This window comes from Strongylocentrotus purpuratus, unplaced genomic scaffold, assembly GCF_000002235.5.
Source record: "Strongylocentrotus purpuratus isolate Spur 01 unplaced genomic scaffold, Spur_5.0 spur5_scaffold_21, whole genome shotgun sequence".
Lineage (NCBI taxonomy): Eukaryota > Metazoa > Echinodermata > Echinoidea > Camarodonta > Strongylocentrotidae > Strongylocentrotus > Strongylocentrotus purpuratus.
This window is the reverse complement of record NW_022145607.1, coordinates 11,770,601-11,842,689: the sequence shown is the minus strand read 5'-3', so window position 1 is coordinate 11,842,689 and position 72,089 is coordinate 11,770,601. Positions and strand designations below refer to the sequence as shown.

Genomic DNA, 72,089 nt, shown 5'->3' with positions numbered 1-72,089 from the left:
GACACTTTTTGACATAAATGGCAAGGGGTTAGCCTATCATTTTGGCCAAAATTCATGAATTTGCAAATGGCCCATTTTCATATCTTTTTATTTCTAGAAGTTGTGAATGACCCTTTGTCGGATCAAAAAATGTAATTGCAGATCATTTCATGAAATGTGAAAAATGACACTTTTTGACAAAACTGGCAAGGGGTTAGCCCATCATTTTTGGCCAAAATTCATGAATTTGCAAATGGCCGATTTTCATATGTTTTTATCTCTAGAAGGTGTGTTTAACCTTAGACCAATTAAAAATATTAATTGCAGATCATTTCATGAAATGTTAAAAACAACACTTTTTTGACCAAAATGGCAAGGGGTTAGCCCATCATTTTTGGCCAAAATTCATGAATTTTCAAATGTCCCATTTTCATATCTTTTCATCTATAGAAGGTGTGTATGACTATTCTCTTTTAAGATATGTAATTTAAGATCATTTCATGAATTGTGAAAAATGACACTTTTTGACAAAAATGGCAAGGGGTTATTCCATCATTTTTGGCCAAAATTCATGAATTTTCAAATGTCCCATTTTCATATCTTTTTATCTCTTAAAGTTGTGAATGACCCTTTGTCGGATCAAAAAATGTAATTGCAGATCATTTCATGAAATGTGAAAAATGACACTTTTTGACAAAATGGCAAGGGGTTAGCCCATCATTTTTGGCCAAAATTCATGAATTTGCAAATGGCCGATTTTCATATGTTTTTATCTCTAGAAGGTGTGTTTAACCTTTGACCAATTAAAAAATGTCAATTGCAGATCATTTCATGAAATGTTAAAAACAACACTTTTTGACAAAACTGGCAAGGGGTTAGCCCATCATTTTTGGCCAAAATTCATGAATTTTGAAATGTCCCATTTTCATATCTTTTTTATCTCTAAAGGTGTGTATGACCTCTGTCGAATCAAAAAATGTAATTGCAGATCATTTCATGAAATGTGAAAAATGACACTTTTTTGACAAAACTGGCAAGGGGTTAGCCCATCATTTTTAGCCCAAATTCATAAATTTGCAAAAAGCTCATTTTCATATTTTTTTTTATCTCTAAGGTGTGTATGACCTATGTTTAATCAAAAAATGTATTTGCAGATCATTTCATGAAATGTGAAAAATGACACTTTTTTGACCAAAATGGCAAGGGGTTAGCCCATCATTTTTGGCCAAAATTCATGAATTTTCAAATGTCCCATTTTCACATCTTTTCATCTCAAGAAGGTGTGTATAACCTCTGTCTAATCAAAATTATGTCATTCCGGATCATTTTATGAAATGTGAAAAATGACATTTTTTTGATAAAAATGGCAAGGGGTAAGCCTATCATTTTTGGCCAAAATTCATGAATTTTGAAATGTCCCATTTTCATATCTTTTTATCTCTAAAGGTGTGTATGACCTCTGTCGAATAAAAAAATGTAATTGCAGATCATTTCATGAAATGTGAAAAATGACACTTTTTTGACCAAAATGGCAAGGGGTTAGCCCATCATTTTTTGCCAAAATTCATGAATTTTCAAATGGCCCATTTTCATATCTTTTCATCTATAGAAGGTGTGTATGACTATTCTCTTTTCAAAATATGTAATTTAAGATCACTTCATGAATTGTGAAAAATGACTTTTTGACAAAATTGGCAAGGGGTTAGCCCATCATTTTTGGCCAAAATTCATGAATTTTGAAATGTCCCATTTTCATATCTTTTTATCTCTAAAGGTGTGTATGACCTCTGTCGAATCAAAAAATGTAATTGCAGATCATTTCATGAAATGTGAAAAATGACACTTTTTTGACCAAAATGGCAAGGGGTTAGCCCATCATTTTTTGCCAAAATTCATGAATTTTCAAATGGCCCATTTTCATATCTTTTCATCTATAGAAGGTGTGTATGACCTCTGTCGAATCAAAAAATGTAATTGCAGATTAGTCATGAAATATGGAAATATGACACTTTTTGACAAAATGACAAGGGGTTAGCCCATCATTTTTGGCCAAAATTCATGAATTTGCAAATGGCTAATTTTCATATCTTTTTATTTTTTAAAGGTGTGTATGACCTCTGTCGAATTAAAAAATGTAATTGCAGATCATTTCATGCAATGTGAAAAATTACTTTTTTGATCAAAATGGCAAGGGGTTAGCCCATCATTTTTGCCAAAATTCATGAATTTTCAAATGGCCCATTTTCATATCTTTTCATCTATAGAAGGTGTGTATGACTAATCTCTTTTCAAAATATGTAATTTAAGATCATTTCATGAATTGTAAAAAATGACACTTTTTGACATAAATGGCAAGGGTTAGCCCATCATTTTTGGCAAAAATTCATGAATTTTCAAATGTCCCATTTTCATATCTTTTTATCTCTAAAGGTGTGTATGACCTCTGTCGAATCAAAAAATGTAATTGCAGATCATTCATGAAATGTGAAAAATGACACTTTTTTGACCAAAATGGCAAGGGGTTAGCCCATCATTTTTGGCCAAAATTCATGAATTTTCAAATGTCCCATTTTCACATCTTTTCATCTCTAGAAGGTGTGTATAACCTCTGTCTAATCAAAATTATGTCATTCCGGATCATTTTATGAAATGTGAAAAATGACATTTTTTTGATAAAAATGGCAAGGGGTAAGCCTATCATTTTTGGCCAAAATTCATGAATTTTGAAATGGCCCATTTTCATATCTTTTCATCTATAGAAGGTGTGTATGACTATTCTCTTTTCAAAATATGTAATTTAAGATCATTTCATGAATTGTGAAAAATGACACTTTTTGACAAAACTGGCAAGAGGTTAGCCCATCATTTTTGGCCAAAATTCATGAATTTTGAAATGTCCCATTTTCATATCTTTTTATCTCTAAAGGTGTGTATGACCTCTGTCGAATCAAAAAATGTAATTGCAGATCATTTCATGAAATGTGAAAAATGACACTTTTTTGACCAAAATGGCAAGGGGTTAGCCCATCATTTTTGGCCAAAATTCATGAATTTTCAAATGTCCCATTTTCATATCTTTTCATCTCTAGAAGGTGTGTATAACCTCTGTCTAATCAAAATGATGTCATTCCGGATCATTTTATGAAATGTGAAAAATGACATTTTTTTGATAAAAATGGCAAGGGGTTAGCCTATCATTTTTGGCCAAAATTCATGAATTTGCAAATGGCCCATTTTCATATCTTTTTATCTCTAGAAGTTGTGAATGACCCTTTCGTCGGATCAAAAAATGTAATTGCAGATCATTTCATGAAATGTGATAAATGACACTTTTTGACAAAAATGGCAAGGGGTTAGCCCATCATTTTTGGCCAAAATTCATGAATTTTCAAAAAGCTTATTTTCATATTTGTTTTTATCTCTAAGGTGTGTATGACCTCTGTCTAATCAAAAAATGTAATTGCAGATCATTCCATGAAATGTGAAAAATGACACTTTTTTGACCAAAATGGCAAGGGGTTAGCCCATCATTTTTGGCCAAAATTCATGAATTTTCAAATGTCCCATTTTCATATCTTTTCATCTATAGAAGGTGTGTATGACTATTCTCTTTTTAAATATGTAATTTAAGATCATTTCATGAATTGTGAAAAATGACACATTTTGACATAAATGGCAAGGGGTTATTCCATACTTTTGGCAAAATTCATGAATTTTCAAATGTCCCATTTTCATATCTTTTTATCTCTTAAAGTTGTGAATGACCCTTTGTCGGATCAAAAAATGTAACTGCAGATCATTTCATGAAATGTGAAAAATGACACTTTTTGACAAAAATGGCAAGGGGTTAGCCCATCATTTTTGGCCAAAATTCATGAATTTGCAAATGGCCGATTTTCATATGTTTTTATCTCTAGAAGGTGTGTTTAACCTTTGACCAATTAAAAAATGTCAATTGCAGATCATTTCATGAAATGTTAAAAACAACACTTTTTGACAAAACTGGCAAGGGGTTAACCCATCATTTTTGGCCAAAATTCATGAATTTTGAAATGTCCCATTTTCATATCTTTTTATCTCTAAAGGTGTGTATGACCTCTGTCGAATCAAAAAATGTAATTGCAGATCATTTCATGAAATGTGAAAAATGACACTTTTTTTGACAAAACTGGCAAGGGGTTAGCCCATCATTTTTAGCCCAAATTCATAAATTTGCAAAAAGCTCATTTTCATATTTTTTTTATCTTTAAGGTGTGTATGACCTATGTTTAATCAAAAAATGTATTTGCAGATCATTTCATGAAATGTGAAAAATGACACTTTTTTGACCAAAATGGCAAGGGGTTAGCCCATCATTTTTGGCCAAAATTCATGAATTTTCAAATGTCCCATTTTCATATCTTTTCATCTCAAGAAGGTGTGTATAACCTCTGTCTAATCAAAATTATGTCATTCCGGATCATTTCATGAAATGTGAAAAATGACATTTTTTTGATAAAAATGGCAAGGGGTAAGCCTATCATTTTTGGCCAAAATTCATGAATTTTGAAATGTCCCATTTTCATATCTTTTTATCTCTAAAGGTGTGTATGACCTCTGTCGAATAAAAAAATGTAATTGCAGATCATTTCATGAAATGTGAAAAATGACACTTTTTTTGACCAAAATGGCAAGGGGTTAGCCCATCATTTTTGCCAAAATTCATGAATTTTCAAATGGCCCATTTTCATATCTTTTCATCTATAGAAGGTGTGTATGACTATTCTCTTTTCAAAATATGTAATTTAAGATCATTTCATGAATTGTGAAAAATGACTATTTTGACAAAATTGGCAAGGGGTTAGCCCATCATTTTTGGCCAAAATTCATGAATTTTGAAATGTCCCATTTTCATATCTTTTTATCTCTAAAGGTGTGTATGACCTCTGTCGAATCAAAAAATGTAATTGCAGATCATTTCATGAAATGTGAAAAATGATACTTTTTTGACCAAAATGGCAAGGGGTTAGCCCATCATTTTTTGCCAAAATTCATGAATTTTCAAATGGCCCATTTTCATATCTTTTCATCTATAGAAGGTGTGTATGACCTCTGTCGAATCAAAAAATGTAAGTTGCAGATTATTCATGAAATATGGAAAAATGACACTTTTTGACAAAAATGGCAAGGGGTTAGCCCATCATTTTTGGCCAAAATTCATGAATTTGCAAATGGCTAATTTTCATATCTTTTTATTTTTTAAAGGTGTGTATGACCTCTGTCGAATCAAAAAATGTAATTGCAGATCATTTCATGCAATGTGAAAAATTACTTTTTTGATCAAAATGGCAAGGGGTTAGCCCATCATTTTTGCCAAAATTCATGAATTTTCAAATGGCCCATTTTCATATCTTTTCATCTATAGAAGGTGTGTATGACTAATCTCTTTTCAAAATATGTAATTTAAGATCATTTCATGAATTGTAAAAAATGACACTTTTTGACATAAATGGCAAGGGTTATCCCATCATTTTTGGCAAAATTCATGAATTTCGAAATGTCCCATTTTCATATCTTTTTATCTCTAAAGGTGTGTATGACCTCTGTCGAATCAAAAAATGTAATTGCAGATCATTTCATGAAATGTGAAAAATGACACTTTTTTGACCAAAATGGCAAGGGGTTAGCCCATCATTTTTGGCCAAAATTCATGAATTTTCAAATGTCCCATTTTCATATCTTTTCATCTCTAGAAGGTGTGTATAACCTCTGTCTAATCAAAATTATGTCATTCCGGATCATTTCATGAAATGTGAAAAATGACATTTTTTGATAAAAATGGCAAGGGGTAAGCCTATCATTTTTGGCCAAAATTCATGAATTTTGAAATGTCCCATTTTCATATCTTTTTATCTCTAAAGGTGTGTATGACCTCTGTCGAATAAAAAAATGTAATTGCAGATCATTTCATGAAATGTGAAAAATGACACTTTTTTGACCAAAATGGCAAGGGGTTAGCCCATCATTTTTTGCCAAAATTCATGAATTTTCAAATGGCCCATTTTCATATCTTTTCATCTATAGAAGGTGTGTATGACTATTCTCTTTTCAAAATATGTAATTTAAGATCATTTCATGAATTGTGAAAAATGACAATTTTTGACAAAACTGGCAAGGGGTTAGCCCATCATTTTTGGCCAAAATTCATGAATTTGCAAATGGCCGATTTTCATATGTTTTCATCTCTAGAAGGTGTGTATGACCTTTGACAAATCAAAAAATGTAATTGCAGATCATTTCATGAAATGTTAAAAACGACACTTTTTGACAAAACTGGCAAGGGGTTAGCCCATCATTTTTGGCCAAAATTCATGAATTTGCAAATGGCTAATTTTCATATCTTTTTATCTCTTAAAGGTGTGTATGACCTCTGTCGAATCAAAAAATGTATTTGCAGATCATTTCATGAAATGTGAAAAATGACACTTTTTTGACAAAAATGGCAAGGGGTTAGCCCATCATTTTTTTGCCAAAATTCATGAATTTGCAAATGGCCCATTTTCATATCTTTTCATCTCTAGAAGGAGTGTATAAACTCTGTCTATTCAAAATATGTAATTTTAGATCATTTCATGAATTGTGAAAAATGACAATTTTTGACCAAAATGGCAAGGGGTTAGCCCATCATTTTTGGCCAAAATTCATGAATTTGCAAATGTCCCATTTTCATATCTTTTTATCTCTAAAGGTGTGTATGACCTCTGTCGAATCAAAAAATGTAATTGCAGATCATTTCATGAAATGTGAAAAATGACACTTTTTTGACCAAAATGGCAAGGGGTTAGCCCATCATTTTTGGCCAAAATTCATGAATTTTCAAATGTCCCATTTTCACATCTTTTCATCTCAAGAAGGTGTGTATAACCTCTGTCTAATCAAAATTATGTCATTCCGGATCATTTCATGAAATGTGAAAAATGACATTTTTTTGATAAAAATGGCAAGGGGTAAGCCTATCATTTTTGGCCAAAATTCATGAATTTTGAAATGTCCCATTTTCATATCTTTTTATCTCTAAAGGTGTGTATGACCTCTGTCGAATAAAAAAATGTAATTGCAGATCATTTCATGAAATGTGAAAAATGACACTTTTTTGACAAAAATGGCAAGGGGTTAGCCCATCATTTTTTGCCAAAATTCATGAATTTTCAAATGGCCCATTTTCATATCTTTTCATCTATAGAAGGTGTGTATGACTATTCTCTTTTCAAAATATGTAATTTAAGATCATTTCATGAATTGTAAAAAATGACTATTTTTGACAAAATGGCAAGGGGTTAGCCCATCATTTTTGGCCAAAATTCATGAATTTTGAAATGTCCCATTTTCATATCTTTTTATCTCTAAAGGTGTGTATGACCTCTGTCGAATCAAAAAATGTAATTGCAGATCATTTCATGAAATGTGAAAAATGACACTTTTTTGACCAAAATGGCAAGGGGTTAGCCCATCATTTTTTGCCAAAATTCATGAATTTTCAAATGGCCCATTTTCATATCTTTTCATCTATAGAAGGTGTGTATGACCTCTGTCGAATCAAAAAATGTAAGTTGCAGATCATTTCATGAAATATGGAAATATGACACTTTTTGACAAAAATGGCAAGGGGTTAGCCCATCATTTTTGGCCAAAATTCATGAATTTGCAAATGGCTAATTTTCATATCTTTTTATTTTTTAAAGGTGTGTATGACCTCTGTCGAATCAAAAAATGTAATTGCAGATCATTTCATGAAATGTGAAAAATTACTTTTTTGATCAAAATGGCAAGGGGTTAGCCCATCATTTTTGCCAAAATTCATGAATTTTCAAATGGCCCATTTTCATATCTTTTCATCTATAGAAGGTGTGTATGACTAATCTCTTTTCAAAATATGTAATTTAAGATCATTTCATGAATTGTAAAAAATGACACTTTTTGACATAAATGGCAAGGGTTAGCCCATCATTTTTGGCAAAAATTCATGAATTTCGAAATGTCCCATTTTCATATCTTTTTATCTCTAAAGGTGTGTATGACCTCTGTCGAATCAAAAAATGTAATTGCAGATCATTTCATGAAATGTGAAAAATGACACTTTTTTGACCAAAATGGCAAGGGGTTAGCCCATCATTTTTGGCCAAAATTCATGAATTTTCAAATGTCCCATTTTCATATCTTTTCATCTCTAGAAGGTGTGTATAACCTCTGTCTAATCAAAATTATGTCATTCCGGATCATTTTATGAAATGTGAAAAATGACATTTTTTGATAAAAATGGCAAGGGGTTAGCCTATCATTTTTTGCCAAAATTCATGAATTTTCAAATGGCCCATTTTCATATCTTTTCATCTATAGAAGGTGTGTATGACTATTCTCTTTTCAAAATATGTAATTTAAGATCATTTCATGAATTGTGAAAAATGACAATTTTTGACAAAACTGGCAAGGGGTTAGCCCATCATTTTTGGCCAAAATTCATGAATTTGCAAATGGCCGATTTTCATATGTTTTCATCTCTAGAAGGTGTGTATGACCTTTGACAAATCAAAAAATGTAATTGCAGATCATTTCATGAAATGTTAAAAACGACACTTTTTGACAAAACTGGCAAGGGGTTAGCCCATCATTTTTGGCCAAAATTCATGAATTTGCAAATGGCTAATTTTCATATCTTTTTATCTCTTAAAGGTGTGTATGACCTCTGTCGAATCAAAAAATGTATTTGCAGATCATTTCATGAAATGTGAAAAATGACACTTTTTTGACAAAAATGGCAAGGGGTTAGCCCATCATTTTTTGCCAAAATTCATGAATTTGCAAATGGCCCATTTTCATATCTTTTCATCTCTAGAAGGAGTGTATAAACTCTGTCTATTCAAAATATGTAATTTTAGATCATTTCATGAATTGTGAAAAATGACAATTTTTGACCAAAATGGCAAGGGGTTAGCCCATCATTTTTGGCCAAAATTCATGAATTTGCAAATGTCCCATTTTCATATCTTTTTATCTCTAAAGGTGTGTATGACCTCTGTCGAATCAAAAAATGTAATTGCAGATCATTTCATGAAATGTGAAAAATGACACTTTTTTGACCAAAATGGCAAGGGGTTAGCCCATCATTTTTTGCCCAAATTCATGAATTTTCAAATGGCCCATTTTTATATCTTTTCATCTATAGAAGGTGTGTATGACCTCTGTCGAATCAAAAAATGTAAGTTGCAGATTAGTCAAGAAATATGGAAATATGACACTTTTTGACAAAAATGACAAGGGGTTAGCCCATCATTTTTGGCCAAAATTCATGAATTTGCAAATGGCTAATTTTCATATCTTTTTATTTCTTAAAGGTGTGTATGACCTCTGTCGAATCAAAAAATGTAATTGCAGATCATTTCATGCAATGTGAAAAATTACTTTTTTGATCAAAATGGCAAGGGGTTAGCCCATCATTTTTTGCCAAAATTCATGAATTTTCAAATGGCCCATTTTCATATCTTTTCATCTATAGAAGGTGTGTATGACTAATCTCTTTTCAAAATATGTAATTTAAGATCATTTCATGAATTGTGAAAAATGACACTTTTTGACAAAACTGGCAAGGGGTTAGCCCATCATTTTTGGCAAAAATTCATGAATTTTCAAATGTCCCATTTTCATATCTTTTTATCTCTTAAAGTTGTGAATGACCCTTTGTCGGATCAAAAAATGTAATTGCAGATCATTCCATGAAATGTGAAAAATGACACTTTTTTGACCAAAATGGCAAGGGGTAAGCCCATCATTTTTGGCCAAAATTCATGAATTTGCAAATGGCCCATTTTCATATCTTTTTATCTCTAGAAGTGTGAATGACCTTTGTCGGATCAAAAAATGTAATTGCAGATCATTTCATGAAATGTGAAAAATGACACTTTTTGACAAAACTGGCAAGGGGTTAGCCCATCATTTTTGGCCAAAATTCATGAATTTGCAAATGGCCGATTTTCATATGTTTTTATCTCTAGAAGATGTGTTTAACCTTTGACCAATTAAAAAATGTAATTGCAGATCATTTCATGAAATGTTAAAAAAACACTTTTTGACAAAACTGGCAAGGGGTTAGCCCATCATTTTTGGCCAAAATTCATGAATTTTGAAATGTCCCATTTTCATATCTTTTTATCTCTAAAGGTGTGTATGACCTCTGTCGAATCAAAAAATGTAATTGCAGATCATTTCATGAAATGTGAAAAATGACACTTTTTTGACCAAAATGGCAAGGGGTTAGCCCATCATTTTTTGCCAAAATTCATGAATTTTCAAATGGCCCATTTTCATATCTTTTCATCTATAGAAGGTGTGTATGACTATTCTCTTTTCAAAATATGTAATTTAAGATCATTTCATGAATTGTGAAAAATGACACTTTTTGACAAAACTGGCAAGGGGTTAGCCCATCATTTTTGGCCAAAATTCATGAATTTGCAAATGGCTAATTTTCATATCTTTTTATTCTTAAAGGTGTGTATGACCTCTGTCGAATCAAAATATGTAATTGCAGATCATTTCATGAAATGTGAAAATTACTTTTTTGATCAAAATGGCAAGGGGTTAGCCCATCATTTTTTGCCAAAATTCATGAATTTTCAAATGGCCCATTTTCATATCTTTTCATCTATAGAAGGTGTGTATGACTAATCTCTTTTCAAGATATGTAATTTAAGATCATTTCATGAATTGTAAAAAATGACACTTTTTGACATAAATGGCAAGGGGTTATCCCATCATTTTTGGCAAAAATTCATGAATTTTCAAATGTCCCATTTTCATATCTTTTTATCTCTTAAAGTTGTGAATGACCCTTGTCGGATCAAAAATGTAATTGCAGATCATTCCATGAAATGTGAAAAATGACACTTTTTTTGACCAAAATGGCAAGGGGTAAGCCTATCATTTTTGGCCAAAATTCATGAATTTGCAAATGGCCCATTTTCATATCTTTTCATCTATAGAAGGTGTGTATGACTATTCTCTTTTCAAAATATGTAATTTAAGATCACTTCATGAATTGTGAAAAATGACACTTTTTGACGAAACTGGCAAGGGGTTAGCCCATCATTTTTGGCCAAAATTCATGAATTTGCAAATGGCCGATTTTCATATGTTTTCATCTCTAGAAGGTGTGTATGACCTTTGACAAATCAAAAAATGTAATTGCAGATCATTTCATGAAATGTTAAAAACGACACTTTTTGACAAAACTGGCAAGGGGTTAGCCCATCATTTTTGGCCAAAATTCATGAATTTGCAAATGGCTAATTTTCATATCTTTTTATCTCTTAAAGGTGTGTATGACCTCTGTCGAATCAAAAAATGTATTTGCAGATCATTTCATGAAATGTGAAAAATGACACTTTTTTGACAAAAATGGCAAGGGGTTAGCCCATCATTTTTTGCCAAAATTCATAATTTGCAAATGGCCCATTTTCATATCTTTTCATCTCTAGAAGGAGTGTATAAACTCTGTCTATTCAAAATATGTAATTTTAGATCATTTCATGAATTGTGAAAAATGACAATTTTTGACCAAAATGGCAAGGGGTTAGCCCATCATTTTTGGCAAAAATTCATGAATTTCCAAATGTCCCATTTTCATATCTTTTTATCTCTAAAGGTGTGTATGACCTCTGTCGAATCAAAAAATGTAATTGCAGATCATTTCATGAAATGTGAAAAATGACACTTTTTTGACAAAAATGGCAAGGGGTTAGCCCATCATTTTTTGCCAAAATTCATGAATTTTCAAATGGCCCCTTTTTTATATCTTTTCATCTATAGAAGGTGTGTATGACCTCTGTCGAATCAAAAAATGTAAGTTGCAGATCATTCATGAAATATGGAAATATGACACTTTTTGACAAAAATGACAAGGGGTTAGCCCATCATTTTTGGCCAAAATTCATGAATTTGCAAATGGCTAATTTTCATATCTTTTTATTTCTTAAAGGTGTGTATGACCTCTGTCGAATCAAAAAATGTAATTGCAGATCATTTCATGCAATGTGAAAAATTACTTTTTTGATCAAAATGGCAAGGGGTTAGCCCATCATTTTTTGCCAAAATTCATGAATTTTCAAATGGCCCATTTTCATATCTTTTCATCTATAGAAGGTGTGTATGACTAATCTCTTTTCAAAATATGTAATTTAAGATCATTTCATGAATTGTAAAAAATGACACTTTTTGACATAAATGGCAAGGGGTTATCCCATCATTTTTGGCAAAAATTCATGAATTTTCAAATGTCCCATTTTCATATCTTTTTATCTCTTAAAGTTGTGTATGACCTTTGTCGGATCAAAAAATGTAATTGCAGATCATTCCATGAAATGTGAAAAATGACACTTTTTTGACCAAAATGGCAAGGGGTAAGCCTATCATTTTTGGCCAAAATTCATGAATTTGCAAATGGCCCATTTTCATATCTTTTTATCTCTAGAAGTTGTGAAAGACCTTTGTCGGATCAAAAAATGTAATTGCAGATCATTTCATGAAATGTGAAAAATGACACTTTTTGACAAAACTGGCAAGGGGTTAGCCCATCATTTTTGGCCAAAATTCATGAATTTGCAAATGGCCGATTTTCATATGTTTTTATCTCTAGAAGATGTGTTTAACCTTTGACCAATTAAAAAATGTTAATTGCAGATCATTTCATGAAATGTTAAAAACAACACTTTTTGACAAAACTGGCAAGGGGTTAACCCATCATTTTTGGCCAAAATTCATGAATTTTGAAATGTCCCATTTTCATATCTTTTTATCTCTAAAGGTGTGTATGACCTCTGTCGAATCAAAAAATGTAATTGCAGATCATTTCATGAAATGTGAAAAATGACACTTTTTTGACCAAAATGGCAAGGGGTTAGCCCATCATTTTTTGCCAAAATTCATGAATTTTCAAATGGCCCATTTTCATATCTTTTCATCTATAGAAGGTGTGTATGACTATTCTCTTTTCAAAATATGTAATTTAAGATCATTTCATGAATTGTGAAAAATGACACTTTTTGACAAAACTGGCAAGGGGTTAGCCCATAATTTTTGGCCAAAATTCATGAATTTTGAAATGTCCCATTTTCATATCTTTTTATCTCTAAAGGTGTGTATGACCTCTGTCGAATCAAAAAATGTAATTGCAGATCATTTCATGAAATGTGAAAAATGACACTTTTTTGACCAAAATGGCAAGGGGTTAGCCCATCATTTTTTGCCAAAATTCATGAATTTTCAAATGGCCCATTTTCATATCTTTTCATCTATAGAAGGTGTGTATGACCTCTGTCGAATCAAAAAATGTAATTGCAGATCATTCATGAAATATGGAAAATGACACTTTTTGACAAAAATGGCAAGGGGTTAGCCCATCATTTTTGGCCAAAATTCATGAATTTGCAAATGGCTAATTTTCATATCTTTTTATTTCTTAAAGGTGTGTATGACCTCTGTCGAATCAAAATATGTAATTGCAGATCATTTCATGCAATGTGAAAATTACTTTTTTGATCAAAATGGCAAGGGGTTAGCCCATCATTTTTTGCCAAAATTCATGAATTTTCAAATGGCCCATTTTCATATCTTTTCATCTATAGAAGGTGTGTATGACTAATCTCTTTTCAAAATATGTAATTTAAGATCATTTCATGAATTGTAAAAAATGACACTTTTTGACAAAATGGCAAGGGGTTAGCCCATCATTTTTGGCAAAATTCATGAATTTTCAAATGTCCCATTTTCATATCTTTTTATCTCTTAAAGTTGTGAATGACCCTTTGTCGGATCAAAAAATGTAATTGCAGATCATTCCATGAAATGTGAAAAATGACACTTTTTTTGACCAAAATGGCAAGGGGTAAGCCTATCATTTTTGGCCAAAATTCATGAATTTGCAAATGGCCCATTTTCATATCTTTTCATCTATAGAAGGTGTGTATGACTATTCTCTTTTCAAAATATGTAATTTAAGATCACTTCATGAATTGTGAAAAATGACACTTTTTGACGAAAACTGGCAAGGGGTTAGCCCATAATTTTTGGCCAAAATTCATGAATTTGCAAATGGCCGATTTTCATATGTTTTCATCTCTAGAAGGTGTGTATGACCTTTGACAAATCAAAAAATGTAATTGCAGATCATTTCATGAAATGTTAAAAACGACACTTTTTGACAAAACTGGCAAGGGGTTAGCCCATCATTTTTGGCCAAAATTCATGAATTTGCAAATGGCTAATTTTCATATCTTTTTATCTCTTAAAGGTGTGTATGACCTCTGTCTAATCAAAAAATGTAATTGCAGATCATTCCATGAAATGTGAAAAATGACACTTTTTTGACCAAAATGGCAAGGGGTTAGCCCATCATTTTTTTGCCAAAATTCATGAATTTGCAAATGGCCCATTTTCATATCTTTTCATCTCTAGAAGGAGTGTATAAACTCTGTCTATTCAAAATATGTAATTTTAGATCATTTCATGAATTGTGAAAAATGACAATTTTTGACCAAAATGGCAAGGGGTTAGCCCATCATTTTTGGCCAAAATTCATGAATTTGCAAATGTCCCATTTTCATATCTTTTTATCTCTAAAGGTGTGTATGACCTCTGTCGAATCAAAAAATGTAATTGCAGATCATTTCATGAAATGTGAAAAATGACACTTTTTTGACCAAAATGGCAAGGGGTTAGCCCATCATTTTTTGCCAAAATTCATGAATTTTCAAATGGCCCCTTTTTTATATCTTTTCATCTATAGAAGGTGTGTATGACCTCTGTCGAATCAAAAAATGTAAGTTGCAGATTAGTCAAGAAATATGGAAATATGACACTTTTTGACAAAAATGACAAGGGGTTAGCCCATCATTTTTGGCCAAAATTCATGAATTTGCAAATGGCTAATTTTCATATCTTTTTATTTCTTAAAGGTGTGTATGACCTCTGTCGAATCAAAAAATGTAATTGCAGATCATTTCATGCAATGTGAAAAATAACTTTTTTGATCAAAATGGCAAGGGGTTAGCCCATCATTTTTTGCCAAAATTCATGAATTTTCAAATGGCCCATTTTCATATCTTTTCATCTATAGAAGGTGTGTATGACTAAGCTCTTTTCAAAATATGTAATTTAAGATCATTTCATGAATTGTAAAAAATGACACTTTTTGACATAAATGGCAAGGGGTTATCCCATCATTTTTGGCAAAAATTCATGAATTTTCAAATGTCCCATTTTCATATCTTTTTATCTCTTAAAGTTCTGAATGACCCTTTGTCGGATCAAAAAATGTAATTGCAGATCATTTCATGAAATGTGAAAAATGACACTTTTTGACAAAACTGGCAAGGGGTTAGCCCATCATTTTTGGCCAAAATTCATGAATTTGCAAATGGCCGATTTTCATATGTTTTTATCTCTAGAAGATGTGTTTAACCTTTGACCAATTAAAAAATGTAATTGCAGATCATTTCATGAAATGTTAAAAACAACACTTTTTGACAAAACTGGCAAGGGGTTAACCCATCATTTTTGGCCAAAATTCATGAATTTTGAAATGTCCCATTTTCATATCTTTTTATCTCTAAAGGTGTGTATGACCTCTGTCGAATCAAAAAATGTAATTGCAGATCATTTCATGAAATGTGAAAAATGACACTTTTTTGACCAAAATGGCAAGGGGTTAGCCCATCATTTTTTGCCAAAATTCATGAATTTGCAAATGGCCCATTTTCATATCTTTTCATCTATAAAAGGTGTGTATGACTATTCTCTTTTCAAAATATGTAATTTAAGATCATTTCATGAATTGTGAAAAATGACACTTTTTGACAAAACTGGCAAGGGGTTAGCCCATAATTTTTGGCCAAAATTCATGAATTTTGAAATGTCCCATTTTCATATCTTTTTATCTCTAAAGGTGTGTATGACCTCTGTCGAATCAAAAAATGTAATTGCAGATCATTTCATGAAATGTGAAAAATGACACTTTTTTGACCAAAATGGCAAGGGGTTAGCCCATCATTTTTTGCCAAAATTCATGAATTTTCAAATGGCCCATTTTCATATCTTTTCATCTATAGAAGGTGTGTATGACCTCTGTCGAATCAAAAAATGTAAGTTGCAGATTAGTCAAGAAATATGGAAATATGACACTTTTTGACAAAAATGACAAGGGGTTACCCATCATTTTTGGCCAAAATTCATGAATTAGCAAATGGCTAATTTTCATATCTTTTTATTTCTTAAAGGTGTGTATGACCTCTGTCGAATCAAAATATGTAATTGCAGATCATTTCATGCAATGTGAAAATTACTTTTTTGATCAAAATGGCAAGGGGTTAGCCCATCATTTTTTGCCAAAATTCATGAATTTTCAAATGGCCCATTTTCATATCTTTTCATCTATAGAAGGTGTGTATGACTAATCTCTTTTCAAGATATGTAATTTAAGATCATTTCATGAATTGTAAAAAATGACACTTTTTGACATAAATGGCAAGGGGTTATCCCATCATTTTTGGCAAAAATTCATGAATTTTCAAATGTCCCATTTTCATATCTTTTTATCTCTTAAAGTTCTGAATGACCCTTTGTCGGATCAATAAATGTAATTGCAGATCATTCCATGAAATGTGAAAAATGACACTTTTTTTGACCAAAATGGCAAGGGGTAAGCCTATCATTTTTGGCCAAAATTCATGAATTTGCAAATGGCCCATTTTCATATCTTTTTATCTCTAGAAGTTGTGAAAGACCTTTGTCGGATCAAAAAATGTAATTGCAGATCATTTCATGAAATGTGAAAAATGACACTTTTTGACAAAACTGGCAAGGGGTTAGCCCATCATTTTTGGCCAAAATTCATAAATTTGCAAAAGGCTCATTTTCATATCTTTTCATATCCAAAGGTGTGTATGACCTCTGTCTAATAAAAAAATGTAATTGCAGATCATTCCATGAAATGTGAAAAATGACACTTTTTTGACCAAAATGGCAAGGGGTTAGCCCATCATTTTTGGCCAAAATTCATGAATTTTCAAATGTCCCATTTTCACATCTTTTCATCTCTAGAAGGTGTGTATAACCTCTGTCTAATCAAAATGATGTCATTCCGGATCATTTTATGAAATGTGAAAAATACATTTTTTTGATAAAAATGGCAAGGGGTAAGCCTATCATTTTTGGCCAAAATTCATGAATTTGCAAATGGCCCATTTTCATATCTTTTTATCTCTAGAAGTTGTGAATGACCCTTTGTCGGATCAAAAAATGTAATTGCAGATCATTTCATGAAATGTGAAAAATGACCATTTTTGACAAAAATGGCAAGGGGTTAGCCCATCATTTTTAGCCAAAATTCATAAATTTTCAAAAAGCTTATTTTCATATTTTTTTTTATCTCTAAGGTGTGTATGACCTCTGTCTAATCAAAAAATGTAATTGCAGATCATTCCATGAAATGTGAAAAATGACACTTTTTTGACCAAAATGGCAAGGGGTTAGCCCATCATTTTTTTGCCAAAATTCATGAATTTGCAAATGGCCCATTTTCATATCTTTTCATCTCTAGAAGGAGTGTATAAACTCTGTCTATTCAAAATATGTAATTTTAGATCATTTCATGAATTGTGAAAAATGACAATTTCTGACCAAAATGGCAAGGGGTTAGCCCATCATTTTTGGCCAAAATTCATGAATTTGCAAATGTCCCATTTTCATATCTTTTTATCTCTAAAGGTGTGTATGACCTCTGTCGAATCAAAAAATGTAATTGCAGATCATTTCATGAAATGTGAAAAATGACACTTTTTTGACCAAAATGGCAAGGGGTTAGCCCATCATTTTTTGCCAAAATTCATGAATTTTCAAATGGCCCCTTTTTTTATATCTTTTCATCTATAGAAGGTGTGTATGACCTCTGTCGAATCAAAAAATGTAAGTTGCAGATTAGTCAAGAAATATGGAAATATGACACTTTTTGACAAAAATGACAAGGGGTTAGCCCATCATTTTTGGCCAAAATTCATGAATTTGCAAATGGCTAATTTTCATATCTTTTTATTTCTTAAAGGTGTGTATGACCTCTGTCGAATCAAAAAATGTAATTGCAGATCATTTCATGCAATGTGAAAAATAACTTTTTTGATCAAAATGGCAAGGGGTTATCCCATCATTTTTGGCAAAAATTCATGAATTTTCAAATGTCCCATTTTGATATCTTTTTATCTCTTAAAGTTGTGAATGACCCTTTGTCGGATCAAAAAATGTAATTGCAGATCATTTCATGAAATGTGAAAAATGACACTTTTTGACAAAACTGGCAAGGGGTTAGCCCATCATTTTTGGCCAAAATTCATGAATTTGCAAATGGCCGATTTTCATATGTTTTTATCTCTAGAAGATGTGTTTAACCTTTGACCAATTAAAAAATGTTAATTGCAGATCATTTCATGAAATGTTAAAAACAACACTTTTTGACAAAACTGGCAAGGGGTTAACCCATCATTTTTGGCCAAAATTCATGAATTTTGAAATGTCCCATTTTCATATCTTTTTATCTCTAAAGGTGTGTATGACCTCTGTCGAATCAAAAAATGTAATTGCAGATCATTTCATGAAATGTGAAAAATGACACTTTTTTGACCAAAATGGCAAGGGGTTAGCCCATCATTTTTTGCCAAAATTCATGAATTTGCAAATGGCCCATTTTCATATCTTTTCATCTATAAAAGGTGTGTATGACTATTCTCTTTTCAAAATATGTAATTTAAGATCATTTCATGAATTGTGAAAAATGACACTTTTTGACAAAACTGGCAAGGGGTTAGCCCATCATTTTTGGCCAAAATTCATGAATTTTGAAATGTCCCATTTTCATATCTTTTTATCTCTAAAGGTGTGTATGACCTCTGTCGAATCAAAAAATGTAATTGCAGATCATTTCATGAAATGTGAAAAATGACACTTTTTTGACCAAAATGGCAAGGGGTTAGCCCATCATTTTTTGCCAAAATTCATGAATTTTCAAATGGCCCATTTTCATATCTTTTCATCTATAGAAGGTGTGTATGACCTCTGTCGAATCAAAAAATGTAAGTTGCAGATTAGTCAAGAAATATGGAAATATGACACTTTTTGACAAAAATGACAAGGGGTTAGCCCATCATTTTTGGCCAAAATTCATGAATTAGCAAATGGCTAATTTTCATATCTTTTTATTTCTTAAAGGTGTGTATGACCTCTGTTGAATCAAAATATGTAATTGCAGATCATTTCATGCAATGTGAAAATTACTTTTTTGATCAAAATGGCAAGGGGTTAGCCCATCATTTTTGGCCAAAATTCATGAATTTTCAAATGGCCCATTTTCATATCTTTTCATCTATAGAAGGTGTGTATGACTAATCTCTTTTCAAGATATGTAATTTAAGATCATTTCATGAATTGTAAAAAATGACACTTTTTGACATAAATGGCAAGGGGTTATCCCATCATTTTTGGCAAAAATTCATGAATTTTCAAATGTCCCATTTTCATATCTTTTTATCTCTTAAAGTTCTGAATGACCCTTTGTCGGATCAATAAATGTAATTGCAGATCATTCCATGAAATGTGAAAAATGACACTTTTTTTGACCAAAATGGCAAGGGGTAAGCCTATCATTTTTGGCCAAAATTCATGAATTTGCAAATGGCCCATTTTCATATCTTTTTATCTCTAGAAGTTGTGAAAGACCCTTTGTCGGATCAAAAAATGTAATTGCAGATCATTTCATGAAATGTGAAAAATGACACTTTTTGACAAAACTGGCAAGGGGTTAGCCCATCATTTTTGGCCAAAATTCATAAATTTGCAAAAGGCTCATTTTCATATCTTTTCATATCCAAAGGTGTGTATGACCTCTGTCTAATAAAACAAATGTAATTGCAGATCATTCCATGAAATGTCAAAAATGACACTTTTTTGACCAAAATGGCAAGGGGTTAGCCCATCATTTTTGGCCAAAATTCATGAATTTTCAAATGTCCCATTTTCACATCTTTTCATCTCTAGAAGGTGTGTATAACCTCTGTCTAATCAAAATGATGTCATTCCGGATCATTTTATGAAATGTGAAAAATTACATTTTTTTGATAAAAATGGCAAGGGGTAAGCCTATCATTTTTGGCCAAAATTCATGAATTTGCAAATGGCCCATTTTCATATCTTTTTATCTCTAGAAGTTGTGAATGACCCTTTGTCGGATCAAAAAATGTAATTGCAGATCATTTCATGAAATGTGAAAAATGACCATTTTTGACAAAAATGGCAAGGGGTTAGCCCATCATTTTTAGCCAAAATTCATAAATTTTCAAAAAGCTTATTTTCATATTTTTTTTTATCTCTAAGGTGTGTATGACCTCTGTCTAATCAAAAAATGTAATTGCAGATCATTCCATGAAATGTGAAAAATGACACTTTTTTGACCAAAATGGCAAGGGGTTAGCCCATCATTTTTTTGCCAAAATTCATGAATTTGCAAATGGCCCATTTTCATATCTTTTCATCTCTAGAAGGAGTGTATAAACTCTGTCTATTCAAAATATGTAATTTTAGATCATTTCATGAATTGTGAAAAATGACAATTTCTGACCAAAATGGCAAGGGGTTAGCCCATCATTTTTGGCCAAAATTCATGAATTTGCAAATGTCCCATTTTCATATCTTTTTATCTCTAAAGGTGTGTATGACCTCTGTCGAATCAAAAAATGTAATTGCAGATCATTTCATGAAATGTGAAAAATGACACTTTTTTGACCAAAATGGCAAGGGGTTAGCCCATCATTTTTTGCCAAAATTCATGAATTTTCAAATGGCCCCTTTTTTTATATCTTTTCATCTATAGAAGGTGTGTATGACCTCTGTCGAATCAAAAAATGTAAGTTGCAGATTAGTCAAGAAATATGGAAATATGACACTTTTTGACAAAAATGACAAGGGGTTAGCCCATCATTTTTGGCCAAAATTCATGAATTTGCAAATGGCTAATTTTCATATCTTTTTATTTCTTAAAGGTGTGTATGACCTCTGTCGAATCAAAAAATGTAATTGCAGATCATTTCATGCAATGTGAAAAATAACTTTTTTGATCAAAATGGCAAGGGGTTAGCCCATCATTTTTTGCCAAAATTCATGAATTTTCAAATGGCCCATTTTCATATCTTTTCATCTATAGAAGGTGTGTATGACTAATCTCTTTTCAAGATATGTAATTTAAGATCATTTCATGAATTGTAAAAAATGACACTTTTTGACATAAATGGCAAGGGGTTATCCCATCATTTTTGGCAAAAATTCATGAATTTTCAAATGTCCCATTTTCATATCTTTTTATCTCTTAAAGTTCTGAATGACCCTTTGTCGGATCAAAAAATGTAATTGCAGATCATTCCATGAAATGTGAAAAATGACACTTTTTTGACCAAAATGGCAAGGGGTAAGCCTATCATTTTTGGCCAAAATTCATGAATTTGCAAATGGCCCATTTTCATATCTTTTTATCTCTAGAAGTTGTGAAAGACCCTTTGTCGGATCAAAAAATGTAATTGCAGATCATTTCATGAAATGTGAAAAATGACACTTTTTGACAAAAATGGCAAGGGGTTAGCCCATCATTTTTAGCCAAAATTCATAAATTTTCAAAAAGCTTATTTTCATATTTTTTTTTATCTCTAAGGTGTGTATGACCTCTGTCTAATCAAAAAATGTAATTGCAGATCATTCCATGAAATGTGAAAAATGACACTTTTTTGACCAAAATGGCAAGGGGTTAGCCCATCATTTTTGGCCAAAATTCATGAATTTTCAAATGTCCCATTTTCACATCTTTTCATCTCTAGAAGGTGTGTATAACCTCTGTCTAATCAAAATGATGTCATTCCGGATCATTTTATGAAATGTGAAAAATTACATTTTTTTGATAAAAATGGCAAGGGGTAAGCCTATCATTTTCGGCCAAATTCATGAATTTTCAAATGGCCCATTTTCATAACTTTCATTTCTTAAAGGTGTGTATGACCTCTGTCGAATCAAAAAATGTAAGTTGCAGATCATTTCATGAAATGTGAAAAATGACACTTTTTTTGACCAAAATGGCAAGGGGTTAGCCCATCATTTTTGGCCAAAATTCATGAATTTGCAAATGGCTAATTTTCATAACTTTCATTTCTTAAAGGTGTGTATGACCTCTGTCGAATCAAAAAATGTAAGTTGCAGATCATTTCATGAAATGTGAAAAATGACACTTTTTTGACCAAAATGGCAAGGGGTTAGCCCATCATTTTTGGCCAAAATTCATGAATTTTCAAATGGCCCATTTTCATATCTTTTCATCTATAGAAGGTGTGTATGACTATTCTCTTTTTAAGATATGTAATTTAAGATCATTTCATGAATTGTAAAAAATGACACTTTTTGACATAAATGGCAAGGGGTTATTCCATCATTTTTGGCAAAAATTCATGAATTTTCAAATGTCCCATTTTCATATCTTTTTATCTCTTAAAGTTGTGAATGACCCTTTGTCGGATCAAAAAATGTAATTGCAGATCATTTCATGAAATTTGAAAAATGACACTTTTTGACAAAAATGGCAAGGGGTTAGCTCATCATTCTTAGCCAAAATTCATAAATTTGCAAAAAGCTCATTTTCATATCTTTTTATCTCTAGAAGTTGTGAAAGACCCTTTGTCGGATCAAAAAATGTAATTGCAGATCATTTCATGAAATGTGAAAAATGACACTTTTTGACAAAACTGGCAAGGGGTTAGCCCATCATTTTTGGCCAAAATTCATGAATTTTCAAATGTCCCATTTTCACATCTTTTTATCTCTAAAGGTGTGTATGACCTCTGTCGAATCAAAAAATGTAATTGCAGATCATTTCATGAAATGTGAAAAATGACACTTTTTTGACCAAAATGGCAAGGGGTTAGCCCATCATTTTTTGCCAAAATTCATGAATTTTCAAATGGCCCCTTTTTTTATATCTTTTCATCTATAGAAGGTGTGTATGACCTCTGTCGAATCAAAAAATGTAAGTTGCAGATTAGTCAAGAAATATGGAAATATGACACTTTTTGACAAAAATGACAAGGGGTTAGCCCATCATTTTTGGCCAAAATTCATGAATTTGCAAATGGCTAATTTTCATATCTTTTTATTTCTTAAAGGTGTGTATGACCTCTGTCGAATCAAAAAATGTAATTGCAGATCATTTCATGCAATGTGAAAAATAACTTTTTTGATCAAAATGGCAAGGGGTTAGCCCATCATTTTTTGCCAAAATTCATGAATTTTCAAATGGCCCATTTTCATATCTTTTCATCTATAGAAGGTGTGTATGACTAATCTCTTTTCAAGATATGTAATTTAAGATCATTTCATGAATTGTAAAAAATGACACTTTTTGACATAAATGGCAAGGGGTTATCCCATCATTTTTGACAAAAATTCATGAATTTTCAAATGTCCCATTTTCATATCTTTTTATCTCTTAAAGTTCTGAATGACCCTTTGTCGGATCAAAAAATGTAATTGCAGATCATTCCATGAAATGTGAAAAATGACACTTTTTTGACCAAAATGGCAAGGGGTAAGCCTATAATTTTTGGCCAAAATTCATGAATTTGCAAATGGCCCATTTTCATATCTTTTTATCTCTAGAAGTTGTGAAAGACCCTTTGTCGGATCAAAAAATGTAATTGCAGATCATTTCATGAAATGTGAAAAATGACACTTTTTGACAAAAATGGCAAGGGGGTTAGCCCATCATTTTTAGCCAAAATTCATAAATTTTCAAAAAGCTTATTTTCATAATTTTTTTTATCTCTAAGGTGTGTATGACCTCTGTCTAATCAAAAAATGTAATTGCAGATCATTCCATGAAATGTGAAAAATGACACTTTTTTGACCAAAATGGCAAGGGGTTAGCCCATCATTTTTGGCCAAAATTCATGAATTTTCAAATGTCCCATTTTCACATCTTTTCATCTCTAGAAGGTGTGTATAACCTCTGTCTAATCAAAATGATGTCATTCCGGATCATTTTATGAAATGTGAAAAATTACATTTTTTTGATAAAAATGGCAAGGGGTAAGCCTATCATTTTTGGCCAAATTCATGAATTTTCAAATGGCCCATTTTCATAACTTTCATTTCTTAAAGGTGTGTATGACCTCTGTCGAATCAAAAAATGTAAGTTGCAGATCATTTCATGAAATGTGAAAAATGACACTTTTTTTGACCAAAATGGCAAGGGGTTAGCCCATCATTTTTGGCCAAAATTCATGAATTTGCAGATGGCTAATTTTCATAACTTTCATTTCTTAAAGGTGTGTATGACCTCTGTCGAATCAAAAAATGTAAGTTGCAGATCATTTCATGAAATGTGAAAAATGACACTTTTTTGACCAAAATGGCAAGGGGTTAGCCCATCATTTTTGGCCAAAATTCATGAATTTTCAAATGGCCCATTTTCATATCTTTTCATCTATAGAAGGTGTGTATGACTATTCTCTTTTTAAGATATGTAATTTAAGATCATTTCATGAATTGTAAAAAATGACACTTTTTGACATAAATGGCAAGGGGTTATTCCATCATTTTTGGCAAAAATTCATGAATTTTCAAATGTCCCATTTTCATATCTTTTTATCTCTTAAAGTTGTGAATGACCCTTTGTCGGATCAAAAAATGTAATTGCAGATCATTTCATGAAATTTGAAAAATGACACTTTTTGACAAAAATGGCAAGGGGTTAGCTCATCATTCTTAGCCAAAATTCATAAATTTGCAAAAAGCTCATTTTCATATCTTTTTATCTCTAGAAGTTGTGAAAGACCCTTTGTCGGATCAAAAAATGTAATTGCAGATCATTTCATGAAATGTGAAAAATGACACTTTTTGACAAAACTGGCAAGGGGTTAGCCCATCATTTTTGGCCAAAATTCATGAATTTTCAAATGTCCCATTTTCACATCTTTTCATCTCTATAAGGTGTGTATAACCTCTGTCTAATCAAAATGATGTCATTCCGGATCATTTTATGAAATGTGAAAAATGACATTTTTTTGATAAAAATGGCAAGGGGTAAGCCTATCATTTTTGGCCAAAATTCATGAATTTGCAAATGGCCCATTTTCATATCTTTTTATCTCTAGAAGTTGTGAATGACCCTTTGTCGGATCAAAAAATGTAATTGCAGATCATTTCATGAAATGTGAAAAATGACCATTTTTGACAAAAATGGCAAGGGGTTAGCCCATCATTTTTAGCCAAAATTCATAAATTTTCAAAAAGCTTATTTTCATATTTTTTTTTATCTCTAAGGTGTGTATGACCTCTGTCTAATCAAAAAATGTAATTGCAGATCATTCCATGAAATGTGAAAAATGACACTTTTTTGACCAAAATGGCAAGGGGTTAGCCCATCATTTTTGGCCAAAATTCATGAATTTTCAAATGTCCCATTTTCACATCTTTTCATCTCTAGAAGGTGTGTATAACCTCTGTCTAATCAAAATGATGTCATTCCGGATCATTTTATGAAATGTGAAAAATTACATTTTTTTGATAAAAATGGCAAGGGGTAAGCCTATCATTTTTGGCCAAATTCATGAATTTTCAAATGGCCCATTTTCATAACTTTCATTTCTTAAAGGTGTGTATGACCTCTGTCGAATCAAAAAATGTAAGTTGCAGATCATTTCATGAAATGTGAAAAATGACACTTTTTTTGACCAAAATGGCAAGGGGTTAGCCCATCATTTTTGGCCAAAATTCATGAATTTGCAAATGGCTAATTTTCATAACTTTCATTTCTTAAAGGTGTGTATGACCTCTGTCGAATCAAAAAATGTAAGTTGCAGATCATTTCATGAAATGTGAAAAATGACACTTTTTTGACCAAAATGGCAAGGGGTTAGCCCATCATTTTTGGCCAAAATTCATGAATTTTCAAATGGCCCATTTTCATATCTTTTCATCTATAGAAGGTGTGTATGACTATTCTCTTTTTAAGATATGTAATTTAAGATCATTTCATGAATTGTAAAAAATGACACTTTTTGACATAAATGGCAAGGGGTTATTCCATCATTTTTGGCAAAAATTCATGAATTTTCAAATGTCCCATTTTCATATCTTTTTATCTCTTAAAGTTGTGAATGACCCTTTGTCGGATCAAAAAATGTAATTGCAGATCATTTCATGAAATTTGAAAAATGACACTTTTTGACAAAAATGGCAAGGGGTTAGCTCATCATTCTTAGCCAAAATTCATAAATTTGCAAAAAGCTCATTTTCATATCTTTTTATCTCTAGAAGTTGTGAAAGACCCTTTGTCGGATCAAAAAATGTAATTGCAGATCATTTCATGAAATGTGAAAAATGACACTTTTTGACAAAACTGGCAAGGGGTTAGCCCATCATTTTTGGCCAAAATTCATGAATTTTCAAATGTCCCATTTTCACATCTTTTCATCTCTATAAGGTGTGTATAACCTCTGTCTAATCAAAATGATGTCATTCCGGATCATTTTATGAAATGTGAAAAATGACATTTTTTTGATAAAAATGGCAAGGGGTAAGCCTATCATTTTTGGCCAAAATTCATGAATTTGCAAATGGCCCATTTTCATATCTTTTTATCTCTAGAAGTTGTGAATGACCCTTTGTCGGATCAAAAAATGTAATTGCAGATCATTTCATGAAATGTGAAAAATGACCATTTTTGACAAAAATGGCAAGGGGTTAGCCCATCATTTTTAGCCAAAATTCATAAATTTTCAAAAAGCTTATTTTCATATTTTTTTTTATCTCTAAGGTGTGTATGACCTCTGTCTAATCAAAAAATGTAATTGCAGATCATTCCATGAAATGTGAAAAATGACACTTTTTTGACCAAAATGGCAAGGGGTTAGCCCATCATTTTTGGCCAAAATTCATGAATTTTCAAATGTCCCATTTTCACATCTTTTCATCTCTAGAAGGTGTGTATAACCTCTGTCTAATCAAAATGATGTCATTCCGGATCATTTTATGAAATGTGAAAAATTACATTTTTTTGATAAAAATGGCAAGGGGTAAGCCTATCATTTTTGGCCAAATTCATGAATTTTCAAATGGCCCATTTTCATAACTTTCATTTCTTAAAGGTGTGTATGACCTCTGTCGAATCAAAAAATGTAAGTTGCAGATCATTTCATGAAATGTGAAAAATGACACTTTTTTTGACCAAAATGGCAAGGGGTTAGCCCATCATTTTTGGCCAAAATTCATGAATTTGCAAATGGCTAATTTTCATAACTTTCATTTCTTAAAGGTGTGTATGACCTCTGTCGAATCAAAAAATGTAAGTTGCAGATCATTTCATGAAATGTGAAAAATGACACTTTTTTGACCAAAATGGCAAGGGGTTAGCCCATCATTTTTGGCCAAAATTCATGAATTTTCAAATGGCCCATTTTCATATCTTTTCATCTATAGAAGGTGTGTATGACTATTCTCTTTTTAAGATATGTAATTTAAGATCATTTCATGAATTGTGAAAAATGACACATTTTGACATAAATGGCAAGGGGTTATTCCATCATTTTTGGCAAAAATTCATGAATTTTCAAATGTCCCATTTTCATATCTTTTTATCTCTTAAAGTTGTGAATGACCCTTTGTCGGATCAAAAAATGTAATTGCAGATCATTTCATGAAATGTGAAAAATGACACTTTTTGACAAAAATGGCAAGGGGTTAGCTCATCATTCTTAGCCAAAATTCATAAATTTGCAAAAAGCTCATTTTCATATTTTTTTTTTTATCTCTAAGGTGTGTATGACCTCTGTCTAATCAAAAAATGTATTTGCAGATCATTTCATGAAATGTGAAAAATGACACTTTTTGTCAAAAATGGCAAGGGGTTAGCCTATCATTTTTGGCCCAAATTCATAAATTTGCAAAAGGCTCATTTTCATATCATTTTATCTCTAAAGGTTTGTATGACCTCTGTCTAATAAAAAAAATGTAATTGCAGATCATTTCATGAAATGTGAAAAATGACATTTTTTGACAAAAATGGCAAGGGGTTAGCCTATCATTTTTGGCCAAAATTCATGAATTTGCAAATGGCCGATTTTCATCTCTAGGTGTGTATGACCTGTGACTAATCAAAAAATGTAATTGCAGATCATTTCATGAAATTCATGAATTTGCAAATGGCCCATTTTCATATCTTTTTATCTCTAGAAGTTGTGAATGACCCTTTGATCAAAAAATAAAATTGCAGATTATTTCATGAAATGTGAAAAATGACACTTTTTGATAAACATTTTGGCCAAAATTTTATGAATTTGCAAAACGGCATATTTTCATATCTTTTCATCTCTAGAAGGTGTCTATTACCCCTGTCTATTCAAAATCTGTTATTGCAAATCATTAACTTTGATGAACGCGGAAAAATGCCCCTTTTTGAAGAAAAAAAGGAAAAAGGTCTTGATTACTATGCATGATCATTTTATCATTTCATAATCCTTGCAGGTATTATCACAATCACCACCACTACCCCATCATCATCATCACCACTATCGTCACCATTATGATTCTCCTCCTTAATATCGTATCATCATCACTATCACCATAATCCTTCACCTCATAATCATCATTACCACTATCATCCATCACCACCACCACCCCTACCATCATCATGTTCACCATCATGATCATGCTCCTCCTCCTCCTCAATTCATCATCACCCATCATCGTTACCACCACAACCACCACGATCCTTCACCTTATAATCATCATCACCATCACCACCAACACCTCACCGCAATCACCATCATTATTTGGTCTTATTAACCTGTATCAATACTGGTCTTCCTGCAGTGATTGCCAGGTACCCTTGTTTTACACTTGGGTCAAGAGAGACAAGCGTGTGTAGAGCACCTTGCCCAAGGACGTAAGCCCATGGGAGGATTGAACCTTGGACCTCTCGTAAAAGAGCCTTCAACAATATACCACAGAAGTCCACAGGGTACATCAAAGAATAAAACATCACATTTCAGTCAAGATAGATCGATGCATTCATAACATTTAATCAGAGAGAGAGATTAGGCAGTTGATAATGTAATGTACAAATACAATGACCAACAATATCATAGAAGATGTACATGTACGATTAAATGCCACTTTAAAAACCTGAAAAGGAAAAGAAAATGTGTAGTAAGAGTAGTCAAAGTTATTAGGACTTCAGATCTCAATTGATAATGCATATTTTGTCTGTTGCATGCTGTTTGTTCAGCAATGTTTAAACATATACATAAATAAAACAAAAAAAGAATATTATGCTCAATTTCCATATTCCATCTCGCACTTTTCATTTACCCCTCAAACCCCCTAAAAAAACCTAAAAAACAAGAGCAAGCTACGACAACAAAATAAAATAAAAGTGGGTAGACAAGAATGTGGTGGGGCTCGTTACTAAATGTGCAATAACTTCTCAACATAAGAGCGCATTTTGGCTGGAGCTCGGTGTGTAAACAGACCAAACATAAATACTAAAATTGTATCATATACATCATATCATGTACTTATACCCACTACAACTTGAAATTGACCGACAATTTGAAGGAATGATTTTTAAACAATGTAGTTTGTTAAACATTAAGACATCTGAAACAGGGGCAAAAACATCAGCATTAACTGGTTACTGCAACAAAGAGTAATTCACTTTATGATGCATGTGTTGGATAATCTACCCTGGTAATGTGATGAGACATGCCCTAATACATAAAAAACTAAAAATTGTATAAGTAAACACAAATAGAAATAAACTTTCTTCCATGAATAGCAGAATGTACTATGTACAATGTATTTGTATAACTTCTCCACAGTGAAGCACAGGATACATATAAGCATGAGCCCTTAGAAATCTTTAGAGTAGGCAATGCCAACATAATAGTCTTAAAAGGATAAGAGAATTTCATTTCACAAAAAACATAATTAAAAGAAAAAAGACATACATAATAATGCACTTACATGTATATGAACACATATGAACATGTTAACTATATCAGGCAAACAAATAAAGACATATCTCTACATGAAGAAAAAAAAAATCACCCTTTTTTGTGTTTTAGGGATGGGGAAAGGGAATAAATTCTATCACGTTATCTACACTTCATTAAATTTTTTAATTCAATATTAAATACATCAACTTTATCTAATTCTTGATATATTGGAGTTAGGGAGTAGAAAATTCTTGGAAGAAACATCACATTTAGCAAAATCATGAATGAAATATCATTTCATCAACACTATCTATCAATAAATTATTTTACTGTTAAGACATAGATTTGATAATGTTCACTTATAAATAATTGAAAAAAATCAATATAGACTAAGAGATAATATAATGAATGTAAGTTATAAAACAAATAACTTGCTATTACAAAAGAGAGAAAATGAACATCAGGTAACATAAATCCCATGCACCCATCCAATTTGAGAATAAACACTGTATTCCTTTCAGATTACCGATCTAACAAGGTATTATTCAATCCACAAACTTAAAAAAATGACATTAAATAGGCCACAAATCTACCCTACTTTTAACAAATGCATATTGGAAAGCTTCATGAAAACAACATTTTGTTTCATTCTTTTTGAGAAATTTCGCTTCATATTTTGTCTGTGCAGGGTCCATTTCAAGATGCTTGAATTTGATAGTACCTTTCCTAGAAATTAATTTCAAACAATCATCCTATTCCTAATAACAGGCCTTCAAAGGGGGTTTTGCAAAAAATGCAGTTGCCACATAGGAACTCGGAATGCAAAAGGGAAAACTGAAAAAATTAACTGAAAATCAAAATTGTACTGCATAGACAGAGAAAGTATAAACATGTATACAGGTAAAAGGGTACCATATACCCTAATTATCCAGACACTGACATTTTTGTTGGATTACACTTTTAGATGCACCAAATTTGTAATATAATTTATGCCTTATGAGTTCCGGGTGAGTCTTTACAAGCGATTGCATGCTTACTACACATCTGGAAACTCTTGTAATACTGTAGCCCCCGTCTCATTACCACAAGCAGAAAGCAACAGAAAGTTATAAACTGTATGTAATATTTTTCTTTTTTTCAAATTAATTAGGTTTACTACTAGCAAAACTCACTCAAAGCTGCATTTTGTGTGTGCCAATGAAATTTTGGCAGCACCACTTTCCATAGTTTTAATTCAATCATGCATGAGTTATAAATAATAAGTTGTACATCAAATGAAAGAAAAGAAGCAAAGCTTTTCAGACATGTATATCTCATCAAGGAAATTATTCATTAAGATGGAAAATTTCTGCCATGAAGTCTGGTTTCATGTTTACTGGGACACACTTTACAGCGAAACCTCTCAAAGCAGAAATTCTCCCCAAAACAGAATGATGTTTGAATTTATAATAGTACATGTACACAAGATTCGATTGACATTGGCCTCCCATAGGTTAAAAAAGGCAGCAACATTTAATTTTTGTTCTGCTATATATTGAAATTATGTAATTTCCTTACTTGACTCATCCACACTTTTTCATCTTTGTTAAAACATACCATTTGATGTTTTGAAATGGACATGAGATTATGATCTTTACATGTAATTTGGCAAAGACTATATGAACAATTATCCCTGAAATTGTGACCCCAATTTAATACTGGGACAAGGGAAAATATAGACTGTGACTTTCAACAAAATTTGTATGGGTGCCATGGTACTAATATTGACAAAAGTAATCATAAAAAACTATCCAAACAATAATGCTTCCTATTAGATTGATTTTTCGACACATATTTTTCAAAAGTTAAATATGCTTTTGAAGGCTTGTTCACATATGCCGGGTCACTACATGCCCAAGGAAAAGGAGTTCACAGTGTGAACAGGCCTGTCCAAACAATCTCCAACTGACTGAGAAGAAGGTGATGTCTCTCGCCTGATAATGCCCATCTCTAGTCTGCAGCCAGCGCCTTGCACGAGGATCTCCTTGAATCTATTCATCGTCACTCTCTTCATCATCAGTGGTGTAATCAGAGACAGCGCTGTCCTCTGCATCGTCCTCTTTCTCATCGTCAGAGATGTCCCACTGCGGATGGTGCTCCTCCACCTTCTTTGCTTCCTTCACGTCAACCTAGTGGTAAGCGAGTGATGGGGAAATAGTTCATTTAAAGCCCATCTGTTCTAGTTTGGCCAGGAGGGATAAGACCACCCAGCGTGGTCACTGACAGGTGGCTATCTCACCACCTCAGCTCTCAATTAACTTACTGTACTGGGCTATTTTGATCACCCTCTGACTGGGGGGGGGGGGCCTCGGAGGCCCCCCCCTATGATCTTGGCCGTCGGATGTCCGATGAACACGAAAATTTGCATATTTGTAGATATTTACGTAAGGAACAAGATGGTACAATTAGTTTTTTCCTATTATGCAAATTTTTGTCGTTATAGCCTAATTAATTATTCAAAATGCTAATTTTATGCATTTCACAGAAAACTCTACATATTTGTCCGTAGACTTGTGAAGAATCTTGAAAATGTATTGAATAAATGTTTCCTTCATCTCAAATTCATGAGGTTTCATTATTTTTATGATATTTGAAAATGCATAGGTTAATTTGCATAAATTATGAATACGCAAATTACGCATTCATGAATATCAAATCTGGAACTATATTTAGGGAACTAGAATCATTAAAAAAATTGTCAGACTCCACTTTTTGAATGTTGAAACTCATTATTCATACGAAACTTCTTTTCTAATACAAAATAGTTATTTGATGTAATTAATAATGATAATTTATGCAAATTTGATGCGATTTTCAAATATTTATTTTCTTATGTATTTTATTGTTTTTTATTTCTTATTATATCTATTGTTTTATTTCTTATGTATTCTTTTGTTCTGGAATACATCAAGTTACCCTGAGAAACATATAAAAGCAATTTGATATCAATTCATATCTTCACATTTCTGCTTGTACATGAATATATGCAATTATAGCACTTTTTTGATGACATGCGCATACTAATTGTTATGTAACACCTTACAGGTATGTCCGATTTTGACGAAAATGGTATCAAAATGTGCGCAAGACTTAAGGGAAAAAAGTCATGAAACGACAATTCAAAATTCCAAGCGGTTGCGGCGCGATCTCCGAAAATGTCGAGGGGGGGGCCTCCCAGGCCCCCCCCCCAGTACAGTAAGGGTTAAGAAAAAGAGAAGCATGGGGGACCAATGGGCACCGCTTAGGCACTGTTTTCTGTATAGAGGGAGCAAGTAGCTATAAGTAGTACAGTGGGACTTTAACACGTTGGTTACTTTCTTTGCCTCTCTGCACTGTCGCTTGTTTGCCACATGTACAATTTTGCGCAAAATAACAGGCACCAATCGACGGGCGGTTAGCTTAGTGCAACATAATAGCTTTGCAAAATTACCCGTTTCCAGTCTTGATTATCTTGATGGTTTGTTTAACCTGACTGCTAAGAAAGGAAGTGTATGCTTTTAAGGAAGCAACCAGGGGACCGACAGGGACGTGGTAATGAGGATTAATGCTTTACCATAAGGGCACTAGCGCATCAACTTGGTTTTGAACCCAGGGCCCTTCTTTTACGAGACCACAGCTCTACCTTTGAGCCATGACGTTGCCTTGATGCCAACCCTTTTATCACTAGCATTGTTTTATATTGCGCCGGAAACATTAAAATAATCTTGTAGCTCTTTGTATATCTTTCCCATGATATATAGGCCCATATTGTGGGACAGGGACATTAGTTGAGTGGCATATGAAGAGTAAATATATTCAAAACATAGCTGCATGAAGAATCGAATTCAGTTTACAAAGAAATACAAATATTTGATATATATTGTTGACACTACTCTTTACATGATTGCTTGCTTGATGTCCTCCTTATGGTACGCAAGTGAAAGAAAAGGTTCTTCAGGCATGGCAAGACAGTGCTGATTCATTATTTGTGTCACTCCATTCTTTCAACAGACAGATAGATCATGATGATGAAAATGAAGATGGCAATCACACCAACGATGGTGGTGGAAGTGATTTTTATTGATGATGATGTTGGTGGTAGTAATGATCTTGATGTTTAATAGTTGTGGTAACCATGCTACTGATGCCAATGATGGTGACGACAATGTTTGTAATGGAGTTAATGATTATATTGATGACGGTGTTGATTGTGATGATGGTACTGATGATATTAATGATGATGAAGATGGTAATGACGGTGATGGCTGTGATTGTGATGAAGTTAATGATGCTAAACATAAGGAAGATGATGATGGTGATGATATTTATGATGCTGAAGTGGTTTTAAAGGTACAATGAAGATGATATGCGCACATACTACACTCCTCAGGGACCTACCTTGATTGATTTGATAAGATCCAAGTCCAGATAGGAGTCTGAACGAACGCAGAGAGAGAACTGGTAGTTACCCTTGGATGGGGCTCGGAACTGGAGTTGAACCTATGGAAGGCGAGACAAAATCAATCAGGTTATTAGCTAGGGATGTATCAAAGGCTAAACAAAACCAAAAAACAGCCCTCCACTCATGGCAAAGCATCTGCTGAAAGCAGAACAAAAAACTCTAAAAACATCAAATTTCCAAGGGTACAAATAGTTTAGTTGTCAACTATATTTGTTAATGACCTTCTGGCTATCAAAGAAAATCAACTACAAAATACTGTTAAGCAAGAACACACAAGCAATTGATCACAAGAGACTAAAAGAGGGATAAAAGAGGGAGAGAGAGAGAGAGAGAGAAAGAATAAGTGAGCAGGAGAGACAAAGAATGACAGAAAGAAAGATCAATAGGAAAGTAAGAAAATCAGAAAGAGTGCATAATGCGAGGAAAAGAGACAAATTATAGAGGGATGAGAGAGATTGAAAAAAATACAAAGACAGAGAGATCAGATGTTTTTACCTCTTTCTTATTCTTGAGATCATAGACCATGGTTGGTGATGTGACCAGCTTGTGTGATTTCCTATCAGCTATGTAGACCCACCACCACTCATGCTTCACCTGATGGATGATAAGGAGACAGAACAAAGAAAAATACAGTCAAACCTGCCCTTTGTGACCACCTGTATAGAAAGACCACATTATTTGTTTTCCTTGTAAATGGTTTATCATTGAAACCTGTACTAAAGGAACCTGTACATAAAGACCACCTTTCTCATCTCCATTGGGTTGTCTTTATAGACAGGTTTTACTGTACATGAAAGTCAAAATAACTTCTGTCAGGTTTCTTCCTTCATTGAGAGAATGTGGAGGTGTCATGGCATAACGTTTAGTGGTTCACCCACTCGACTCTCAATCTAAGGGTTCTAGTTTCGTATCCCAGCCCGGTACTTAAGTCCTGTGGCAAGACATTAATCCACATTTGCCATTCTCCACCCAGGTGTAAATAGGTACCTGGCAATTGCTGGGGTGATAATAATTGCATGGCCCTCACAAAGATGAGCATTGAAGCTGATGAGGCTTCCCTGGGTAGACTAAATTGTCATTAGTAGAAATAGCATGAAAACCTACAAGGTTCAAATTCTCCAAGTGTGTACAGGTCAAAAATATTATGGGGGATTTACATCATCCAAAAAGGATGGGGAGTAAATTTCATAAGTACTCTAGTTTCTTCTTTAGTGTAAAAGATATTTGTGAAGAAAAGGGTTCAATATCACAGAGAGGGAGGGGGGGGGGCGAGAATTATTTATAATGTACATCAGGAAAGTCTTGTTTCAAGTAAGTCAATAGCTACAGCGCCTTCCAAGTACATACTGTGTAATCAAACTCTCAAAAGGAACCAAGCTGTCCCTGGATGAAACCGAGGGGAATGGGATAATTTGGGAGTCTCTAGGTTGAAATGTCATTAGGGGAGGGGGCAGGGAGGGGGATATATACCTCTGGGTAGTAAGGTGAGTGAACTTCATGAGATTCTTTACTAATGCCTTCCAGGACCTTCTCCTTCCTAGTCAGAGTAGACTGGAGTTCATCCCACTCCTCCTCATCCTCTCCTGCATCCTCTATTACTTCTTCATCACTGGAACAGTAAAGAGAGAGACAAATTTACTTTTAACTTTGAAAAACAAAAAAGCATTCTATCATTACCTTGGTACATGGGAGCATCACTTAACGGTCATGTACAGTTTCAGTAAGAAGCCTCAAAGCTTTCCGTCAAAATGTTTTATAAATAGGGAGCTACTAAGCTGCTGTAAATATTTTCCTCAAGTGAAATATTAGACAAATGAGAGGTAGGAAATCATTTAGATACCATCCTGGAATGTCAACAATGGTAACCTGCAATTCACACATGTAAAACCTATGAGTACTGAGTGTATATGCTATAGTCAATACGCCGTCTCAAAGTGAAGCGCTAAGATTAATGTACTAGGAGCCATTGGGCAGACCTGCCAAAGTCTGGAGTTCAAAAATTGTATTCTTTAATCCCAAAAGTTGTATATTACTGACAAAAGTTGTATTCTTAAAAATAAACACGGACTGTTACGCAGATCAACGCCTCTTACAGTTTCTACATACGGGAAGAAATTTTGTATGGATCATTGGTTGAATATGCATGATTTTGTCATGACTCTTGTGTTCAATGAACCAATGAACATCCCCCAATTGCCGATGTGAGATGCTTGTAGGATACTTTACAGGACAGAATGGGCATTTTGCCATAGAAAATGGCACACACACACATACTAAAAAATATATTTTCAATTTTTTTTTTTTTTTTTTTTTTTTTTTTTGTGTTGAAAATTGTATTTTATTGAGGAAAATTGTACTGTCGTATTTGCTTCTAAAAATCGTACAAAATACGACTAAATCGTACTGGTTGGCAGGTCTAATTGGGGTGGAAGGGTCTAGTGTAGGGGAGTGTATGTTTGTTATCTAGTATTCCTTGTAGATATTTACACTACGATTCATCCAAAATCATGCATAGAATACAAAGTGATCTCGTAAATGTATCTCTCCTTACGAGAACAACGTGAGACCATATTTCACATGTTTCTTTCCAGTTGCCCTTTTAAACAATACTGTACATTAGCTATTAATAAAATATTGCTGAATTAAACTTCATACTTTCTTAGGGCATCGGTCCTAATACTACAAAAGTAAATCATTACTGTAGTAGAAGAGAACCAGAAGGAGAAAAAAAATACCAACATACAGGTACATCATACAGCAAATGGATCAGAACACAACATTCTGTCATCAGATATCTCATTCATTTGCATACATGCCAACATTTGAAAATCAGAAATCTGTACAAATTATGCTATTTTAAAAAAAAAGAGGAACAATCCTAACTCTCCTATTCAATACTACAGACAAATTTGTACAGGAAGAGGAACACCTGCATTCAAATGATAATTATCTTCTCCCAAAAAGAGGAATGTTCCTCTTTAATCTGAACAGTTGGCATGTATGCATTTGATAAAATGAGTTTGGTTTGATAACAAAAATTACCTTGCAGACTTTTGGCTGGCCTCGTCGTCGCTGTCCAGTCCACTCCCGTTATCATCGTCCTGATCAACCTGCACACAAAGAGGATGAGAACATAAACATGTCAAAGGTCATTCGGAAGCATGGAAAGAAACAGAACAGACTAGTCTACAGCATGGCTGCATCGACAAGTTTAAACTACAAGTTCATATTTCAACAAAATGTCTAGGGACGAAAAAAATGTGTGTCTTATATTCATCTGTTATCTGAAAATGCGAAATTCACTTGATATATAAATCTTAGTGCAAAGTCAAGCAAACCTCATTAACGATTTTGGGTAAAATTTGTGATTTATGATTTAGAAGAATTCCCAACAAACATAATACTTAAGGCTTGTTAAGATATGATGCAGTAAACTAGTGCTGTAAGTCAGACGCTATGTTCGTGTTCGGTTCGGTTCGGCAGAGTTCGGCAATTTTTCACCCGAACTTGGTTCGGTTCGGGGTTCGGTAATTTAATAGCAAGCAGCGTTATAGCCACGGCGGTCGGTACTGGGCAGGCCGCCCGCCCTGCCGGGCCCGACCGGCACGGAGGACTTCTGCACACTGCTTCCGACCAGCACCAATTTCACATTAAAAAACTGCTCTAAACGTAATTATTTGTGAAGAAAAATACTACTTACATTCGTATTTCCGTCTTGAATCGTGTTTTATTTTCAATTTTAAAAGAATCATGTTTTCAATTTGTCGATAAATGATATTTTTAAAAGATTTTCCGAGACGGTTGTTGTCTAATGTTAAGAGTCATAAAAGGTGCCATCTTGAATAGAGACTTTCAGGCTCGCCAAGAACTGTTTTTTATAAGTTTTTATTTTCAATAGGAAAAATATAAAATCCCTATTTTTCCTGAATAAATAAATACCATACTACAATATATATTTATTTCATTATTGATATTGTAAAATTTGTCCGATATGGTTACAATTAAAATATTATTTTTTTTGTTCAATGGGTTTGAGCAAATTGAGCTGAACTTGTTTTGATCACACACATGTATTCTTGTTTATGGCTTGCGATCGCGACGTAGCGTGGTCAGGATTTGGGATTTAAATGGCGCCAGTGAACAAGGGCGGAAAATGGGAAAAAAGTAAATATAATATGAGCAATCATAACATGAAAATTAGGTACAAAATGAAAAGTTTATTAGCTTGCAAAAACGTTTACATTTTTTTTGCCGAACATCCGACCCAGGCCTTTGCGTTCGGTTCGGTTCGGTTCGGAAGTGCCATGTTCGGCGAACTTCCGTTCGGTTCGGCGGTTCGGCTACAGCACTACAGTAAACCACTGCAAAAAAGCTGCAGCGTTTCTTTAACGTGTAAAATGAATAGATTTTGATGACTCCATAACCATGCAGTACACACCACTACTTATATGCTACATGATCAACTTTTTTGTTATCGATTCCACACCGTTTCTTTCACAATGCAATCACATGACCAGAACTCGACTTTATCTTTAAGTAAACAAAAATATGCAGTGATTTCATCTCTGAACAAGCCATTATGTTGCACCATTTAGCACCTGATAACATTAAAATTTTAGAGTGGAAAGATAACCAGCTCATGCTTAGCTCAACTTAAAATAATTGCAGGTCCTGTATCTAAATCCATTGCATGTAACAGGTTAACGACCAGCGAAACCCAAGTAAACCTGTATCTCGATGTGCGGAATCCAATGATACAATGTTACAAATTATTTGACACATGTCATTTGTAAGATAAGATACTCACAGCCATGACATCAAGGTTATCATCATTAGTGCTGTCCTTAGAAGGAGTGCTGTTAGCTGTCAAAGAGGCAGGCTTCGTGGCAGACTTCTTTTCTTTTTCTTTTTCTTTCTCTTGTTGCTTCTTGGGTTTGGGCTTGTTACCCCCTCCACCACCACCTGTCTTTCCTTTCTTCTTCTTCTGCTGCTTCTCCCACGCCTTGGGCTTATTTTTGTTGACAGATGGAGAATCCTTTAGAAATATCAAAGAAAGTCACAATCAGTACATGATCATATAAGTTATCATTTGAACTTTCCTGTTTTTGGCATAGTCCTCTTCTCAACTAGACTGATACTAAAGCAGTGAAATGCTGATCGCATATTATTCATTTCCTTGCCTCTCTTCAAACGATTCATTAAATTTGATTGTACAGGTTTTGTCCAAAAAAGAATAGGTAATGCTTTATTTATCCTTCTAAACTCCATCCTGTTAGCTGACTTTCTTACTTCTTTTTGTCTATCTAGAATTTTAAAGGGTTTAAACAGATGTGAGGATAATAGACTATATAAAATCATCAATAGATATAAAAAACGTATATAACTGACGGCCCTCTCCCTTTAAGACTCTAGAAGTACCCACCTTCTCTTCTGTCTTTAAATCTTCTGTGTCGCCGCCTGCTTCTATAGCCATGTTACTACTGCTTATATCACCATCTGATTGTAACTGTACAAGAACAAAACAAAAAACAAGATATGGTCTCTAAACATAAACCAGAGAAAAAATAAGGGGGGGGGGGGAGGAGGGGGATTTGCAGTATGTGAAGAATATTGCAATATGATTCCAGGAATGGTACTCAATATACATCTACATTTTAGATACATTACTCACAATATCTTACCTCAGACAAACTTTAAGCATTTTTGTAAACATGAACAACCCCCCTAAAAAAATATTTTAAAAAATAACTGCGTGTAGGAAAAACAAAATATTTAAAAGCAAAAGTGGTATACCATCCTCATCCAGTCCTAGACCATGATATGTCATCACACCAGAAATCACATGGTTCATGGTTTAAGTCCCATCATGACACTGATGACCTTTGGCAAGACATTAATCTACATTTGCCACTCTCAACCCAGATGTCAAATGGGTACCCAGTATTAAGATGTAAACCTCAATGATGTTGGATTATTGGCATGTGTGCGCCTGAAAAATGGCACTTGGCCGGAATACTCCCTAAGATTGGAGCATGTACACTGGCATGTGTGGATTAGCAATTGAATCTGATGAATCGGGGACTATAATTCCAATGTAGTATCTAGCTCTTACACAAATGTGACTATTATTATTATCATCACTATTATCATTAACATCATTATTATCAATATCATTGTCATCAGTGTGGTACTTACTGTAAATGTATCTCTCCTGAGATACACTGTGGCAGTCACAAAGGCTCCAGCTGTTATCGTAGCCTTGTCATCGTCATCGACAACTGAAACAAATCATACATAGTTTCATTCAGTCTCCAAATTAAAAGAAAATTGATCAAGTGGGTAACTACATGTATATCATCATGCTACATTAATATGATAAAGGGCAACGACAATATGTAAGAAGTAATGAAGTCAAGAATAAAAGGAGATAGTGTGCTATCTAAAAGTTAGTAAATCTGCACAAAATAAAGTATTTAAAAAAAAAAACACTTATCAAAACAGAAATGATCTAAAATTGCCCATTTCTTTTAAAATACATCTATGAAATCTTAATATTTCTATTATCTTTTACTTCCCCCTTACACTGTATGCTACTTTAAAGACTGTCACCACTACTGGGCCAGAAGGGCTTGGACCACACAGCAAGGTCACTGACAGGTGGCTATCACATTAACTCAGCTCTCAACTAACATAAGAAAAAGAGGATCATGGGGTACCAACAGGCACTGATTGGGGAAGTTTTCTATATAGAGGGAGCAAGTAGCTACAAGTAGGACAGTGGGGCTTTAACACTAATGGACTGATTTTTTAAATTTCAGTTGATAGATTGTATAGTTAAAGTAATTCCTACCTTCTAATTTAAGGTCTGCATCTATCAGAGGCAGACTAGCACAGACGTTAAGCACATCCTGGTACTGCCTTTCATCTAGATGACGAAGAATATACCTGCAAAAACAGCAAAACAATATGTCTGAATCCTTAAACGTGACACTTGGCTTAGACAGAGACATCATTAATACTATTCCTTTACATTACATCTCAGTAAATTCTTCCTTTCTCTGTACGCAAGAGCCAAAAATATCATCAATTAATAAAGACATCACACTGCCTAACAGCGACACTGCCAAGCAGACTCCACACCGACTCTCATCTGATCAACTCTTGGTCTTACAGGATCATCTCCTTTGGCAAGACATTGATCTACAGTTGCCACTCCATACCCAAGAGAGAAATGGGGACCTGGTAGGATGAGGAAGGCCTTTGTGTAAGTAATAGTGACTATATGGTAGTACTCCCCAAGGAGTGGAGATGGTGCACATTGTGCGCGAATGAATCTGATGACCAGGGTAATGATATTTGTAAAGCACTTGGAGACTGCATTTTGAATTAAAGACCGTCACCACTACTGGGCCAGAAGGGATTAGACCACACAGAGAGCCATCAAGGTTACTGTGACAGGTGGCTATCTCATTAACTCAGCTCTCATTTAACATAAGAAAAAGAGGATTATGGGGGACCAACAGGCACCGATTCGGGAAGTTTTCTATATAGAGGGAGCAAGTAGCTACAAGTATGGCAGTGTGCCTTTAAGCGTTGTATAAATCCAGATTATTATTATTAGCATTATCATTATCATCAATATTATTATTAGCATCATTATTATTATTATTATAATCATTATTTTTAAAATCATTATTATCATTCACAAACTTGGCAGCACAGAAGGGTTGTATACTAAGGTTTAAACTAATTGTGATCCATGTAACTTACCTCTTGTCAAGATCTTTCAGCTTGATGAACTGTGATATACTTTTAACATTTTTCTGTAATTGGAAGAAAAAAAGGAAGTAATTTAGCAAACTTAATTGCAAGAAGGATTATATAACAAATAAATATGTTTATGTCTATTCCCATCGGCATCCACATTTCCCCCCTTTTACCTCCTCCCTTTTATTTTGCCATTTTTCTATTGTATTTTGCCTGGAAAACAGGACCTTCAAGGCAGTTGAGATATCACACAAGCAATCCCATAAAAAGGGGGAATTCCCCCCCCCCCCCCTATAATTCTTTGGCTTTATTATCATATCTTTTCTCTCACTTTCTTTCATTCTAGGTTTGTGAATTTGTATTCATCCTAATCTTTGTGTATATCTCTGACTGTGTCTCTGACTTTTTTTTTTCTCTTTGTCTGTCTCTCTTTCAATAATACTGATTAAAACGCATTTACATAACGCAATAAGTGGAAGTTTCAAGGCCCTTTACATTCATGATATCATTAATCCCACCAGTCCCTTCTTGTTCCCCCCCCCCCTCACTCCTCTCTTTCCTCCATGTTTAATCTGATCATTAAATGTGTTACATACTGTATTAATTGAATCATAGTAATACTAATCCATGCAATCCCTACGTTGTTGCCCTCCCTGCCCCCTCTCCTCCAGACCGTTTAGGTCGAGTTCCTCATGTTTGATCAAGGACCCGTTTCAGAAACTCTTTTTTTAATGACAAATGACAAAAATCATTGACAAATCTGTTGATAACCAATCAGAAGCAAGGATTTCAGTAGCTTATAACGAAAACTGTCATTTGTCACTGATGACAAGTTTTGTGAAACGCCCCTCTGATCATCAAGTGTGCCATGGATCCTGTCAAGAAGCCTTGCCCCTGCTTACCCTCTTTGACTGGCACAGTCTTAGTGTCTCTTCTGTGAAGTGTGGAAGCTGCATGAGTGGGGACTTATCCCATGTGGACTGTACAACCATTGGACTCAGCTTCATGATGTGTTCTATCGTCTCCAGCCTTGGCTCTTTGGAAGCTGGAAGAAAACAAAAGAGAAAGAAACATTTAATAAGTGATAATATAATTTAAATTTCAATCATTTCTATCATTGATTGGGTTAGTGTTTACAGCAGCAGTGGAAGAAACGAAAGAATTGTTATTATTATTACTTATATAGCTACACATGGTTGATATTTTGATTCATAATTCACATTTTTGAAGTAAAAATCAAATTTCAAGAATGATAATACTTGATTATTTTAAATGTTTGATCCAAGAGTTTACTTCAGTTTTGGTCCCCCCGACCCCATCTGACATATCTGTTCCTTTAAACCAACTGAACGTAGAATTTGAACGGATGAGTTACTTCCAAGACACAATCACTACTCAAGAACTTTTTTGCACATTACATTTAGGGATTTTTTCAATTGTTTAATCCAAGAGTTTACTTCAGTGATCCAATTTGACATATCTGTTCATTTCACACACCTTAACATAACATTTGAATGGATGAGTTCCTTCCATGACACATTCACTACTCAAGAACTTGTTTTAAGACCCACACAGGGATCACGCTTCCCGACTAAGAACTCCAGGGTATTATTACATAAAATTGTCATAAATACAAGTTTAGAGAAGTTCCATTGAAACGAGTGTTAAATGTAATATGGGTTGTCAGTGAACTTGTATTTACCTTAAATGCTGCCCGGTTTCCTTGATTTCTCATTTAAATAATAAAGAAAGAATTATCAACTCACGATTTCCTTTGTTAATTTTGTGCCAGAAGATGAGTTGTGCTGCTGTGTTGACCATCTCCTGAATGAGCTGAGGGCATTTCTTCACAACGTAGAGACGATCTACAAAAAGCAATCACACAAGGTTCACAATGTATCATGCTGATCAATCAATCGCTCTCACAACATTTGTTTCAAGAGTTATCCCATCAAAATCATTAGGTTTTGTATGGGTTGCAAGTCAATACTAGGTTAGGCTAAGGTTCAGGGATAGGTAAAGTGTTGAGTCCAGTGTTTATGATGGAAGTCACATTAAATATATTGTAAGATGTTACAATATATAACGTCAAACACTCATATAGTAGTATAAACAATTAACTTTGTGAGATTACATACACCAAATAAAGCTTCACCCTTTCAAATAAACAAGTTGTTATAATTATCTAAATTTGGTAATTTAGCTACGTTTGGACAAAGAAAGGGATGATTTTCTTTGCCAAAATCTAAAAAGGGTTCTTAAATTGTATAGTCGAATAACTTGGAACAATATCTGCAACAAAATGAACCAGTTGGATTGCCCTAATTGACTTGAGAAGAGACCCGCACAAGATACAGGCCATACATTCTGTGCAGTATGAAGCTTGGAAAGGCCTGGAACTAAAAGATGATAGGGCCTAAAATCAGACAAGAGCCTGAAAACTGTAATCCCTGATGACAATATCTGCAACAAGATTCACAAGAAGCAATACCATGATTGAAAAACCTGGGGGTTCAGTAAGTTAGAATCATCCAAAGCAGATACTCACCGACATCCAAGGTTTTAGGGGGTAGGTCTGCCCGAGCAAGGTGGGCGTATATCAGTGTCCGGACCTTCACACTGTACGGGTAGCAGAAGGGCCGCTCCTTGTTCTTCAAACCAATGTCATTTGAAAACTCCCTCACAAGCTGCGGAAGAGAATAATAAACTATAATTTAAATCTGTTGGGTCGGGGCAATTATCTTACATTATCCTGACCAACGACTTAAAATCTTAATACAATCAAAATATCAAGACGATTTGTTACCTTTGATCCGATCATTCATGGTTTATTACTATCCACTTGATCAACCCCTTGGCATATTAGCATATTCCGAATCATATATTTGTAACAATTTGTCTACAGTTTTGTTGCATGACCAAATAAGCTGAGAAATGCATCGCAATTAAAGATGATTAAATCAATAAATATTTTTTGGATGAACTAATGTAAGTTCACATCAGTATTTGAATTGTGCAAATATCTGCCTTTAACAGTTTGAAAATAGCAAGGGGAAGTGTTATAATTAACCCAAAAGAAATAAATAAGACATGAATTTTATAGGGCACAAATAATACCCGGTATTTCTTTGTAAAGATCAAAACTATTAATCTGGTGATTATAATTTTGTTCCATTGCAAACTCCTGCTGTTTGAATTTATTCCTACAGTAATGACTGACATTAGTTAAAATTTGCCAATTTGAGGCTTCATTTGTGAAAGCAAACTTTAAAGCGGGACTGCACTACTTGTAGTTACTTGTGCCCTCAATATAGCCAACAATGCCTAAGCGGTACTGTTGATCCCCCATGGTCCCCTTTTCATTATGTTAATTGAGAGCTGATTTGATGAGAGTGATGAGAGTGATGTCAGTGACAATGCAGAGAGATCTAATCCCTCCTGGCCAACCTAGTGTAGACAGGTTTAAAATATGTTGCTCTATCAACTTTCCTTTGTGGTGTTGAAAACAAACCCAGGCAGAGAAAAGTAACATTGGCATATAATACTCACAGGAGGGAGCTCTTCATTGTCGCTTGGTCTGTTGACGACCTGACTATTATGACTCTTCTCAAACTCAAAGGATCCAGATAAGATCATCAAGGCACCTGTAACGTGGAAGACATCACAGAAGGTAATCAACATTAAATACATATTCCAGCACATTCTCCCTAAGTAAAATAATGCTGGGAAAGACTTCTACAAATTAGTAAAATTGTCTGCTAGTCAATTTAATGGCTGAACAAAAATACGATTGTATACATTTTCATACAGAGATGTTGCCACTATACAATAATTTCCACTGTGGTTTGCTAAGTCAATTATTACCCTGGCTTTAGCAGAGCTACATGTACGATGAGGTGCTCAAGCCTTCTATAAATTCTACCCATCAGGTACCCTTTTACTTCGCCTGGGTGGAGAGTGGCAAATGTAGATGAGTTTTCTTGCCAAAGGTTATTTAGTGTTGTGGCAGGGATTCTAAGCCTCTACCATTGGGTTCCTATCAACCCAACCAATGCAACACTCTTGACCGCTGAACGATTTCATCAGGGGGTGGGGTGGGGGGATCTGGCATAGATCTATGACGCGGTGAAAGCCAAAAGGGCATCTTTTGTCGATCAGAAAACTAGCAGCTAACTTCAGTCTGCCCGCACAAATCTGAGGAAGATGTCTAGACTTTAATACACACTGAAACTGTCACACAGGTAAACCATTTTGGATGTTTCATAGAAATCTTTTCTTAATGATGCAACATTCTGCTAAAGATAAAGACCAGTTATGGTTATGCGATTGCATTGTGAAAGAAACGTTGTGAAATCGTAAGAAAAGGTTGATCATCTAGCAAAGATGTACTGCAAGGTTCTGGAATCATCTAAATGATAAGAAATTTGGCCCAGTCTTCATAAAGTTACAAGCACTGTACACAGAAAGATGTATATGGGACTACGCACACGTCCGCGACACATGCGTTTTTATCTCTCACATACCAATAGATAAACTAATTTGCCAAATATATCAATTAGTAGGCGGTTTCCCGGTTAACTTTATATCATCATGTATTATTCAAAACATATTCTTTCACATGATTGGTAATTAGAGCTTCCATTTCATTTTTTGAGAGGGGGGCATTTCCAATACTGGTCTTTACCTTTATTAAAGTGGAACCTTTAATTTGATTGTACTCACGTTTGAGGTTCATACAAGGGGTCTTGTAGAGAAAGTGCATGAAAAGCTGTGTGGTGTCTATCAGGATCTCTACTGCAGTGTAGCGGATGGATCTATACCACCATGTACCCTGATAAGAAAAACAATAACAATCATTTAATTTCATATTCGAGCAAATCACTGCTTATATTTCTATTAGTTTACTTTATTCTTATCAGCATATATCTCTTTCACATTCCATACACATATTTTGTACTGAACATTATAGTAATGCCATGCATCCCAGCAATAAAACATTATTGCATGGTGTATTTGATCCTAATATTTATATCAATAGTCTGATCAGTGAATCGCATTTGTCACACCTATTGCTCGCATCTGACGACATCATTACAAAACCGCTGCAGTTTACATCAAATGTGAAACAAGCCTTATGAAATACCAAGTTGAACCAATCAAGCAACCTACATATAAAATGTGACTTCATTTATAACATTTTTTTTCACTGACGATGTACTCTGATGGGTTAAATACTCACCACAGCAATTGGCAAGATGACCATGAAGGCTAATCCATATGCAGCCAACACCTAGAGAACAAGGCGAGAAGGGAAAGATGATTTTAAGTATTAGGGAAGCTGTGTCTAACTCACTCTTGGATGATGAATCAGAAACTTGTAAATCGGTTTCAATCTTTTGTATAATAATAATAATCTGGAATTATACAGCGCTTCATACAAAATACAGTCTCTAAGCACTTTACAGATATAGTTACCCGTCATCAGATTCATTGGCGCACAATTTGTACCATCTCCACTCCCTGGGGAATATTTCTACCCTATGGTCACCATGAGGGCATATGGCAATTACTTACACAAAGGCTTTTTTCATCCTACAGGGTCCCCATTTCTCTCCTGGGTATGGAGTAGCAAATATAGATTAATGCCTTGCCAAAAGACATTAGTGTCGTGTCGGGGATTGAACCAACGACCTTTAAATTTCAAGTCAAGTGCTTAAACCACTCCACCATGACAGCTTTACATATAACAGCTTGCTTTTGACATGATTCAATTCCTTTTCATTCCAATATTTTGTTTAAAATTTGTCTTTTCTTGAAATAACCTGGCAAGTATGGCAATACAATGAATCATGAAAATATGAATTGATTGATGTACACTGTAGCCCTTGCTGTCATATGAGAAGACAGTGAAGGTGTAACGTCTTGCGAAAGAAAGAAACGGTATTCATCTTTTTTTAAAGGATTTCCCTTAGCCTCGCCAAGACTTGATATTATCCTAATCAAAAGCAAAGGGATTATAACTTGATCACTTGGAAATTTTGAAAGCCAACTAATCCCTGGCCTTATTTACATTAAGACACAAACCACATTCACCTATTAATACATAACTCACATGTGTGCACCTTCCCACTGTCATTGGAAAAAAAAGTTTCACACAAATTTCAAAATTGAATATCCCATTTGCCACTTGTCATATCATTTGTTTGGAGCCAGTCAGGAAGAAGGGCAATAACTTTGAGTTGTACAGTATGTGAGTTACCACCATTTTGGCTCCAAAATAACGATATCATGTAAGTCTCTGAAGTTCACTTACCCATACAGAGTTATTCTGATCCACAATCCAGGCAGGCAGAGCAATACCAAAAGTTGTGGCTAGAGGAGGAAAGGAAGAATATTAATATCCATATTTTAAGGCTTTAAAAGATATATGCCATTTTTACACAAGTTTTCACAACTACTGCCGTTTTACTAACAGGTTTGATATCAATTAATATCACTCACTTGCAAGGAAAACATTAATTGTGCCAATTTGTGACCATGTTTTAAATTACATTACTGTGTTTTGTAAAAATATAACAGTATGGCATACAATGAGAAAAACATATATGATAAATGTTAATTTCACTTATTGCAATAATCATGTGAATGCTCCCACAATCACACAATATAAAGCTTTAAAACAAAATTTAAAAAACAAATTAGTTCAATATGCAATTCTCTACCTAGCCAAGTAACTATAATATCTTAAATGACCCGCCCCCCCCCCTCCAACACAATTAATAATCTGGGCAATAATCCTGAAAAGCAACCTTGCTTTTATTTTTCCCCATCCATGTACTAGTTTTCACATCATTTTCCCCCTTTTTGTCAATTACTTGTTTGTTTGTATGTTTGTTTTCTGTGAATTCATTCATATTTTATCAAAAAGCACATGTTCGTGTTTTACATGTTTTCTACAAATAAATGAAATGAAAAATCCTTTGACACAGAGTTAACGTCCGTCTGGCCTAGAGAGGTTCTTAGAGCAAGATACTATCTTTTAGGGATGTTCATTACCTTGTCTTCCATCAGGGCTGCCATACTCTTCCCAGTTCCTTCTCGACTCTTCATCTGTTAGCCTGTATAAAAACAACACCGGTAACCACAAAAGGGTTGAAAGAGATTTAAACAAAATAAAAACAAAATTGCATTTTCCAAGGCTTATCCCAGTGATATATCACTATTCCATTTGTGTATAATTTCATATGTTACAATTGTCGGACAAAATAGTGTTCAAAGATACATATATTTCTTCATACTTCAATGACAAAGCTCATTATAGTTGTTTGAAGGGCAAAATTACCTTCCATCTACCGGTAATTCATTTTTCTTCATCTTCCTATCTTTCACTGACCCATATCCTTCATACAAATTTCACCTGAATATCGTAACAGAGGTATTATTGCAGGTACCCTCTGTTAGGTTTCACTTTGAAATATATAAAGTAGTTTAATTGTTCCATTTACTAATGTTCATATCTTCTTCAACAGATGAACTTCTACCCCTCCTTGCCAACTTTTTAATCAAATTGATTTTCAGAAATATTCCTGACATAAATTCCACATATATTATACACTGACTCAAAGAGAAATCTAAATCAGGTCAAACCTGTCTACTAAGGCCACCTAATGGAAAACAGAGATAGTGACCACTCTAGACTAGCCTCTTGTCAATGCCCTCGCGCTGTTGGAGTCTCTAAATTCTGACGAGCGAAGCGAGTCAGAGAAACCGAGGCGCTTGCGCGGAGGGCCTCTTGACAAGTGATCTGAATTATATATTCATGAGACCCGATTTCCTACTGAATTATGCATGTCTAGACCGCAGCGATTGTGTGTGTACGTGTGTGTTCGGGATTGCCCAACTAGGCTAGTCTGCAAGCACAGACCCTAATTTGACACTTTATCAAAAAATCATTGTGCCTTGAGAGAAGCCTAGCCCAGCTATCTCCTGGTACCTACTGGTTGTACCAATATAGGTCAGGAGCAGCTATAGTACGTGGCATATGGTAGTCTTATAGTGCGCACTCTCTTTTACGACTGACCAGGGTTTGTGCTTGCAGACTACAACTAGGCGGCCAGTCTCGCTCTCACGGAGGGAATTCGCACAGAGCGGTAGATATTACGTCATAGTAGCTCTCTCTGATTGGATGACTTTCACCGAACTCTGCTGGGTCGGAATATTCGCCAAACAAAGTAAAACATAAGAAATCCAGATCACTTGTCAAGAGGCCCTCCGCGCAAGCGCCTCGGTTTCTCTGACTCGCTTCGCTCGTCAGAATTTAGAGACTCCAACAGCGCGAGGGCATCGACAAGAGGCTACTCTAGACAGGCTCTACAGCACACATTTCATTCTTGAGGGAGACAAAGTACATGAGAACTAAAGAGAGGTGGCCACTAAGATGGATTTCATTGTATTCCAAAGTCTAAAGTGTTTTCTAAATGATTTAGATAAAGCATACTGAAATTAACACTTCGTTTGCTCTCTTTGCCTCTCTGCACAGTTGCCTGTTTGCCACATGAACAATTTTGCACGAACAAAAAAAGGCAAAAATTGACGGAAGGATTGCCTTGTGCGACAAAATGGCTTTGCAAATTTACCCATTTTTTTTCTGGTCTTGCTTAGCATTATGACAGCCCTAGTATTACTGGTATTTATTAATCTTGAACTGGAAACAATTAAATAATCTTGAATCATTTGGTATATCTATTCCTTGAAAAATACAATATGGCACAGAGAGATTATTTGTGTGGCATATATAAAAGGAGTTACAGTACATGTAGTTGACTTACGCAGCATGAGCTTTAGCGATCTTCATGAACATGGACGCATCGCCGCCCTCTTTGTCAGGATGGTGTAACTTGCTGAGTTTACGATACTGACGTTTGATCTCTGCCTCTGACGCTCCCTTGTATTGATCAAACAAAGAAAAAAGGTTTAAAAGACCTGTCTTCCACAAGTTCTTGAGTTTGTTGCAAACAAAGAATACTGATTTGATATTCACATTGATTTAAATGGAATATATGTATTACTTTAGTATCACTATTTTTGTTTTATACCAATGAAACAATTCATTGTAACAAAAAATAGAAACTGAACAATGTAAAGCCATTCGGTTCCAAGAAACAGAAAAGAGGGGGGGGGGGGGAGGGGGCTGAGTGGAATAGATTATTCCTCTACATATATCAGCCTAAGAGGATGGTTATCTCATGAATTTGAATACAAAGGATTAGGAAATCAAGTAATATCAAATATATACTTATATCATATAAACATCTTTTTTTTCCCAGCACAACTGCCAATCCACATTTTGAACCAATATTTACAGTGTTTTCTAAATATATATATCAAGTCTTTGGATTCATATTCTAATATTTGTATATGGGTTGTGCCTAATAAATAGTTAACAACTAAATTGTTATCATCTTATACATGAAATATTAAAGCTTTTATCTAAAAGTATACAACAAATGCCCCTACTCAACTAGTCCACCTTTCTTTTTTTAGTATGAATACAAAAAACACATAAAACATCAAATTTACAAGGGGTATAAATAATTTAGTTGAAGAGAAGGTTGAGTTCTGGGAAGAGTAGAAAAATAATTTGTGAGTGTTATCATTCTTATAATAGGGACTTTTAGATTTGCACGTCGACAGCTTTGACTGCAACGTGTGACGTCATTTTAAGGCACTGCGCATGTATGCCGCGTGCGCATAAAATATACAGTTCCTCAGGTAGACAAAGGAACATCCCTTCCCTGCTATTATGTAAAAATGTGTAGAACAGGTGTCACATGCATATTCACCTGTTCTACACATTTTTACGTAATAGCAGTGAAGGGATGTTCTTTTGTAGAGGATAGAATGAGGAACTGTATATTTTGTCCTCTTTCTTTGTCCGTGATGTTAATAGTGTTACTTCCTGCATGCATGTATATCGTCGAGTGCAATCTAAAAGACTTATAATTGTAGTCAACATGGGCAGTTAAGTACGTTGACACGCATGATCAGTCGGCGTTCGTCGTGTTCTCCTCCACTCAATCTAAAAGTCCCTATTGCAAGTGTGGAAGAACATCAGACATGTTCCCTGAAAAGCATGGCTCTTCAAATGCCTTCATATTCTAAATATGTTGTGTAACATCGTAAAAATCCGGGTAGGATTTTTACACCACATGTTCGTGTAGTCCCATATACATATTTATGTGTACAGTGTTTGTAACTTTATCAAGACTTGGCCAAATTTCTTATCATTTTGATGAACCTTGCAATACACACAAATTCTTATATGCTAGATGATCAGCCTTTTCTGGTCGATTCCACACTGTTTCTTTCACAATGCAATCGCATGACCAGAACTCAACTTTATCTTTAACTGTAAATCTTGTGTCATAAGCTACATGTACATATTGTGGGTTCAGTGACACAAAGACGTAACTCCATATTTTGCCAAATTGAGTATCTGATATCAAATAGTTCAGAAAAATGTGTGCTTTCCAGAAAACACAAAGACTTAACTCCATCCAACACCCAATTGAAGTCAATGGCTAGTGAAACATAGACTTAACTCCTTAAGGCCAAAGTGCTCAGTGACACATAAACCACTTTTTCTCAAAAGGGCCAAAATGGAGTTACGTCTTTGTGTCACTGACCCCTTGAAAATACACTTACCCTGTCTACTTGTAAAATTTCAAAAGGATCATACTCAATATGATCTCTTTCTACTTGGGAAGCTTTCAGCGCTACTAGAATAAAGATGACCCATGCCAAAAACAAAAATGTCCACCTGATAGAGAAAAGAAGACATAATTTTGAATTTTAAAAGTCTGTTACTCAAATTATAAATCCTTTCAAAGAGTCAATGACATGAGTGGTTAAAATGCAGACAAAATATCAATATAGGAATGCTTCAATTTGTGAGTAAGATAAAGCTTTGATTTCTTCTTCAAATTAAAAACTGGTTCATTCACAAGTTAGATGTTTTGGAACAATGTTTCATGAAAGAAAGAATAATATTTGTTGATAATCTCATCTCCCGAGTCCCAATCATGTACATCACAGGGTACATTCTGAGTAAAATTGACTACCGGTAAGTGTGCTAGAGCTACATATATGAAGCGAATAGCAAGAAAATAAGCACCATCCTCATTGAAAAACTCACTTACTTGACTTTCCATGGCCATGCATTCCCAAAAATGACAAATATTTTCCATTGTAACTGTGGTATCTAATTCTAATGACTTTGCAAAGAATTAGCCCAAGTAAATAGAGATATATCTTTTACCCAGAATTGATTGATAATTTGATATCTATTGTGTGTGGGTTATTTGTTGTTGTTGCACTACTGGCTGGTGGCTACTGCAAAAAACTAACTATTTTGTATTTTATTATTTTAAAACAATTTTAAAAAGAGAAACAAAAATCCTTTTTATGATACCTGGATTTTTTTGGAGGTAGCCTGCATGTAGAGGTATTTTGAAATTTTGAGGAGCTACAATTATTATCCACTTTTCTTTTTGACAGACTGCTTTGACTGACTGCTTTGACCGATTTCTTTTGAACTGACTGCCTTTCTGGCCCTCAACACATGGTATTTCATATTGCATGTGACACCAATGGAAAAAAATGTCTGTAGTACAACAAAACTTGAAACTTATTACCTGGCAAAGTTTTTGACAGTGCTGGAAGTGGTGGGGGCCTTAATCTGGGCCCTTTTTGACTCGCACGGGTCACAGTGACATGCTTTCCGGGCCTTCTCTGGATCATCTGTACATGAAGACGAACAGAGAAAGAAAGGAAAAATAAATGAATTTCTTTATCATGACGAAAGCAATTAATGTAAAAAAGCCTGCGCTTAGAGTGTCCCCGAATTCAGCGAATACCCCATGCCCGCTTGTTGAAGTCCATGTTGAAAATCTTGCAAGACATGGATTTTGATTTTGACCCATAATTTCCTAATAAGGGACCATTAAACAGATTATTTCAGTCAAGTTGGTAAGTGGAACCGATTTATCATAGCCTAGGCCTAATTTACAATATACATGTAACATGCACGAGGTAAAATGACATTTGGGGGGATTTTCGGGGCATAAAAATATGGCCATAAATAGCCATGGTGTTAGCAAAGGAATGCGTATAGTCGGCTTCCGTCTCTAAAGAGAGAGCCGACCCTACCCAAATAAGAGGCATAACGAACGAAAGAGACAGAAAATTCGGTCTAATTAACATGCTACATGATCAACTTGTTATGATCGATTCTTGCGTTGAGTGTTAACGTGCCCCTTCCCTTCCCTTCCCTTGTTCATAGACGCAGGTTATGTTATTGTTAAAAGTGGAAAACACTCCGTCCCTCGCATAGGACCTTAAATGGAGGCTCCGTGTAGCTAGAGAAGAGTCACTACCTTTGCACGTTAAGAACCCTCTGCACTATTGTATGAGAGTAGGGGGAAACCCCGGTGTACGTGGTCCACCTGGACACACTATAGTATGATAATACTCTGTAAAGAGGTCTGTACTCAAAAAGGAAGAAGAAGAAGATTCTACACCCAAGTTTTCTTTCACCATGTTCACAATGCAATCGGATCGGACGAGCAAAACTCACCTTTAATTACAAAAAGATAAATGTAGATCTAGGTTACATGTACATCTACACCCTAGATTGACAGCAATTGTTGCTATTCAATACATAATTTTCATACAATCAAGATCTAGAGTCTGATTTAGTTAGGTTTTGAAAACGCGTAGATCTAGACCTAGGGCCTACACGTACAGGCGGGCATGGCACACACCATTTTGCATCCGGCCTACGCTAGGACGCCGGGGTCGCTGCACGATAAGTTAACGTGTCTTTTCTCGGGCTCTCATCCCATACGGCAATCGTCAGCGCATTGGCAATCTCAAGAACAAAGTTACTTGTCACGGTTCAATATAAGATTTACCAATGAAATATTACTCACCCTTTTTGTGCTTAGAAGGCCACAAGTAATACGTTAGTGGAAAAAGGACAAGTGCATAGAAAGAAACCAGAAAATAAAGTGAAGTGCCACCCGACTCGTCATACTCGAACTTAGCCATCTTGCAACCATTGAACTATGAAACGCCATCTACGGCTAAGTACAGAGCAGCATCAGCTCGAAGCTCCGGAAAATGAATTTTACTGATTTCGGTATCTATCCCCAAGCCACTGGCGTACTAACAAACCTTTAATAATAAAATTCAAACGTGGCTTTATCCAACGTGGTTTATTTCTAATTCGATAGAGCGATTCACAAATGTTGCTGAAATGACATAAAATGAATTTCTGGGTTTTTAATTATAATAGAACAACAGAAAATGAGTAAAATACTCATGCACATGAAGTGACTAAAAAGAAAGATCCTTCTTTTATATTTTGACTATTGTCTATTAATAGTGGTGTGATCACAGTTCGCACGTGAACTTAATTTGCGGACAGTTCCATATTTCATTATAGGTAGGATTTTGAAAATCTGATTTTGAAAAAATGGAAAGAGGAACATGATTTTGTAGTGATTCAGCCCGAAACACTATAATTTCTTCTTGACAATTTTTTTCTTTGAATCTGGTGTGAAACTATAAAACATTGACAACAAATCGGCAGATTATGCAGTCTTTGCCCTTGTTCCGAAAAAAAAAAAAGATTAAAAAGAAGAAGAAGAAAGAGAAAAAGAAGAGGTAGAAGAAGAAAAATGAGGAGATAAAAAGAAGAAGTAGAAGAAGAAATAAAGAAGCAGAAGTTAAAGAAAAAGAAGAAGAAGTAGAAGAAAAAGAAGAAATAGAAAATGAAGAGGAACAAAGATTTATTTTACATGTTTGTTGCAAAGATGTATGAGGGATCCTTGGTCACTAAAAGTATAGGAAAATGTAAAAGTATATGATTTATTGAATGCCTGCCTCGACTTTACAGACTTGGTATCGTATTTATTAAAAGCCTTCCTGTATCGAGAGAAAGAGAAAGGAAAAGTACAATAGAAGGAGAGAGAGAGAGAGAGAGAGAGAAAGAGTCTGAGAGAGAGCCTGAGAGAAAGACGACGAGTAAAAAAAAACACGATAAAACATAATTTTTTGGGGAATAACAATCAGATGGCTTTCTTTTATGTAGCTTAATCATGCAAAGAACTATACAAATAAATTTGTATTTTTAAAGGAAATATTTTCTTAAAAGAGCTACTCTCTGGGAGAATCGGGATAATCGATAATAATAGTTAAAACATTTAATGTGGCATGAACAAGTTGATTCTGTATGTAAAAATATATTTGCCGGTCTTGCGATGTTAAAAAGAATTCGACCTTTTGTAGAAAATGATACTCTAAAATTATTATATACATGCCTCATTCAATCACAGAAGGATTACTGCTGTGAGATATGGGGAGATCGTTTTAACCCAAGTAACAATTGGACGTTTTCTGAACGTTCTAAAAAGGTTCCAAATTGGTTTCCTAAACGTTTTGTGAAAACGTTCTAAAGACGTCTATTTGTGGTAGGTTGAAAACGTTTTTTGGAACGTTCCAAATGGACGTTTTTTGAACGTTTTCTAAACGTTTTTAGAACCAATAAAAAACCTTTTATAGATTTGCTTTTAAGTGCAAGGACCTGCAGAAAACCTGTCGGACGTTTGGGACGTTTTAAGAACGTTTTAAGAACCTTAAAAACGTCCGGAAAACCTTATAGGAACGTCTAGAACGTTTCCAGGACGTTTAAAGAACGTCTAGAATGTCCAAGAGAACCTTTTAAGAACGTGTAGAATGTACTGGAAACGTTTTGAAAACGTTCAGAAAACCTTTTAAGAACGTCCAGAACATCCTGGAAACGTTTTGAGAACGTTCAGAAAACCTTTTAAGAACGTCTAGAACGTCCTGGAAACGTTTTTAAAACGTTCAGTAAGCCTTTTAAGAACGTCTAGAACGTCCTGGAAACGTTTTAAGAACGTTCAGAAAACCTTTTAAGAACGTCCAATATACAGTGAATTTTTAATAAACGCTAGGTCACACATGTATTTGATTGATTTTATGAATTTATTATCAAACATATTTACAAAATATGTACAAAGGCTTGGCAATACAGTACATCATGTATATTTGAAAAAGAGTATTGGTATTTCCCGAAGTGCCCCCGAAAGAACATACAATTCTAATATTCAGAATAAATTGTTTTTTTATCAATATCGGTTCACAAACGGCTGAAATATCCATAAATATATTTTTATTCAAAATATTAAAAATGCATGAAGACTACTTTGAAGAAAAAAAATCTGAATAGTTCTTTAAAAAGCAATGGATATAGATATTTAATTAGTATTTTAACAAAAATTAAATGCAGAAACTGAAAGTAACGGGTCATTTTGATAATAACAGGGGCTTTACTTGGCCGTTTGTAATTATTACTTTGCACCGTGATGGTGCAGGTTTTGGTTTTAAAGTTAAGTTTGACCAATACTAAACTATCCCTTTAAAACTATAGATACATAACACATGAACAATCTACAAATAAAACATAAGAAAATGATAGATGAGTTGAAGATATGCCTCATTAACTGGCAAATATGAATACTCATATAATTCACGGGTCTATGTCTCTATGAATATACAAGGCAAGATAAAATGAATACTTTGAATAGTGTCAATAATTTGGCAGCACACATATAGCAACTTTGGTAACACACTTTATAAAAGCAATTTGAGTTATTTACAGAACCTGGCAATTCATGCCAAAAAGATGCCCCAGCAAATGATTAAGAAATCTTTCTACAATAAGTCTTGATCTTTGGTAAAACCAAATAGTGGATTTAATTTTTTGTGTACTATATCAAATTCAATGTGAATAAATTCACCAGAACCTTTTAACAAAATGTCACAAATTATCATTAAATACATGTGAATAACCGATTTAACTATGTGCCTCCACCCAGGATTAGCTTCATCATCCGGTGCAAATTATAACTATTCAAAAGAGTACATGTATTTACTTTCTCATCAACTTCTACAAGTGATAAAAATGTGACTATTTTAAGAAGTCACATTTCAAGTGAAAGTACGGCAAAAAAACACAAGGAAACTACACTCTTTTCAGCTCTACAAATTGACAACAATGATGACACCAACTGTGAGTAGCTATCCATCAACTTTGTACTCAAAATTTCATATTTTCTAAATTTTCCTTAAAGTTACACATTTCCACAGCTTTTAATCAGAGTATGTTCAGATTACTAATGACGAATAGCTTTCTAGACAACATGCTTTGACTATGGGGGTTAGAAAATGTAAAATTTTGTGTACAAAGTGAATTTAGAGCTACTCAAGATGTCATCAGCATTGTCAATTTGAATAGCCGAGAGTAATTTACTAGAAAATGTAAAAAAAGAGTAGTTTCCTTACTTTGTTTTCCTTACCAAGTTTGCCCATTTCTTATTTTTAATTTTGTTCAAATTTGTCTCCTTTGATTGAAGCAGTGAAATTTCTAGGGTAGATTTCCCCTTTAAATCCGAGTACAAAATTGTCCTTTTGATCGACCAAAGATTTAGTGTGCAGGTCAAGATTTCCCAGAAGCCTTGCATTGGACCTTGCATCTTACTTCAAATATAAAATCAACACAAAACACATGAACAATCTACAAAAAGCTATTTACAATAAACTGATAGAAATTAGTTGATATGAATTATTAACAGGCAAATATGAATACTCAAATTTAAGGGTCTATGAATATGGAAGACAAGGTTATAAGAGAGTTTGGCAGCACACACATTGGCCCGAATTCACAAAGCAAGGTTTGAGCTCAAACCTCCTTTTGTTTCGCCAAACCTCCTTTTGTTCTTTACAAACCAGGTTTGTAAAAAACGCGTAAAACGCGTCATATGACGTACGAAAACCAAGGTTTGAGCTCAAACCTCCTTTGTGAATTCGGGCCATCGGTTTCAGCATCCTTACAAAAAGTAGTAAATTTACAGACCTATACAAGTTTGTCTTGCATTCTCAACAAGATGTTGGCAATTCAATCCAAAAAGATGCACCAACAAAACTGTTATGTCGCTGATAAAGTTTCTCCATTATTAGCTGAAATGGTCAAATTTGGTCTCAATATGAGTTTTAGGATTTTTGCATTGCCCCTGAATGAAGGTATCTTAATCTACCTTGAATGAAAATTTGGTGTTCACTGGTTCGGTAAACGGCTCCCTCAGGTCTTCCACATCAACGGCCGCTCCCGATTTGGACAAAAGCAGTTTTTGTACCAACTGCGTCAGCTGCTGCTGCCCTTCCTCCAGCCTCTGCAGCGTACACAGTACCTGCACTTGAAAATTGCCTGAGAAGAAAAAAACAGACACATAAAATACATTATAATAACAGTTCAAGTCATTAAAAAGTTTGACAGCAAATTAATAGGATATTTTGGCAAGATGTTTGATAGCTGTCCAATTTAGTCACTTCAGGAATATATCACCCAGCTTCAAAGACGACACCTGTGCAGCGCTTCCAACAAAGTATACATACTGTAAGGATTTAAAAGCGACTCTTCTGTAAGAAAACTATACCCATGCCTTGTTAATGAAATAAATTACATGTACGCCAAGATAATCTGCCTCTCTTATCCAATCCAACAGTATTTTAGTGTAGCAACTTAGTACAAATGGCAAATGTTGTTTTGTTAGTTTATACGCTCTACAGTATATGTTCTGATGATAAAAAAACCTCAGAAACTTTCGTTTGTGAAATGCTATCTGAAAAAAACTTACTTTCCGAAGCCCGAGCCCTTGCTGGAGTTGTGGGTTGGAACTGAAAAATGCGATGTGGACTTGGACTTCGCATTCAGTTTCGGCATTGGTAACTCTGCTGCCACAGCCTTAGTCGTTCCTCCGTGTATGTACATGTTGTTTTCTTGGGTCCGAACTGATTCAAGATCTGAAAAACAGAGACACATTGCAGATGTTAAAAGGGATATCAAGACATGACAAGAATTCTCATAAACTGAACAAACTTTTGGGTAATGCAAACTTCTTGTCCGAAATTTATGCCTAGATTACAAATTAATTTCCAGTTTTGCCGGAATGGTGCCACATCTATTAATCATCATTTTGCATGGCTGGGACACAAAGCAGGTCTAGCTATCCCAAATAAATTATCTTAGGTTTTCATCATCTGTTGGATTTTGAAGAAAACGAGAAATAAGATGTAAATTATAAGTCTTTGGCTGAGCCAAGCACTACTAACCATCAAGAGACAAATACTTACCAGCGTCACTTCCGGAATCACTAGAAGATTTGCTAAATCTCTGGGGAAAGACGTCTCTTTCGCTTCTACACAGCATCATCTTCCGATACCAGGTTTGACGTGTCCTCTGCCTTCCTGGCGATATTTTTGCACTTTCACATAGTTGCCTGTATGTAAAAATAAAACAAATCAATCCTTAAGTTGTTAATCTACGTTATTGGAAATCAATTTCTTTAAATAATGTGTAATCTGAACTAAAAAGATTTTTTTTAAAGAGACGAAATTGAGAACAAGATAGGCCTATAGATCTAGGTCTCGATATTTCTAAAAAAACAATATCCATACAAAAAAGGTGGTTTGGGAGCTATTTCAATTGCCTAAAAAACAAACCTGTTGTAATCGGGGTTGGGATAATATAAAGTTGCTAAATGGTGGTGGAGGGAAAAGCATGGAATGTTCCACTCCCGTGGGATTTTAAATGCTATTGAGGGAATAGTAAATAAGTCAAGAAATGAGCTGGTAGTCGAGGGACTTATTTTCTTCACGAAATAGCATTTTAAATCCCGATGGGAACTTTCCATGATTTTTCCAGACAGCAAAGTTAACAACTCAACTGTTTTAATCATCCGATTACCATGTAATGTAACGAGCCATGCGCACCTACCCACTCCAGCAAAGAGTCCATGCTATTATGCGTATTGACCTCTAGCACTGCATTACGTGTTAAGAGGCAGCATTTGCTCAAAAGGAATAGTCGATACACACATAATACACAAATGCACTTATCATGCCGATGCGGCTGTAAGCAAATTTTGACAGTAGACAAACAATTTGAATTTCTAAATTGTTCTTTTTAACAAAATAACATCGGTAAGTTGAACAAATTGTATTTTATTACTGCTATTTACTAGGTTTCATCAATTGTCACTAAAGTACCGATTTTTAGTGAAAGAGTTTTGTACAGTGGTGTTTGAAATGTTGAGTATCAATAGCACAGCTTTTAATACACACAGCCAGGATAGTAATGCAGCTATGTATGCACTAACTCGGGTATGCACTAACTCCAAGAAGCTCCGACGCCGTTCGGCATCGGAGCTTCCTGGAGTTATGTGTGCACATACCCTAGCCTACCCAATTACCATACCAGTCAATGCAATGAAAGTTTCAACGGCCTGCACATGCGACATAGAGTCTGCCGTACTTTTAGTTTTAATGCAAATAATCAATATTTTATTTCATTTTACATGCTTCAAAATCAATCAAACAAAGCTTAAATTCCTTACAGATATCAAAATGTTAAAATAACGCTTACCTCGGTGTCGCAGTCTAACAGATTATTTGAAATCTCGATGTCACGTCATCAAGCAGTCAACTCGGCAGTCAGTTTAAAACACGCGGCAAGCTCTGGAGCGAGCGCGCCGCACCGGCCGCGCCGGATACGATTCACTGACCTATACAGTGGTACGATTATATACGGTGCGTACGCACTTTGTATACACGTGGTTGAATGGAGCATAATAAATGACGTAGCGCGGTCGGACTGATTGGGCTGGGAGGGGGGGGGGGGGGGGGGGGGGGGGGGGGGGGGGGGGGGCACAAACATTATGTGAGGGGGAGGGGTCACTCCTTATGTATTTCTTTTTTCTTCAAATAATGTCACCTTATGTTTTCTATTTTTTTCCTCAAAATTATTGGGGGCATGCACGTGCCTCCCTCAATCGCTACGCCACAGGAGTGCATCAGTTTGACATACCTCGACCCCCCCCCCCCCAAGCGTATGCATGTGGCCTAATTTCGCCAGCTGGTATTTTTTAAGAAATATTTATTTGGACATAAAAAATAAATTCAACAAAATACGTCTGAATAAAACGTTCTGTAAACGTTTTACAGGACCTATCCAAGAACGTTTAATTTGTAACGTCCAAAAAACGTTTTCTGAACGTCTTCAAAAGACCTAGCTCCGCAGCGAATGTAAGGTCCCAACTTAGACGTTATATAAACGTTTTTTAAACGTTTAATATGGACGAAGACGTACGGAACCTGATAAGAAGGTTCTGTAAACGTTTTAAAAACGTTTTGTGTTTGCTGGGAATATACATGTAGATCGAACATTATGTGAGGGGGAGGGGTCACTCCTTATGTATTTCTTTTTTCTTCAAATAATGTCACCTTATGTTTTCTATTTTTTCCTCAAAATTATTGGGGGCATGCACGTGCCTCCCTCAATCGCTACGCCACAGGAGTGCATCAGTTTGACATACCTCGACCCCCCCCCCCCCCCCAAGCGTATGCATGTGGCCTAATTTCGCCAGCTGGTATTTTTTAAGAAATATTTATTTGGACATAAAAAATAAATTCAACAAAATACGTCTGAATAAAACGTTCTGTAAACGTTTTACAGGACCTATCCAAGAACGTTTAATTTGTAACGTCCAAAAAACGTTTTCTGAACGTCTTCAAAAGACCTAGCTCCGCAGCGAATGTAAGGTCCCAACTTAGACGTTATATAAACGTTTTTAAACGTTTAATATGGACGAAGACGTACGGAACCTGATAAGAAGGTTCTGTAAACGTTTTAAAAACGTTTTGTGTTTGCTGGGAATATACATGTAGATCGAATTACTAAACTACAAAAGAGGGCAGCCCGTCTGATCCTTATGTGTAATATTTATAGCCCATCTAAGGAAATGTTCTCAAGTCTGAACTGGATACCTTTCAGATATCGAATAACTTATTTCCGATATGTATTTGTTTATAAATGCTGTCAAGGCCTCTCTCCTGATTACTACTCAGATTATTTCCAAGAGTTAAGTAAAAAACAGGATAAAAATACGAGACAAACCGCCAAACACGATCTTGTCGTTCTCAAATGCCGCATTGAGTACTGCAAACACTCTTTATATTACTAATTTTGTGGAATAATTTGCCTGTTATTATACGGGAGTTGACCTCTTTGGTATCTTTCAAATTGAATCTTAAACAGTATCTCAAGTCATTGGACGTATAAAGGATTCTATGGCACCTAGTTACTCACCAATAGTCTGTTTCATATTTTTTAAAATATCATTATTTTCTGTTACTCGGTATTGTACTTTAAATATTTGATTATTCTATATTGCAAACATTCACCATGATATATTTCAATGTTTTTACATTCTCTTTTTAAACTATTTGCTTGGCATTATTGTGTATGTACTTTGAATGATTTTATTTGAACACATTGTGTTGCATTCCTGTATGTAAAAAAAAAAACGAGCAACTTCAAGGGGGGGGGGGGGCTGGGAGTGTCACAATTTTCAATTCGATTACAATGATTGATTAGCGTTGTATTTTCATCACCTTTTAGGGTCTTTAATGATTTAGACTATACTGAAAATGGCCGAGAGCTGAAAATTACATTCAAATTACAATAAAAGCACATCAAATGAATATCAATATCAAAACAATTATTACACAAATCTCTCGAGAACACATTCAAAGATAAAATCAATAAGATATATATATTTGTTTAATAATTGATAATAAATATTGTATGATTCAAATAGTCTTATCTTTAAAAGATATATGTTTAATTCAATTCAATTCAATTCAAAATGATTTATTTCAAATAAAACTTTCATCGCGGCGTGTAGCCAAATTACAAAAGTTTACAAACAAAATTAATAACACATAATGTAATTTATAACAAAGCATAACATGATATATTGAATTTGTAAAATAAATCAGTATAAATACGAGACATAATTGCAACATATGAAAACATAAGTTAGAAAGAAATCTTAATTAAATAGCATTAAATAGCACTGAAATCATGTGAAAGAAGGACTAAATATATAATAATAATAATAGTAGCCTAATAGTCCACTCCAAATTTTATTGAACCGAAACGGAAATTCTAAAGTGAGTAATATTAAGCGGTAAACGGAGCAAGTGGTGGAAAAAGTCGAGAGTAAAACTGAAAAGTGAGGAGTAACGTTTGCAAATATAAACTGTAACTTATTGAAATAAAGAGTGGGATAGATTTATAGAGGAAGAGTGTTAAAAGACTGAGAGGGGAAAAGGTATAGGAAGTAGTAGTAGAATTTGATATTTCACATGTATGTACAATTTTTAATTGTTGTATTATTATACCTATGTTTTATACCGTCATTGTATTATGCAGTGCTTTCTTGAAAAGCAGATGAAACTAAATGAAACTACCCTGTTGAAAGAAATCAAGAATAAATAAATAAAGATATGATATTATTCAAAAACTTAATATAATCAACGCTATTATAAAAGTTAATAACACATGCACAGCTGTTCAGTATAGTTTGTACTGTATATATGCATCCCTAGTATGATCAAGGAGTTACTAGCTAGTAACTCCTTAGTATGATATGAAACTGTAACCCTTAATGTGCCACGCACTATATTGCCCGAGTAACCTTTCGTTTCCTTGACAATTGATTCATAATTATACCATCTCACAATGGTCAAACTTGAAGCACTACAAAAATTCTCTGGTACACTTCACACAATTATAAATACGCCAAAACCTTAAGGATTATAGAGTATTAAAGATACTTTGTCCCTGTTGAAGCCAGCATCAAATTCTGTAGAAATTTGCAGGAATTATGAATATGTCATGAATGTCCTATTTGTGAAATGTAAACATTAGCAGTGTCCTAGTAATCAGATTATGCAAGGAAAGCTGTTTAACTCCTAGACCTCACTGTCAGAAACTATTGAGTGACTGACTGACATTTTTTTTGGTGGTAATAATATACACAAAATGAGCTGTAACAGGTAAATGAGCATTTTGTCTACATGAATAACCCACTACTTGTAATGGCCAAAATTAAACTGATTGAATCTTTGTGCAGCACAAAACGTACGTCCATTCGGTAAACGGGTCTGAAAATCACACTATTCCTTAGGTGATTTCAATCACTTAAGTCGATTTGACAACTATAATGATCGTTATTTTCCCACTAAAAGATGGATGTTTTTTATTTTTATTTTTTTATATTTTGTACTGAATGAATACAATAAAGAATGCTACACACAAAAAAACAAACATTTTCAAGCCCTTTTGTTGTGAGAAAAGTTCTAAATTAGTATTGTCTTTCAAATGCCGTTGGAATTCAAACTGTTCATTTTTTGGCCTGCAAATGGGACATAGTACCTTTAAGAGGGTTAGAGCTTGATTGATAAGTTTGTATGAATGCGCCTATAATAATTACAATAATAACAGTAATACTTCTACAACAACTACTAACAATAATAATAGTTAAAATAATAACAAAATTAAGGCGCTGAATCAACTTGAAATCAAATGCTCGAGGCAAACTGGTGAGACAAAAACACACAAAAGAGATCACATAAAAATATCTGTACAAAGGGAAAATAGAACATACAAAGAAGGACAGAACAATTATTTATATATTATGCCGCATTTAATAAATAGATATGTTTTAAATACTTTAACTGATCTTCTCTTATGAATCGCTTATTTAAAGTATGTGGCTTGTATACTGAAATACTTAAACAAAATGTATGTGTAGCACGATAAGGGTTAGTACAAGAATATTGTTATAAAAATGTTTTTTAATTGTTGTGTTAATGAATGAACATGGGAATATATACAATTTCAGATATTATCATAATCTTAACTGTGTGTACGTGTTCATATGTGGCAATTAAGTTCATGATACACTTTTGGTCATAATGGTGGAATAATTATTGTTACCCCAATTTATGGAATGATTTTGGCAATGATTTATTCCTAATAGATCTAATAATAGTATACATTCTCAGATTTTATTGAATAATGATTTGCGAGTGTTTGTTGTGCGTGACTGCCAAAGCATGTTTGTGCTACTATGCTAATCAACTAGGAGACCTACGTCCTTAAGTCATAACTGAAAGTAATGAAGATTAATGCCTCACAGAAGGGCACTAATATAGCTGATGGACACGTTGTTTATTATGGGGCCTCACAGTATTAAACGAGGCCATTGCTTGACCACTGAATCATGACTTTACGCAGCGGGGGCTAGGGTACATCGCCGCCCCCACAAATAAAAAGAAAAGAAAAAGAAAATGCAATAAATTATCAATAATTCATTGCATTTTGCCCCGACCCCCAACAACAAAAATCCTCTACGTGGGCATGCCTTGAACCATAATGCATTTCATACATTTGCCATAGAAGATAATTTAACCACTTGACTGCTATTGGCTTAAAACGCGTTCATTCCCCCCCCCCCCCCCGTGCTATGTACAGCATTTTTTTTGTACTGTACAAAAACCTGACAAAAACTGTACACTGTACACATCAAAAGCCAGATTTTGTTTGGAAGAGCGTCATCAACTGTTCAAGATCTGTATAACATCATTGCAGTGTTATTACACAGTAGGGATGGCATTATGCAGTGCAACGGTCTTGAAAGTGCAATGCCCTAAGCACGTACATGTACGTGGGTAGCAGTCAAGTGGTTAAGTCATATAACAAATTACAAATAAATGGTTAACACAGATTTTTAACTTCGGTACGGAAGATGTAGTGGTTCTATTATAAAGATACAAAGATTAGACCCCAGTATAAATATAAAAGAGGTATATGTAAATAAATATAAAATAATCTGCATAAAAACTTGATTTCATACATTGTGAATACATCAGTAATTGAAGCCATGGTTTGCTTTCAAGTATTGCACATATGGTATTAAATCACAACTATAATATTGGTACATGATGTAGTATTAAAAAACATATTTGTTCTTGTTAACTAGAATTGTAGATACGTATAAGTGATGGTATGGGTTTGCTTTTCACTCTGTTTGTTCGGCTACGTAGTTCAGGTAATTTCCTAGTATGTCTAAGAACTCTTTTCTGAGTAATCTGGGGTAATATGTTCTTTAATTGGTTCCTGGAAATACATTTTCCAATGAAAGATGTGCACAGCGATTGTCTCCTTTGCTCAAGTGTTTGCATATCAAAGCAGGTAAGAACGTTCTGATATGTTGTATACCGAACACCAACGATGATGCGGAGGGCTTGCTTTTGAATTTTGTCTAAGCTTTCGCATTGATTCTTGGTGATGCCGCTATTCCAAACCGGTGTTCCATATTCGAGAATGGGCTATGGCTCAGTTGGAGAGCAGTGAACATAGGGTTCGAAACCAAATCGATTTTTAGTGCCCTTTGATAAAGCATTTAATCCTTATTAATACCAAATCTCTCGGAGAGCACTTTATGCCGCCGATCCCCTGGTTGCTTATTACAAGCAGTATCATTCCAGTAAACCATATCATTAAACCATCAGCCGCTACAATGCGTACTAACCACGGAGTTACGAAGTTTTATCTTGCAATGCTTCTTTGGGTGATGATCTAAGATGAAGAATCTTTACATGGAGTAGGCTAAGCAAAAGAACTACGACGCTGAATATATCTACACATCCGAGGAAAAGAAAAGCTGTGTCCATGGAACCCGTCCTGTAGAATTGAATAAAAGAAAATGAATTGTGAGAGACTCGATCCCCCGTTTTTTAAAATATGACTTAAAGCATTTTTTCTTTGATTATTTCATTAGATTAGACTTGTGCTATACAAATGAACTTGTCTACTACTATAAAAACAACAACAACTACAAAACTTACTACTATTAATACTACTACTACTACTTCTATTTCTATTACTATACCCATTGAAAATAAAACTTATTCAAATCAAAATCGGACGGCGGTACTAATCTTTGCTGCCAAGCATTGTAGACTTTTTTTTGTTTTTTCTGCTCAAAGCATTTGTGTAATATATATTTTTCTCGTATAAAGTTATGCCAATATTCCTAAACGATAGCAGAATCACTGTTTATTTTTAAATTTAATTTTCCATTTCTACTTTCTTATCTTACAAAATTATAGAATTAGGTTATTGATTCGATGCAACCTTTGATCAATTATTCGATTATTTAAACATTCAGGTATTATATTTATTGTTTGTAAGTTTATGTTTCTTTGTAAACGCCCATTGGCATTTATTAAACTGTATATTCATGTCTTTACATGTCCGCTATTATGGTGAGTTATTGCAAATGATATACAGCCAGACCAAATCATTGTTTGCTACCTTAATGTTGCCCTACCAAGATATGTTTAACCATTCTAACATTGAATTTAAACAAATTCGTTGTTTTTGACAAAATTAATGGTTAAAGGCACTTTCGAAACTAGGCTACCTAATTCGAGATTGAAGGCTTTTCTTAATTAATACTACGTTGTAGTCTTGATATATCTTTTCGTTGAAATTCTTGCTTACGTGCCATTTAGAGGAACTGAATTTAGATTTTTGATATGATTTACTTATTTTTCCACTCAAATATCAAAAATTAAAATAACATATAGATAAACCATACATTGTTACAAGATCTAATAGAAATATTGAATTATGCAAGTAACGAATGCTGATAAGTATCTACGAAATTGGCGAGCATTTAAGGAAATGGAAAGAAGGGAGAGATATTAAAATGGAATGAAGTTATATTACATTAAACACTTTGATAAAGATACTATGTCCCTTTTGCAGCCAACGTCGAATTTTGTAGAACTTTGCAGGAATTATGAATGTGTCATGTATGCACTATCTGTGAAATTTGTATTATGTAGCATTGTCCTAGTATTCAAATTATGCAATGAAACCCGTTTACCTTCTAGGCTACACTGTCAGATTATTGAGTGACTGACTGACATCTTTTTTCTTTGGTAATAACATACAAAAAATTAGCTGTACACATGCAGGTACATGAGCATTTGTCTACATCAATAACCCACTACTTGTATTGGCCAAAATTCAACTGATTGAATCTTTGTGCAGCATAAAACATACGACCATTCGGTAAAAGGGTTTGGAATTCAGTTTATTACTAAGGTGATTGCAATCACTAAAGTCGAATCGACAACTAATGGTCGATATTTTCCCACTAAAAGCCATTTTCTAGCCCTTTCGTTTTGAGGAAAGTTCTAAATTAGTATTGCTTTTTAAATACCGTTGGAATTTCACCTTTTCATTTTCTGGCCTGCAAATGGGATATAGAACATACGTGAGAACATTGTTAAATTTTGTTTTCGGTGTTTGTACAGAAACAAAATGATGTGAAATGATATGAGGAAAGATAAATGAGAAGTTGCGATTGAGAAGCATGTGAACAAATCACAGAAGTTAAAGAGTGAAGTGAAAAGTATGAAGACAAAAACTGTTTGTATCCCTCTGTAGAATAGTTCTGAATACGCGAAAGATACGCCTTGTCACGATTCTTGAATCTTGAATCTCAAATCTTGAATCTAGCATCTGGAATCTCGAAGCAAGTCAGTTGGACGTTTTCAGAATATGGGTAGCAGATTCTACAGAATAAAATTTAAATCCAAATTCACTGCCTATACATTTTTTTTAAAAGCAAAGGTGTACGTGAACCATTATTCGAAAATAATCGCCTATCTTTGGCAGCACGATGGTTTCTTGGTGAATTCATACTTTAGCAAGTGCATGTAACAAAAGTAAATGTCACTGTACAAATTTGTTTGAAATAGTTGCTCACTTGCTTCTTCTAATTCTCCTGTTGTACGTTCATTCCAGCCATGGTATATTATCGTACTGCTGCTTGAGTGCCAAGTGCTGAAGTATCAACGGTGAGTTTTAAAAAGAGCTAATAGTTTTGAGGCTAAATTCCTGCAGTTTGGTAATACTTTGGGGCGAAATTTAAATTAATACCATTCACAATCCTCTTAAAGTCTTCATTCACCGTGTATAATAGGCCATGAATTTCTTTTAAAAACAAGGTATATTTGCTATACAAATGTTAAAGTTGCACTACAAAATGCGTGTAGCGCCAGAAAATTTGGCCCAAATGCTTGAAACATCACATGAGGGGGGGGGGGGTGGTTACATTAGCCATCCGCGGGGATCTACGCCTATATTATGTTCACAGTAGGTCCAGCCCTTTGGGGCTGTATACGTAGATATCACCCCCAGCGTCTTCATGGATCGCAATGCGATTTGGGTCCAACCAGAGAAAGGTTGGGTAAGTTACTCCCATCCTATTGAAATTCAAGATCCTTTGCGCAGATAACTCTCCACTTGGTGAATAGACATCCACAGCAAAGTCATCACGGTCACGGTCTCTGTACAAGACTAGAATGGAATTATTTGCCTTGTTTACAGCGATGCTGTTCACGTCCTTGTCGTGCAGGCCTTGTAGGGTACGGACGATAGCTCCAGAGACATTCAAGATGCAGACATCCTTGCTCTCGGGACTGCAACTTGTCCTGATGGCAATATGTCCATCTGTCATGGCATGCATCTCATGAATTATCACTGCCCCACGAGGGGCAGCTTGTCTCTCTGTGACGCTCCAATCATTTGGGTTGATCAAATAGATATTAGATAAACCATAGGCAGCTGCCATAAGTGTACCGTCTGTAGCGACAGTTAGCAAAATACTATATTTCTTATCTATTGGAAATTTCAATTTGATTTCTTTGAAGACTTTCCATTCGAATAGCCCGAAATTTTTGATGATTATGATCTTTCCATCACGGGTGCCAAATGCTACTAAGTGACCTTCCTTCCTATATTCTCCAATGGAGACACAACCGTTTAAATCGTCTTCAGACACCGCTTCCCTTGTCCTACTAGTCACTGGAGTGGGCAATTCTTCATTTGCCAAATTGATGGCACAAATATCACGGGTATGAGTTTCCTTGAGAACCACACTCTGTCCACCCACTGACCCAATTAGGTGATGGCCGGAGCCTCTGTTTGTCTGGATGGTTTTAATTAGTAGCCACTCTTATGCTATTGCTGCCATTGTACCGATCTCAAATCCAATCACTTCTTCTTAAAGTAAATTATATATATGTATATACATTTCTTTAATTTTTTTTTTTACTTTATTCTAGAACTTAAAAGTGGTATTAAAAAAAATCACGGACTCTACTTGTTCAGACTTGCATGTATTTACACATGTTTATTTTGAAAGGACAAATTAAAAGATATCATTGAAGATGAGGGATTGTGTGTACAAAGTGCACCAGGTTGAATATGCGGAGGTATTACGTCTTTTTCACAGTGGGGAAGGGTAGTGCAAATAAGGACATTTATCTATAGAAAGGGGCAGAAGGGTAGAAAAGTCTGGTAAATTTTGTAATGAAACAAGACTGTACACAAATTGTTGACATGAACTGTAAACAAAATTTGTTGGTGATAATAGTCTATTTACTGAGTGCCATAAAAACACTAACCACTGTATGTGACAGCAGTTAAATGTTAAACTTATTAGTTTTAGTAAAATGCTTTTATAAATGTAATTGGTGGTTGAGTTCACTTCATAATTAAGATAGTTTTACTGTCATGGATTATGTGGTCTGTGACTTGTGGGAAAAGGAGCCTGTACTTGCACTTAATACGGTGACATGTCGTCAAGAAAAGCAATTGTGTCGCATTTCGTCAAAAGGGCCTCTCTGTCAGAATGATG

General features: G+C 34.4%; 2 protein-coding genes across 2 annotated transcripts; both read right to left on the bottom strand.

Moving 5' to 3' along the window:
• Window positions 1-29,140: 29,140 nt before the first annotated feature.
• On the bottom strand, window positions 29,141-55,461 carry LOC588860 (translocation protein SEC63 homolog). Its single transcript, XM_030994940.1, has 22 exons — window positions 55,314-55,461; window positions 54,018-54,123; window positions 53,029-53,143; window positions 51,153-51,268; window positions 49,381-49,442; window positions 48,638-48,696; window positions 47,564-47,614; window positions 47,047-47,155; window positions 45,874-45,968; window positions 44,873-45,011; window positions 44,091-44,189; window positions 43,227-43,369; window positions 42,328-42,380; window positions 41,408-41,502; window positions 40,753-40,835; window positions 39,980-40,063; window positions 39,365-39,592; window positions 37,600-37,667; window positions 36,028-36,166; window positions 35,053-35,151; window positions 34,494-34,595; window positions 29,141-32,245 (listed from the first exon to the last, which is right to left on the bottom strand). Exons 1-22 carry the CDS (start codon window positions 55,429-55,431, stop codon window positions 32,108-32,110), a joined length of 2,301 nt encoding a protein of 766 aa, XP_030850800.1. The 5' UTR covers window positions 55,432-55,461; the 3' UTR covers window positions 29,141-32,107.
• Window positions 55,462-57,371: 1,910 nt separating this feature from the next.
• LOC115928202 lies at window positions 57,372-62,032 on the bottom strand. The gene is made up of 4 exons (XM_030995154.1): window positions 61,889-62,032; window positions 60,598-60,743; window positions 60,102-60,267; window positions 57,372-59,671 (listed from the first exon to the last, which is right to left on the bottom strand). Exons 2-4 carry the CDS (start codon window positions 60,674-60,676, stop codon window positions 59,560-59,562), a joined length of 357 nt encoding a protein of 118 aa, XP_030851014.1. The 5' UTR covers window positions 60,677-60,743; window positions 61,889-62,032; the 3' UTR covers window positions 57,372-59,559.
• Window positions 62,033-72,089: the final 10,057 nt, after the last annotated feature.

Bases quoted from the DNA above. Each gene is read 5' to 3' on its own strand.
- LOC588860 (XM_030994940.1), bottom strand. From the start codon at position 55,431: ATGGCTAAGTTCGAGTATGACGAGTCGGGTGGCACTTCACTTTATTTT. The intron at 45,969-47,046 runs GTGAGTACAATC...TCCACGTTACAG, and splicing joins CCCTTGTATGAACCTCAAAC to GTGCCTTGATGATCTTATCT. The intron at 41,503-42,327 runs GTAAGTTACATG...CTGTTTTTGCAG, and splicing joins CTGAAAGATCTTGACAAGAG to GTATATTCTTCGTCATCTAG.
- LOC115928202 (XM_030995154.1), bottom strand. From the start codon at position 60,676: ATGATGCTGTGTAGAAGCGAAAGAGACGTCTTTCCCCAGAGATTTAGC. The intron at 60,268-60,597 runs GTAAGTATTTGT...TCTGTTTTTCAG, and splicing joins TGATTCCGGAAGTGACGCTG to ATCTTGAATCAGTTCGGACC. The intron at 59,672-60,101 runs GTAAGTTTTTTT...TTTTCTTCTCAG, and splicing joins AAGGGCTCGGGCTTCGGAAA to GCAATTTTCAAGTGCAGGTA.